This window comes from Alosa alosa, chromosome 18, assembly GCF_017589495.1.
Source record: "Alosa alosa isolate M-15738 ecotype Scorff River chromosome 18, AALO_Geno_1.1, whole genome shotgun sequence".
Classification (NCBI taxonomy): Eukaryota; Metazoa; Chordata; class Actinopteri; order Clupeiformes; family Clupeidae; genus Alosa; species Alosa alosa.
In genome coordinates, this window is record NC_063206.1 from 11,245,630 (window position 1) to 11,315,413 (window position 69,784).

At 41.9% G+C, this 69,784-nt stretch overlaps 7 protein-coding genes across 11 annotated transcripts in view; 4 read left to right on the forward strand and 3 right to left on the reverse strand.

Annotated features, from left to right (window-relative positions):
• The window catches only part of plek (pleckstrin), a 6,389-nt gene extending 4,357 nt beyond the window's left edge, over positions 1-2,032 (reverse strand). Inside the window, exons 1-2 of the mRNA XM_048269832.1 lie at positions 1,905-2,032; positions 1-39 (exon numbers count right to left, since the gene is read on the reverse strand). The exon at positions 1-39 is cut by the window's left edge and continues 117 nt beyond it. Coding sequence (XP_048125789.1) covers positions 1-39; positions 1,905-1,946 — 81 coding nt within the window. The 5' untranslated portion in view covers positions 1,947-2,032. The remainder of the gene's footprint in view (positions 40-1,904) is intronic.
• A 9,437-nt stretch (positions 2,033-11,469) lies between these two features.
• On the forward strand, positions 11,470-14,212 carry cnrip1b (cannabinoid receptor interacting protein 1b). Of its 4 annotated transcripts, none has more exons than XM_048269996.1 (3): positions 11,470-11,867; positions 12,560-12,737; positions 13,072-14,212. In XM_048269996.1, exons 1-3 carry the CDS (start codon positions 11,689-11,691, stop codon positions 13,234-13,236), a joined length of 522 nt encoding a protein of 173 aa, XP_048125953.1. In that variant the 5' UTR covers positions 11,470-11,688; the 3' UTR covers positions 13,237-14,212. The 4 variants fall into 4 exon arrangements, with proteins under 4 accessions (XP_048125953.1, XP_048125954.1, XP_048125955.1 ...); XM_048269997.1 differs by having other exon boundaries at positions 12,593-12,737; XM_048269998.1 differs by having other exon boundaries at positions 11,727-11,886; positions 12,471-12,737.
• Positions 14,213-14,915: 703 nt separating this feature from the next.
• On the forward strand, positions 14,916-31,759 carry ppp3r1a (protein phosphatase 3, regulatory subunit B, alpha a). Its single transcript, XM_048269299.1, has 6 exons — positions 14,916-15,206; positions 20,922-20,961; positions 27,437-27,613; positions 28,954-29,013; positions 29,135-29,319; positions 29,639-31,759. The coding sequence occupies exons 1-6, from the start codon at positions 15,204-15,206 to the stop codon at positions 29,684-29,686; spliced, it is 513 nt and encodes a 170-aa protein (XP_048125256.1). The 5' UTR covers positions 14,916-15,203; the 3' UTR covers positions 29,687-31,759.
• Positions 31,742-35,903, reverse strand: pno1 (partner of NOB1 homolog). Its single transcript, XM_048269297.1, has 7 exons — positions 35,600-35,903; positions 34,286-34,435; positions 32,797-32,880; positions 32,549-32,609; positions 32,339-32,456; positions 32,156-32,226; positions 31,742-32,052 (listed from the first exon to the last, which is right to left on the reverse strand). Exons 1-7 carry the CDS (start codon positions 35,795-35,797, stop codon positions 31,985-31,987), a joined length of 750 nt encoding a protein of 249 aa, XP_048125254.1. The 5' UTR covers positions 35,798-35,903; the 3' UTR covers positions 31,742-31,984.
• Positions 35,904-36,143: 240 nt separating this feature from the next.
• Positions 36,144-40,551, forward strand: dnaaf10 (dynein axonemal assembly factor 10). The gene is made up of 8 exons (XM_048269296.1): positions 36,144-36,438; positions 36,720-36,820; positions 36,968-37,098; positions 37,207-37,308; positions 38,404-38,519; positions 39,053-39,187; positions 39,797-39,894; positions 39,996-40,551. Exons 1-8 carry the CDS (start codon positions 36,253-36,255, stop codon positions 40,201-40,203), a joined length of 1,077 nt encoding a protein of 358 aa, XP_048125253.1. The 5' UTR covers positions 36,144-36,252; the 3' UTR covers positions 40,204-40,551.
• Positions 40,552-42,096: 1,545 nt separating this feature from the next.
• Positions 42,097-50,488, reverse strand: LOC125311354. Of its 2 annotated transcripts, XM_048269294.1 has the most exons (17): positions 50,272-50,488; positions 49,930-50,137; positions 49,690-49,856; positions 49,415-49,545; positions 49,140-49,306; positions 48,519-48,604; positions 48,219-48,299; positions 47,985-48,099; positions 46,886-47,061; positions 46,099-46,320; positions 45,534-45,736; positions 45,065-45,196; positions 44,765-44,902; positions 44,406-44,637; positions 43,935-44,136; positions 42,355-42,589; positions 42,097-42,211 (listed from the first exon to the last, which is right to left on the reverse strand). In XM_048269294.1, the coding sequence occupies exons 1-17, from the start codon at positions 50,428-50,430 to the stop codon at positions 42,181-42,183; spliced, it is 2,685 nt and encodes an 894-aa protein (XP_048125251.1). In that variant the 5' UTR covers positions 50,431-50,488; the 3' UTR covers positions 42,097-42,180. The 2 variants fall into 2 exon arrangements, with proteins under 2 accessions (XP_048125251.1, XP_048125252.1); XM_048269295.1 differs by lacking the exons at positions 49,690-49,856; positions 49,930-50,137; positions 50,272-50,488 and having other exon boundaries at positions 49,140-49,283; positions 49,415-49,503.
• A 462-nt stretch (positions 50,489-50,950) lies between these two features.
• Positions 50,951-53,003, forward strand: c1d (C1D nuclear receptor corepressor). Its single transcript, XM_048269894.1, has 4 exons — positions 50,951-51,351; positions 51,582-51,648; positions 51,748-51,803; positions 52,118-53,003. Exons 1-4 carry the CDS (start codon positions 51,220-51,222, stop codon positions 52,289-52,291), a joined length of 429 nt encoding a protein of 142 aa, XP_048125851.1. The 5' UTR covers positions 50,951-51,219; the 3' UTR covers positions 52,292-53,003.
• The last annotated feature ends 16,781 nt before the right edge of the window (positions 53,004-69,784 follow it).

The following is a 69,784-nucleotide window of genomic DNA, read 5'->3' on the forward strand; positions in this document are numbered from 1 at the left end:
CACCACCCAAACTGCTTTCCATGAGTTCAGTAGAGTGCCCTTGACCACAGGCCACAAAAAACATTTCTTATTTATGGGCCACGTTGAGGATTTAACTTCCTCAAATCCTCCTTTCTGTCTGTTGTCAGTTAGAGTTAGAGTTATTTAATCTAGTGACAATAATCAGCTCCAAAACTAAATAAATTATGTTTAGACACGCAATTTACAAAGGGTTAAAGTCGTACAGATTGTTAATGTGCTTACACACTACAGTTCAACCAATGAAGATGGCTGACTAACTGTCAGGCCTCCATGATGAAGCTGTCTACGTATTCTTATAAACTTGACCAAAGTATTTTTAACACCTCTAGTGTGAAGGAAAGTGTATAACCATCTAGTCAAGCTATCTCTGCTTATGACAAGATATTGTGAATTACGGGAAAAAGAAAATGAATACACTGAATACTGTATAAAACCATACAACATGTCATAACATGACAGGCTTTGAGTAATTGCTTATCTACACCAAATTTGTATAGATAAATTTACCAACACAAAACCTTCATATCTGTGTCAGTTTTACACTGGCAAAACAATGAGTAAATAATCTAATGGCATATTTAGAGGACACAGCATTCCCTAGAAGCTTAACCTTCTAACACTGTTCCGGTCAAAAATGACTGATTTACACATTCCCTGTACCATAAATATGGCATTTTTCATCAGATTGCCTCAAGATCTTATGATATCCTTCACAAAAGGCGTTTGAACACATAGAATTTATTTTGACTACTTTCTTTGAATTTTGAGTGATTTATTCAACGTAGAAACACTTGTTTTGTTTACGGTCAAAAATGACCGCCATAGGAAATGAATGGGAAAGAGTATAATTTTCATCCAGGAGATAAAAGACATCTCCTTACACACACTCCTACAACTTACCACCAATGTTCCCCACACACACACACACACACATACTCAGTACATGTTGTCAGTTCATGTTGTCATGTTGCCACTTGTACGTGTGAACCACCAATGTTCGCACACATAGGCATTCACACACATACAGAAACACACCCATCCACACACACACAAACAGACACACACACACACACACACACAGTTCATGTTGTCAGTTCATGTTGTCATGTTGCCACTTGTGCAGGAAAACCACCAATGTTTGCACACACATGCATGTACTGTACACACACGGAAACACTAACACCCACACACAGAGACACAGACACACACACACACACACATTTACACCCACTCTCTCTCTCTCTCTCTCTCTCTCACACACACACACACACACACACACACACACACACACACACACAGAGTTCATGTTGTCAGTTCATGTTGTCATGTTGCCACTGTGCATATGAGCCACCAGAGTTCGCACACATTCACGCACATACAGAAACACACACACCCACACACACAAACACACATGATGTAGATGTTAATGTTCTAATAAGGGTCTGTTTACAATAATGTTCTATTAAATAATAATTTTTGTCATGGTATTGGTATTTAAGAGTAGTTAAAACTGTCCGGTCAAATTTGACCGCGAACAGTAAATTAAGGGGGGTAGCAACGAACAGTGTTTAAAGGTTAATTGGGATGCTGGCCATCCCCCTCCCTTTACCTTACATTGCTGAAAGCAACACCATGGAAAAATCTATATTTATGCCCCTTGGCTTCAATATTCAACGCACAAAGACAGTACCCAGTTGGTCAAAAAATGACTACATTTGTCATGATCCTGCCCGATCAACGATACATAGTGCAATAGCAATCGTTCCGGGCATGCATTGGCAATGTCAGAGACTTCTCTTTATCAAAACTCATTGTAGCATCAAAATGAGTTTGAAGCGATTCCTTTAAGGTAAAAGAACTGCATTGTGTTGCTTTAGCCTTACCTTTTTAACCAGGTAGCCCTCTCTGATAATCTTTGGCTCCATGAGGCTCTCTTCTGATTGCTGCAAGGCTGCTAAGGTGAGTGTGTGAGTGTGCGTGTAAGTGTGAGCAGTCTACTTAAGCACGGCAGTTTGTGACTCTCTCAGCTGTCACAGCCCATACTGGTTTAACTTCTGCCTAGATAAAGAGGGAAGTTCTGCAATGGTGATTCGTCACATGGTCACAGCTTCCTGTCTATTTACCACCAGCAGTGGGTGACTTTTTTGTACTTTAGGCAGAGTTAGGCTACTTACTAATGAACCCACCCTTTCTTTCCATTCTTAAAAGTGTTGATTCAAGTTACCTCCCTACTCAAGATATATCGTAATCTGTGACTCCTTTATTTCCTGTGCATATTACTGATTTCTTATAACTTATAACTGAGTTTTTCAGACATGGAGTGATCACCTATTTATTTGGCTGAAATGTGAGATATTTTGTATTTGCGGATCTATTGAGTTATATAATATTTATCTTAAGTGATATTTAAGATATATATCATATAGCTCAATGACATTACCTATATGATATTTATGATTATATTTATATTAAATAGCTCACTAACTGATCGAGGCTGTTACTCTCTCCTTTGTTTATGTAACTATACACAAATAGAGAGACAGACACAGCAAAAGCAGTTAGAAGTAAAGGTAGAGAGAGAGAGAGAGAGAGAGAGAGAGAGAGAGAGAGAGAGAGAGAGAAGGGAGGACACTATAGTATATGCAGCTGTTGTTTGAAAAGGAAGTACAAATGTGGTTGGAGTTGAAAATATACTAACCACAACTTTCACTATCAGTATTTTCTACTTATATCAACATATAAAATGTGTCCTAACATATATTATATCTACTTGAGTTTAAACACATGCATTTCCATAGAATACCATTGCTTCTATGTCAAATCTGATTCCCAGAATGATCAGGTCATCATATTCATACAATGTGTCAATGTTTCCAGAGCAGGGGCTGTGTGAGCCATTTCTTTCCACAGAACTAAGACAAATTGTTGTGGTGAGGCAGAGGTGGACAAAGTACATGATTTCTTTACTTCACGATTACACGATTTCTTTACTTAAGTGAAAGTATACTGTAGATACACCATGTCAAATATTACTCCAATACAAGTGAAAGTTGCTAAGTCAGATTTTTACTTAAGTTAAAGTACAGATGTACTTGCTTTTAAAAATACTTTAAATCAATCATTATTAATTTTCTGTTCACAAATCTAAAACATTTTCACTGCGGAATACAAAACCAGATAACTCAATTATGAGTAGGCTAGATTATTTATTGTTTAATAATGTAGGTGAAAGATCTGATCCCGCAAGCTCCATTTTTCCACAGCAGATCAGTCTGGCTTCTCGCGATGGAAAAAATTTGGAGCCGTTCGCCAAACGAACGTAGCCTGGGAAAAACCCAGACGTACTTCCGGCAAATTCGAGATTCGCTCTGAAAATCTGTCTGGCCAAGAACCCATTCTAGCCCATTTCCAATTTAGGCACCAATCAGAACCCTTGAGGCGGGCTTTACACGATAGCGCACCCTGTTGAAGAAGTCGGGGTTTTTTAAAAAAAAAACATGGCAACGATGGCTGCTGCCGCTTGTTTGAAGCTGATATCACGTTGGTTTAAGACAGGGAGTTAAAAGTTTCTTAACTGCTTCCTTATGTTGGAATATGCAACATTGTACAAACATGTATGTAAGGGATACCTATGATATCTGCAACAGTGGTAGGCTACTGAAAACTATTTGATATTCTGTATAGGACTATAGTAGCTGGACACGTAGCCGACAGAAAACACATCTAGGCTACTTTTGAGTTGGTGTGCTATGCGAGCATAACTCGAATGCTACACTTCAGTGTTTGCCTTGAAACAATTAGGCCTATTCCGGCATAATTGCTTTGAACGTTTCAGTCCCTCGTCCCCCATTTCTGCTTTATATGTCCCGGTCAGCCAGAAAGAAAGGACGAATGAAACAAATGCTCGTTTGAATGTGAACGGTTTTGCTCAGAGCTGAAAATGCAATTGTGTTTGACAGAGGGCAGATGTAATAGTGACAAAATATTAGCTTTCAGTGTGGCACGATGTCTTTGTAAATTAGCCTACGTTTAATTAAAAAGTGGTTAATTCTTCCTGCTTCTCCCGTCAACCAGACAGTGTTGCAAATGTGTGTTTCTGTCACTCTCCTATTTTTTGGCCTCTCCTATTGCGTCCGAGGCATTTTGATCGGCGTCCATTTGGGAACGCCCTTTGGAAATGGGCTGTGAACGAACCTTCCGCAGACCCACTCTCAGGGTGCATTCAAGGTACTTCAGAATGACAAGGACCGCCCCCTGTGGCTACTTTGTTTTTCCCACAGCAAGTGTTCATGTGCTTTGCCGTCGGAGTGTGTGACAAACACGGATGCCACAACAAAGGTTAAAACATACACTCACTAATCCTAAATAAACAACTGTATTTGCTTAAAATATAGTGTAAAGACGCTTGTGAAAGAAAGATATGCAGCTATCAAGTGACAAAAACGGCAAATTCCTAAGTTCACATTAAAACTGTTGGACATGAAAGGCCACATGGACTACAAACGAACTACAACGTGACGACAAAAGTGATGACGAGCCCCTAACTGGGCAACTCTGTTAGCAAAATCTAGCCCCAGTTTCCGACCTCTGACTCACACATTACGTGACGTGAATGACGCGGAATGATGATGTTTTGCCTCGGAAAAAGAAGCCCATGAACGCTAGGTCAGTTACGACTGAGAAGGGTCTGGTTTTAACCGGGCTAAAACGAACGGCCAATCAGCGTTGGTTTTGAGGCAGGTTTAGATCATGGAGGTGGTTTAGATTAAGGGTAGCCAGAGAATGTCTGGGTAGCCTAGCTTGTGGTTGTATTTTCGTTGACGCTCTGTTAGTACGTCATACGCTTCGTTGATCTGATTGGTTGATTTGGCCCGTCTATCACCAACTTAGGTGGTGATTGACAGATGGTTTATCCAATCAGCTAACCAGTAGGCCTATTTTCGCCCCTTCCCAAAAGTTCTCCAACGGAAAGTTCCCAGATGGATATGCCGAGCAAATGTGAAGCAATCCATCTGGTGGAGTCAGGTTATAAAAATCTAGCTATGTGGTGTCAGGTGATTGTCTAATTTCATTCCAATCTCGCAATGATCATGGAGGATACCCTGATTAACACCAGACCACTTCTCAAATCTCAATTGCTAACAGGTTTATCTGGGTTCTCCCAGGCTACATGGAGGATGTTCTGATGAAGAATCTGTTAATGAATGAACTTCAAGATGGTCTATCGTATTATTGCATTTAAAGAATAAAATGTGGTTAAAAGTAGCGAGCACTTCATGCTCATATTTCAAATGTAGTGGAGTCAAAAGTACAGTATTTGTCTTTCAAATGTACTGGAGTAAAAGTCACAAGTTTCCAAAAATATTAATACTCAAGTAAAGTACAGACACTCAAAAATCATACTTAAGTACAGTAATTAAGTAAATGTACTCAGTTACTGTCCACCTCTGGGTGAGAGAGATAGCTTTGGGAGAAGTGTAGGCCAGAGCCATGACTGTCTGACTCTGTTTTGGATGGGGAGAGGCGCCCCCACTCTGCCAAATGCGAGCAGTGTTCGTCACAGAGTCACAGAGTTCACCATTCACTTTGGTTCACAGTTTGCCAAGCATTTCTGTGTACTGCATATAGACCCTTTCAAGAGAGTTCCATTATCAGCATCATAGTTGGCCCCACAAGACTTCCTTTTTAACATTCCATATGTTATCTTAATGCAGAGGAAGTAGAATGTTCAAGCATTGTTTTTGTTTTTATTGTTGAAACATTTCTGGTGGAGCCATAGCCATACATCAACCTCTTTTTGGCAAAGACACATGAGCAGCTTGACCTGCCTATGCAAAGGACGGGTGCTTTGAAGAGTATGTAGGCTACTCTAATGTAATAGTAAATTCAGTTGAGTTCTACTTATAACTTAAAAAAAGGACTCAGAACAATTGTGTATTTCTTCAATTACATTTTTGTGGTGGTTTATGCATTTACTTGTTCAGGCAGTGCCTCTCATTTGTTTATAATTCACAGTATTTAGCATAGGCATAATTCTGAGACACTAGGCTATACTGTCAATGTATGGACAATCCAATGGACAATCTTATGGACAATCCAAGCCACAAAATATTCCTTTCATCATTTTAGCAGTCTACATGTATCAGAAAATAAGGTCACACTTAGTATAAAGTAATTCTTTTAGTTGAATAATTATCTCTTTACATATTCCAATACAAGGGAGTGCAAATGCGTGCCATTTTTTTGAGAAAAGAAAATTGGGTGTAGCCTGCTCCCAACTTTTTTCAGTGGTCTAAACCTATGACTTTTTTTGATTTACTATTTCAAATTTAAAGGAACCATATGTAAGATTGTGGCCAAAACTGGTACTACAATCACTTTGAAAATTACTGTAGAGCGGTATATCCCCTCCCCCTCCCCCTCCCCCCTGACTCGAGGTTGTCAACCCGGATGCCGAAACACTACTGAGTTTGTGATAAGTAGATAGGTGGAGGGTGGCGCATCAGGCCAAAACACAACATCAACATCAGTTGAGGGCTGCAACTTCACTTTTTAAATGACAATATCCTGGCCGGACTACTGTTGTCATTGATATAAGTATTTGAAATGAACATGATTTCTTAATGTCTAGTGACATAACAGGGCAATTTTATGATTAAATGAAATACATTTATTACATATGGTTCCTTTAACTTAAGTTTATTTAAGTTGTATATTTCATGCTTTTGTCTCAAATGTATTTCAGCACGTAGCACATTGATATAAGTGTGTGGACAACATTAACTCAAAGGCCAAAGGTAGACACCATTTTGTATAAGTACACATTTGTTTATATCATGCACGTGTGCACATTTACAGTGCCTATAAAAAGTATTCAACCCCTTGGATATTGCCCTGCTTCTACTGCTTTTGTAAATGGAATCTTGATCAATTTAATTTGGCCTTTTTACTGTAACGTTGATTTACAAAAATCCCCTCTTTAATGCCGAAGTGAAAGCAAATTTCTACAAAGTATTGTTTAATTAGATGTACTGCAAAACGATACAAAATATGACCGCCACTCAGTCCTACACATTCTCTCCGCAAAAATAAATCACGCTTGTCAATTTGTCTCCATCTCCTACTCCATCCCCTAGTCTTGCAACTTTTGTGTATGTAAATGAGTATGTGCATGTGTGCGTTTACTTTTGTGTACGTGTGCTTCTCTGTGCGTGTGTTTTCAACTGTGAGTGTGTGTGTGTGTGTGGGGGTGGTAATGGGGTGTGTGTGTATGTGTTTGTGCTTGCATGCGTGTACTGTACGTGTTTGTGTTTTTGTGTGTGTGCGTGCCTGTGTGTGTGTGTGTGTGTGTGTGTGTGTGTGTGTATGCGTGTGAGTCTGTGTGTGCGTGCCTGTGTGTGTGCATGTGTGTGTGTGTGTGTGTGCGTACGTATGCCTACATGTCTACTGTGTGTGCTTGTGTGTGCTTGTGTGTGTGTGTGTGTGTGTGCCTGCATGTGTGTGCATGCATCTTTATGTGTGCGATTGCGTGTGTTCATGAGTGTGTGTATGTGTGCATGCGAAGTGTACAGTTACTAAATGTACACATATTCATTTATTTTATCACCCGGAGAGAAGAAATACTCTTTTCTGATTGGCTGGTGGGGTGGCTATTAATTCTGAACAATGGGACACCTATGAAGTAGATCTGGTAAAAAAAAGTCACCTTTCCATAACAATGCTTATGAATGGTTATTATAACAACCATAGTAGGACGACGGTTGAGCCTGGAAGTAGGCTTTGCAACAATGGAATCAACTGTAAACAAGCTAACTGTCCATGCTATTGCTGTTATAGGGCCAAAGAAAGTTGTACAACAAACTGAACAAGTCAGTCTCTATTTTAACGGAACTGCTTGTTTCCTTTGTGTGCTATAAAGGCATGACTATTGCCTATAGTGGCAACAGGATTAAACTAAACTTGGTATGCATTCAGAGGGTGTCTAAATAATCCTACGCTTCAAATTCTGTGCAGTTTTGAATCTGTCAGCCAGATAGGCACCTGTCAGCAAGATTTGTGCAATTAAAAGGCCACGTTTTTGCTTTTTCATTTTTAACTAGGTGGTGCCTAGCCTCAAGGAAGGGGGGTGCTGAGGGTGCTGCAGGGTTATGGATAGGTTCGAATATAGGCTACTAAAAATTAACAGTTATAGAGATCAACGTGAATGTGAGTCAGTTACTGTAAGAACCGTAGCGTGGTTTCACCTATGTGATAGCGATCAAGTGTGTAGGCCTATGGCTGATATAGGCCTACATATTCTATGCGATTTACACTTTCAAAAAAAACCCATGGATACGCTGAAAGAAACTTTAATTGTGTTTTACAGTTTTGCAAAAATAATAAATGCATAGCTAGTGAAATCATTCACTATCTAGTCGCTAAGATAGAAATTATTAGGACACATACTTGCTGTGGAGATGACACACTTTAGGCTATTCAGAAATTATTTGCGAGATCATTGCAGCCTGATTATTAGCCTATATTTAAAGCCTAACATCTCTGGTGTGGTTTTGACGATCAGAAAAGTAATTTTCCTTATACTGAAATAGGCTAACGATGTCAAGAGCGCTTCTGTGGGTTTAGGGTGGGCGCAGTGGACTCGGAGTGCTGTCGCGGAACATTGGAATTTGTGGCTGGACTTTTCTAAAACTTCTCGCTATCACCCGCACACTGCACTAAAATTACGTATTTAGCAGTCAAAATCCTAAACATGTCCGGGGAAACGAGAGAAATCGTCGGACATCCATTATTTTTGTTATTCAGCACCCCTGGTCAAAAATATGTTCCCGCGCGCCTGCCTAGCCTCGTGAGACCATCCTGATCTCACGAGCTTCAGATTTTCACTCACAGATCAGTCTGGCATCTCTCCGATAGAGAAAATTTGGAGAAGTTCACCAAACGAACGTCCAATCAGCGTTGGTTTTGAGGCAGGTTTAGGTGTGACACAACGAGAAGCTACTGTTCAATCTAAACAACATGACGACTTCCACGGATGAGATGAGCATAGCTATTGCTGAAGTTTTATCCGAATATTTGAGTATTCCTGGGGAAGCTAGGAGTCTGCAATGTAGCTGGGAGGAATGACGGACACAGACATCCTCCACGGCCAATTCAAGTTAGTGTTTGGTACCACTGAATCTTAGTTAGGCTACTTAACGAGAAGGAATATGCTTTCTTCAGACGTGTAGCCTACCATGAAAACTTGGTGGGGATTGTCGTTGATGAGGTTCATGTCACATACAAATAGTAGCCTAAGTTTAAAAACGTTAACGTTAACTAGGCTACTTACTTGTAGGCCTATGTTAAAAGATGCCATTAGAAGAACGCTTCGTTTATCTGATTGGTTGATTTGGACCGTCAACATAGGTGGTGATAGACAGATGGTTTATCCAATCAGCTAACCAGTATTTTCGCCCCTTCCCAAACGTTCTCCAACGGAAAGTTCCCAGATGGATATGCGGAGCAAATGCGAAGCAATCCAGTCAGGTCAGGTTAGTGCTATACATCAAATGTTCTGGGAGGAAGGGAAAATTAGAAAAAAAAAAGATAGTCTTCAACAATGTGTAATAAGCAATATCCATGATACATTGATTAAACCTAGCACTACAAACCATCCTCAGGAAGGAAGAGGCTGAAAGAACTGACATGGAAGTAGGTTATTTCAAGAGAGAAATAGCGTTAGTAGCACATGATTTGTAGCCTACTTGTTTGCTTATAAGTGGATATGGTAAAGGAGTATATCAAACAACCCATGCAGAAAAATGATTATGGCCATGACAATGACGGCCCTCACGAGGTCTTATTCCAACAAATCTGGCCCACTAGCTAATATAAGTTTGTCACCCCTGCCCTATGGTTCTCGAGATATTCACAGAAAACTATGTCCGCCTTACTCTCATTTCGAACTCCCCGGTTTTTCAGTGTCCTGGGAATCGTTGACACAAAATTACCGAAGAAAAAAAATCCAGAAGAAAAAAACTCTAAACTGACTAAACCTATACCGCTTCGCTGCGGTCATAGTAATAAGAAATATATAATGCAAAATAAGCGATTGCATAAATACCAGAATATCCCATATGCTCTTATTAAATTTCGACTAAAGATTAACCAAAATGTAGCTTTTTCACCACAAACACACCATACCTAATTTGAAGCATGGTGGTGGTTGCATCATGCTGTGGGGATACTTCAACAGTAGGCCCTGGCAGGTAGAGGTAAAATGAATTCAGCAAAATATATGGAAATTCTGGAGGACAATCTGATCAAGTCTGCAAGAGAACTATATGACTTGGGAGAAGATTTGCTGGTGAATGTTCTGAGTGGCTGAGTCAAAGCCCAGACCTCAATCTGTGTCTGGACTTGAAAAGGGCTGTGCACCTGATCCCCTTCCAACCTAACAGAGCTTGAACAGTTTTGTATAGAAAAATGGAGTAAAATAGCAGTATCCAGATGTGCAAGCCTAATTGAGACCTATCCATGCAGACTCCATGCTTTAATTGCAGCCAAAGGTTTATCTACTATGCTGACTTAAAGGGGGCGAATATTCATGGAATTGCTTATTTTGTATATTTTTAATTCATTAACATTACTTTGAAGAAATCTGCTTTCACTTTGACATTAAAGAGGGGATTTTTGTAAATTATTGTAAAAAAAGGCCAAAATAAATTGAGCAAAATTTCATTGAAAGAAGTAAAAGAAGTAATGCACACATTTACATCATGTACATGAGCAGACAAGCCTAATGTAATTTCTTAACTGCTGACTTGCAATGTTAGGGACATAGAGTAGGCTACAAGAGTGTAACAGTAACATCAGTAACAGTTACCATCGCACTACATGGAAATAGTGTCCGATATACACAGGAGAGATGCTGAATTCGTAGTGCTAGGTAATTCCCCACAGCGGTTAATCAATATATTATTCGCTTTGGACAAAGGCGTCTGCCAAATCCCATACTGTATATTTGAGGTGCCCTTTGGATGGGAAACTGATTTACCAGTGAGAATGGGATGGGAAGCCTATTTACCATCAAAAAATTCACCAACAGAGCAACCTTTGTGGGCAAAAACATTTCTAACAGAACAGCCTTGAGAACATTTCACTGGGGTTATCTGGGGTCTGTTTTGGTACGCAGTGTAGAAAATGGACGCAAATGGGAATTCGTATAGTGTGTTTATTTATTTATTATTGTTCTTTATATGATTTCCCTGTAGGACTATTATTATTAATAGCCTACAATCTAACACACAGTACACTGATTGTATTATTCATTGTGGTTCATATATTTGCAGCGAAGTGATTGACTGCACATAATGTTGATGGATGGAAACAAAAATGTATGCTTGATCATTGTTACTTTATTTGAATGCATTTGCGTTTTTCTGCCATTATCTCATTAGATTCGTAGGAGACACGCTTACTCGGGGATTACAGACAGGGATTAGGCTATGCACAGGAAGAGCAGAAATTGCATTGAGGCCTTTCTTTGGCGATGCGTTTTTGCGATTTTGGCACACAGATTCACGTCACAGCATTTTCATCTGTGCCAGTTTTGCTTAACCTCCCATTGACACCTGGTAGCCTGACGTTTCGCCGAGAGTTTAAAGGTAGCATCTTTTGCAGAGGATAATGGCTGACATTCCCCAGCTGATCAAAGTCTCCGTATCGTTGAAAACGACGCCCAACGAGGGACCCGTGTTCTTCAAAACCGATGGGACTAGATTTGATCAGAGCAGGACAATAAAATTACTCACTGGAACGAAATACAAAATTGAAGTGGTCGTCAAACCCGGGGCGGTGCAGGCTACGTGAGTATCGTGTCAGGAGGTAAATAAGAATGTTTCGGTAGTTGAGGTATTTTGAGGCAAATGTGGAGCAATGATTTCTGACCCATTACGCCCTGCAACTGGGCTTCGCTATACCTAAATCGATTTACAGACCGAGGCCTTTATTGCAAACTAGGAAATAAAAACACAAAGCATCGTGAAACTACATGGCTATAGCCTATATATAATACATGCAGAGGTAAAATGCTACGAAGAAATGACTGCGAATCTGGTTGAATCTGGAGTGTATCTGTCATATTTTGTATACTTGATATTGAATTTAGGACAGAGAGGGACCACATACAGCCATGAGATTATGTCGTCCAGTTATCAGTGAAATCCACAGCCGATTAGGAGTCCTCCATTTGTAACACTGCTGCCTCGACCTCACGCAGAGGGTAAACCTATAGGCTACAACGTTATAGTGGTTACATTAATTTTTTTCAGTTGAACTCGGTTTAATTAAACAAGCAACACTGATGACAATGTGACCCTGTTCTGTCTTGAATGAATAGTCGATTTCATTGAAGATTTAAAAATCAATATAAAACCGCCTTGTGATGTTTATTTTGTACCACCACACAGATGACATTGTCATATTTGATTTTGCATACAAGTTGCTATCTATCTATCTATCTGTCTATCTATCTATCTCATCATTCATTTTCCACTAGTCCATCCTTTTACTCATTTTTGATAACCATCAGGACCATGACTATAGGGGGAGTGACCTTCTCCTTGGAGCAGCAGTCCAAGGATCCTCAGTCAGCAGCGTACACTGGCTTATACAGCACAGAAGGTGTGAACCATACCAAGAGTGGCGAGAGACAACCTGTCCAAATAAGCATGGAGGTACCATAATGATATCAACCTTTCCTAGATACAAAAGTGGTACTGATATTGATATAGAGCAGTTTTTTTTTTTACTGTAATTGTTGGAAAGGGAACAGAGATTTTGTAGGATTGTTTTAGTGTCATGTTCAGGGGCGCCGCTAGGGGGACGACTCTTATCGCCCAGCACTGACAGACGCCCCCATAATACCATTATCTAACAGCGCCCCTGCTCATGTTGAGCATATTTCTGTGCCATACTCTATAGTTAACTGCTTGAGAGCATTATTTCACCATAAATACTCCTTCAAATGCAAACACCAATTAAGTTTTCACTGTTTGTGCTTTGTTTCAGTTCCCTGATGCTGGTCAGTTTGAGACAACGTGGCAGGTGAAGTACTACAACTACCACAAGCGGGACCACTGCCAGTGGGGCAACAGTTTCAGAAGCATTGACTATGAGTGCAAGCCTAATGAGACACGCAGCCTCATGTGGATCAATAAAGAGATGTTCGTCTGACTAGGGAATTGGCGCGACTTGCTGTCACTCCGCCTGGTTAAAAGTGATTGATAAACCTCACTACTGAGACGTCATTGATCAGGCCTGTCAGTGGACTGTACATATCATGTCATTACCAGTTCCTGTTGCCTCAGTGTTCATGTGAACTGTGACTTGTGTGTGTTTGTGTGAATTAGGTGATCCAGTGGTGATATGTGGGCGTTGTCATAATGTAACTGACATTTACCAGCAGTTGAGTCAATAATGTTTAATTCAGGCAAACACAGAATATTAACCAGTCCAATACAGATCCTGGAGAATAATGACCAGCTAGTTACTGGTGCCACTCTCAATATGACTGTCTAAAGGAGGTGGAATGCTTCTCCGTGCACATTTGCGCGCGTCGAAGACGTGTGTGAATGACGCGCGGTCACAATTGTTGGGAGGCCCACGATGCCCCTGCATGGCGTGTTGTTGTCGCAATTCTCGTCATGCTCCCGTGCACGGGACAAAGACGCAGGACAAACAATAGTGAATCTTGTTGACAAAAAAGAAACAGAAACAGCTCATATTTTTTAACACTGACATGACGTCACTGACAAGCTCCAAGTTCGCTAAGAGACTAAACAAATGCAGTGTAAACCAGGCCTATTAGAGAGGAGGGTTATAGCTGGCCATTATTTTCCAAGATCTGTATGTTCTTTTGACTTTCTCAATCCCTATGCAGTTGTCTTATGTTCTACCTCTGGAGAGCCCAATCAGACTGAGGGATACTACCTAAGTGCTGACAGATTCAAGGGTTAATTTAAATATCTTGTTTGTGAACTGTGATAGTGTAGAAAATAAGCTACCCTACCTGCCTACATATCAGTTCTGATCTGTGTTTGTTTGTGAAATATTTTGTATTTCCAGTCACGTCAGAACCTAAATAGAAAGTGCATTTGCACACATTTGTATTTTGGCCATAAATAAACCAGAGACATTTTTAAAAGCTTAAGTTATTGTTAAAATTATGATTTTGTGATCTAGAGCGTTGCAAATAAAATCAAAGTGCAATATTATAACACAGAGTATGCACTGACCAAACCTCTATCTATCTTACTTGCATGTGCCAAAGCTATGTACAAATTGAATACAGTATGGGCCTGTTTGAGGTGTTCCTCAAGGGTTTCTGGGCTTTTCGAGATGAAACGCATTACTGAAAAGTATCTGCAGATGGTGCTAGTTTATCGAAAGAACCGCAAAACGATTTAAAATAGGTCTGTGAACTCTGATAGCAACATAAATGATTAGATGAAATGGATAAAGCAATATAAGCCAGCTAGCCAAATAGGATTCTCCTGAAATAGGTAGGAAATTTACGCAGTCAAGGTGAAAATGCATTCTGCATGACCATATATATTTAAAAAATAATGTTACGCTTATTTAAATATGCTCAGCCACTTTACGCACATATCCAAGAAAGTACAATACAGGCCATAATGCTGCATGAGGCAAACGACCCGTTTCCTAGAATGTGCTTATCCGTTCGCATCTAGTCGAGCTCTACCTTACAATAAACCAAAATAAAAAGTAGCCTACAACGCACGTAGCCTATGCTACTGGCATTATCTGTCGGACAGTAGGCTATTCGTTCTGTTGAGATGTGCGCATGTAAGAGCGTAGTGAGAAAAAAGCACCCGGATGTACTGTAGTATTTGCACCTCCCCCTCTCTACCACCCCGTCTCTCCCTTCAACCTCGCCTCTCCAACCGAGCCTCTTCTCCTACTTCACTCCATAGACCCCTCCCTGCGGGTCTCCCCAAGTCACTGCAGTGAAACGCCCGGTGAAAGAGAGCGAGTGGTGAACCAAAAACACCCAACCGTGTTAATACGCTAATATCAGCTACTGCGTCGCTTCAGAAGGCCGACGTTCCACCCTTGGCGAAATCTGTCGATTGGCGTCTCTGCACATCTCTTGGTAGACGTTTCATCGTCCAACCGGCAAGATGGTAAGGACTGCTTGTGTTATAAGCTACTTGAACAAGAAGCTTGGTGTGTCGTGGCATAAAATGTCAAGACGCTGCATGCTCTTCTTGACATTTCAGAGTCGGAATCGCGTAACCTGTAAAGCCTATGTAGGCAGGCTATACAACAGGAAAGCAGGGTTGATCGAGCGGAGAGACCAATTTCCTTGTAATTCTCCACCTTTGTGTAACGTAGCTATCGTCACAGTGGCCCAGATAATGCTGTTACCTACTCTTTCCCCTTCAAAGTGATATCCTAACAGTTGTAGGTTATAGTAAGACTAATTCAGTTACATCCTGCAGTCGCCACAAAGCCTAAAGGACTAATCAAGAACAACGCGAGTTGAGAAATGGTTGAGCTATTGATGTGTTTTTCGCTTTGAACTGTATTGCCTGATTCACAATCAGTGGTCTCGAAGACCAACACCGTCCAAAAAAAATAATGTTACAATGTCGATAAAGAGTCAGTGGTCTAATGTAGGAGCGTAATGAAGCAACAGTGTAACAGCCATCGAATGTTTACGTAAAAGCCATGAGCGTTACTGTAACCAATCGTCATATTCATTCATACACGGTCTGTACTTCTTTTGAAGTTTTAAATTCATCCACGTATTTGGTGGTATGTTTATTCATTTGTAACGACATAATTAGACATAGGCTACCATGATAAGGCCATCGATTATTAGCCTGTAGTACCTGAACTCCAACAGGTAGGCCTTAAGCGTTGTTTGTAGTCTGTGACAGGTCAGTCCCTTATTTAGTTAAGTCTGCTTATCTATGCTACATCTTGCATAGGCCTACAATGTCAGGCCTCGGGATTATGAGTATTTTGGCATTGTATAAGGATCTTATTAGTATTTTGGCATTGTATAAGGATCTTTTTTTCACTTGGCTTTATCCAATATACCCCATAACCTACCATTTCACATGCTCAGGTCTGTTCTATAAGACTATTTATGTGGGTTAAGTTACCTATAAAGAAGTGCCATTGTTGGCGAAAGATTAGCCTTCTATTTTACTTATTCAATGGCCCAGTCATACCCAGTTATAATGCAGCTATAACATTGTTTATCAATATGATAAATGTGGTATAATGCCTATATTAAGTTGAAAATTAAAGTCACCACTGACCTGGAACAGTTTGCCCACATTCTTCTAATTGCCATCGAGACTCTGCTTTGGTCTCCCCAGTGCTGCACGTGTGTAGATATTTTGTTTCCTTAACAATAACATACTGAACTAGGCCTAAATGCAATTTACAGGAGTAGTGTCTTGGGACTTGGAGGGCATATAGAGATGGATGCTGCTGAAATAATCCAAAAACGGTACCATTAACATCTGTATAACCCCATGTAGAAAGATACAATGATGCGGTGTTACTTGATCACTCAATAATAATGTGGTTCATTATATATTGCCAAATATCTGTGACAAAAACTGACCCTGCCAGTCAGTTGTTAAGTCAAACAGTTTAATATAAAAGACAGAATGTGGTGGCACTGCCAGGTCAAGGTTGTCCCTGTCACAGGATCCCCACAGGTCTATACAGCTCATCAACAGTAAATTAATGCACAGGGAACTATTTACAACAGAGACATCAGCCAAGTAAACACATTGCCACTTAAAGGCAACTGGCCGCCCAGTATCATGAAAGTACAACAACAGATTGTACAAAGTCACAATAGAACTTGTCAGTCATACCCAATTGACTGACTTGAGCATTTTGAGTAGGAAGAAGACCATTGTGCTGTCATATAGTGTTCAAGAGGTTTTATGAGGTGTTGAGAAAGGGTTGACATTGACAGCCAGATTTAAAAACTAGAGGACATTTACTTTTATTTATGTCAGAAAAGCCTTTCTCATGCACTACGACTCTCTCTCTCTCTCTCTCTCTCTCTCTTAGCAGAATCTCATCTCCCACAGAGATGAATATATCAAAGCAACAGTTTACCAATTAATTACCATAATCATTCTCCTATTTCAAGTTTAAACCAGCCAGAAATGGATGTTAATGATGCTAGATGTGTTCTTAAGATCATAGTCATCTGAATATTGTATACATCAAACGACGAACCGGGTAGGATAGGTTGTTGCCACGGCTGTTTAAAAAAATTGTATTAAGTGGTCTAATTGATTCTGAAAAAAAAAGAATGAATAATTTATCACCACCACAAAAGCAATTTCTATGCAGTCCACATAGTCTGCTTTACATTTTGTCTTGTTCAGATCATAACAAGCTTGTTCTAAAGGGAAGTAAATCCAGAGATTGAAGCATTTATTTTTAACACTTACCCTTGAGACTGGATTTATTTTTGACAGGCAACATATAATTCATGAGACAGCCACTGAAGGCCACGGACTAGGATGTAACCGTAATCCTAAACCCACAATCTCCTTTACCTTAAGTCATTACCTCTTAGGCCTAAGGTTAAACTAGCAACCAGCAAAGACAGTGCATCCTCATGTGCTACCGAGCGCATCCGTATTTTATTCATATCTCCCCTGTGTTAAAAACACTTATTGGTTTCCTACTATTCACTTTGGGGTTTGAAGTCTTGATGACGGGAGATACGAGAGTGTTTATGGCAGGTACTCAAGGCCAGGCTGAATAGATTTTGTTCTGAAGAGTTACAAGAACAGTCTGCGTGAGGCAGCGAGCGTGTTTCAAGTACCCTAGCAGCGCCTGAAACATCTCCCATGCTTTTGATATTTTCAGTGTGGCAGCAGGAGGGTTATTTCTGAGTAAGGGCAACCCTTTGAAATATAGTGTCCCATTGGAAATGCTGTGGTCAGAGATGCAAACAACAATTTATATTCACATGAGTCAACACCAGCACTGCCATTTGTCAACACTGTTTTTGCCATGTGTTGATGCTAAAATGGGAATTATATGTTGTGTTGGGAGGATTTGATTATACAGTAGAAAGTCAGCTTTGTTTTACTCTGATCTTCTCAGAAATGCTTTCAAGATTCCCCAGTTAATCTTCCTTTAACATCTTTTGTTTGTATGAATTGTCTATGGTATGAAAGGGTAGCATCATGTTTTTATTTTTGACATATAAATCCCTGACTATACATTAAAGCAGTGTTTTACTAGCTTTCACCATCCAAAGCTAGAACACTGTGTTGACCAGTGCTTATATTGTGTAATAATCAACTCTTGGCCTTTGCAATGCCCGGTCGGGGAAACACTGGGCACTGGGTTTGTTTAGCCATCGGCTCATCGGGCACGCCTCTCCTCCCTGCTGGCCGCTGGGCTTGTGCGCTAGCCCATGCTGCAGTAATGCTGTGAGGCAGCGGGCATCACTCAGGCAGAAATCCCCATGATGGGGAAACTCCACAGTGGAGGTCACGTGGGAGACGGGCCCTCTCTCTCTCTCTCTCTCTCTCTCTCTCTCTCGCTTTCTCTCTCTCTCTCCCCCCTCTCTCTCTCCCCCTCTCTCTGTCTGTCTCACTTCTCTCATGAGTGGTCACAGAGCAAAACACTGCAGTGTTGGATGGCAGGATTGCAGAGGAGGGGATGCGGATGTAATACTGCACTGAGTGGCTGCCAAGTCGTTAGGTGTTCATGGGTGAATCTCTCAGTGAATCTAAAATGCATGTATGTTTGTATTCTAACCTTGATAACACCGATTCCATCTGAAGGCGTTATACTGTGCATCTGTGAGTAGTGAGAGTTCTCTGTGTCACAAGATTCCTGGGAGCACAAAGCATATTGTTGATCTGTTTTTAGGCCCGAAGCACTAGTTGTTTTCTTTCCATCTGCATCTTCTGCAAAGTCTATACAACCATAAAAACATCTGAAACATAGAATGCAAAAGAACATTGTGTTTTAATTTTTAGAGAACTACTATAAATATTATTGTTTTTATGGCATTTTGTAGGCATGTGTTTATTAAAATTATATCAATGAAACATCTTATGATGTTATTATTACACAGTTCTCATGTTGAATTGTACAATTTGGCCTTTATCCTTGTCTCCTGTCACTGAAAAGATATCAGAGGAAAATGGCCTAATTTGAAGCAGAGTACTGTAATATGGAGGCAGTTTTGCTGCTTAATAGCACCCCCTGTCGTTCCAGGTGCATAGCATTGAGAATAATTAATTTGACCAAGGCCATTCAGGTAAATACAGTCATCTCTGGAATGTAGCTGGTACCCTAGTCAGTGAGCCTCTTGTTGAATATGGGTGTAACTTCAAGGTTGTAGGGCTACACTGATATACCTTCCCAAGTATCTGATAGTTCATGAACACAGTGACCATTAATGAAAATGGCAGAAGTATGGTTCTCATGGAACCATAACAGAAAACCTTTTTGTGATAAATTATCACTGCATACCACAAGATTCCAGCTTTTTGAGACAGGCATTGGCCAAGTGCATCATCTAAAGAGTTGGTGTGTGTGTGTGTGTGTGTGTGTGTGTGATTAAAATCTCTCATATGAGCACAGAAGACTTCTGGTTAATTTTCCTTATTCTAACCAAAAATCATGAAAATAAAGCATGTCATGGAAATAAAGCCATGAACATTTATCAGTGTTAGTCACTGTGTAGTAAAGTCTTAAGGAGAGGTATGTAAGGTTAAAAGAGGGTTTGATCATAAAATGTCCTGTTGTGCTCTGGGCAGTCATCTTAACAGAAATTCATTGTAAACAGTCTTTCTTTGTTTTGACATCAGATTGCATGGTCATAGAACATAAGCAAATTCAATGAAGGAAGTGTAGTTCATGGTTATAATGTGATCACATTGCAAAGTTTTGGCTCCTTCTGTGATACTTCATGCAGTGCATCCAATTATTGTTAATCTAGTAAAATTAGCAGATTAGCTGTGCAAGATTTGACCACTCTCTTACTCTCACCCTGCTTTCCACTTAGTTATGATGAGTGCTGCCTTGATTGAATTGATACACTGGCCCTTGCTTTCTTCTCCTGAGTCATCACTGTGGTAAAATGAGATGGGACTTCAGCGTGTCAGTCAAATTGTCCATTGCTCCAGAGGAGTCAGCCCCCACAGGACCTTGTCATAGCTACATGTCTGAGATATCTGAAGACTGTCTCAGGTCTATTCTCGGTGCATGGCAGAGGCCCTCTCTATTTCTATAGACCCTTTCAACAATAAAAACAAAAACAATGCTTGAACGTTCTATTTGGTTCCCAATCTACTTCCTCTGCATTAAGATAACATATGGAATGTTAAAACGGAAGCCTTGTGGGGCCAACTATGATGCTGAGAATGGAACTTTCTTGAAAGGGTCTACATGTCATGCATTAGTGTTAATAATTAGTCCCTCATTCTGTGTGTGCATGCATTTTTGTGTTTTTTGGCACAAAAGATGTCTGAGATTTGTCTATACATAATATATTGCATTATATTATATTTATATTTTATATAATCTTTTAAGGTTTGTAGGTACACTTTACTTCAGTTCAGATTGTTTGTCTCGTCAATTTCTACAATCACCAGAGACTTTTGTTCAGTTGCTTTCCCCCATGCTCCTAACTGACTGGTCCACTTTTGTATTTGGCACAAGGTTTCCTGCAGTAGCTAGAGCACAGTGATATTTTTGTCCCCTCTGTCCTCAAACTTCTTCCTGAATTATCCACTGCATGATTGTACTATGTGACCTGAAAACAGTGATAATAATTACATCTCTCTCTCTCTTTCTCTCTCTCTCTCTCTCTCATCTGTTTTTTACAGGGAAATGAAGCAAGCTACCCCATGGAAATGTGCACACATTGTAAGTAGTTTTTGTTAATCATTGCCATGTGTGTGATATGGATAGCAATTTGTGTGTTTGGAAAATGTCTATGCTATGTTTAATTAGACATAATTTGACAGTTAATTATCCCGACCCAGTTGCCTTTGAACTTACTTTGCATTTATTCAAAAGTTTCCTCTGCATAGTAGAAATTTAGTTCTGTGATCCATCCTGAGCATGGGCTCAAATAAAAGTGTGATGAAAGCAGTAAAATGGAAGTAAAATCTGTATGGATGACTACGCCTTGCAGGCAGGTGGCTATTGGTCAATTTAAATCTCACCAGAGGCTAAAGGGAAAGATGAGACGGCTAGAGGGAGACCCATTTTGCCCGGGCTAAAAATTCCCTGCCCAATCGTAAAGGTCAGTGCCAGGTCTACCAGGGAGCCATGCGCTTATTTTTAGTCGGGATGCACGCTTTTTAATTAGTTTCTTGGCCTAGCATGGCGTTGCACGCAAGAGAAGCCTCTTAATTCGAGGCGGGTGATTAGATCAGCTCCCAGCCCCGGGCGGCCCGAGCCCTGAGCAGCCCCCCTAACAGGACATGGCCACCGGCTGACTCAGCATGCCAGCGTGGCCTATAAACGCAGGTTTCAACTGTCCAGCAGATCAGGTGTTCATGAGGCCCATGTGGACCTCTTAATGAGCTGTGAGACTGCGGTGCCCCCCGCACCCCCCACAACCACCACCACCACCACGGGGCAAGGGCCAGACTGAGCCTTCGCTCGCTAGTCGCTACGCTAACTACACCTCAGGCTTTGCCGTCATGGTGCTTGACACCAGAGGCCTCCCACCTCCCGGTAATACCCAGCAGCATTTGGAAGCCCAAAAAGTCTCCATGTCTCCTTTAATGGGCTGTCAGAGGATGAAAAACTTGGTTAGGGAGATGCAGAGAGTACAACAGGGAATAGAGAGGGCATGTTTGAGTTCAATGGAGGGTTTAAGAAGATCAAATAGTTGTAGGGGAAAAGTTTAAAGCTATACTGCATATAAGTGCTATAAGCTATAAGTGCAGTGTGAAAAAGCAACAGAAAGTGGGTCAAATGAGACAGGAAATATGGAAGGGGAAAGAGGACAAAGCGTATAAAATCAGGCACACCTGACATTGAAATGTCTTTATCACAGATCCATACAAATACACACACTCCACATTTATTGGAACCGTAGCATACGACAGAGAAACAACTGTTGCATACAATGGAGAAAGGCGTCTCCAACTCATAGCACTCAAGCTGATTTCCATTTCAATTCAGTTTCACTGACTGTATCCCTCAAAGAGCACTGTCTACCTCTGTCTATGAAGGTGTGGCCTTGTGGGAGTGCAAAAGCAAAATCGTAACACATTGTTAACAACACATCGAGACGTGAACATGAAATCACAGCCACACAATGAATGAATTACAGTATGTTGGCACTGGGAAAAGGGATGCATTTCCTGAATGCATTTGAAGGAGTCTTCGAAATGGGACTGCATAGTTGCACAACTGTGACTCATTCGGTCGACATATGCAGCCCTGGAAGCGCGCGGCTCCTTAATTAAGACACAGTCACAATGCAACATTGTGCTTTTTATGCCTCCCACCGAGCACCACTGGTGCCATTGCATTCAGTGACAGCCCTGTCAAAACATTAGCACACACTTTGCTTGGCTAGCATCCCGCCAATGAACTGCCAAAGCCCTGTGTGAAGGTGGCCTAGGGTAATGTTCGGGGGGTGCCTGCCTTGCCCAGGCCTGTGCATGCCTGTGGGTTTGGCCAGCACAGCACTGCTCAGTTCAGTAGGGCAGCGACGGCGTGCAGATGAATCAGCCGCCGTGGGGACCTCAGCATTCTGAGATTATTTCCAGCCCTGTGCTGTCGTGACAGGACAGCTGTTCGGCCCGTCAAGCACACGGACACTCTAGTCAGCCAGACCCGCGAGCAGCCCAGGCCATCGAGTCTCAAGCCTTTGGCCACTGAACACTAGACCGCCGCCTGCGGTCCCCTGTCTCTTGACCAATTAAATCAGGTCTAGCATAACAGCCAATGAAGGCTTTTTGCACTGACCCTTGTGTTACAGTTCGGACTCCTCCTCATTTGAGATGTGACATCTTTGTGGATGTACAGTAGCTGATATTGAATTATGGTCCTATCCTACGGTTGAAGGAAAGTGGATGAAGGAGGCACTACATGTTTTGAAGGAACCATTTTTGTGTGTGGAAAGATTATATTTGTTTACTGTTTGGGGAGCTATAACTGGGTTAGTCATAATATTAAATGTAGCAATTTGCCAAATGTTTATCTAGGGGCACCTAAGGCATATTTTTAGAGCTCTGTGCCAGTGTACTCAGTGAGTTATAAGACGTCGAGACACAGTTGGAGCCTTGATCTTTAAACCCTGCTGTTTGATGATGCATTTCAGTTTTCTGGCCCAAGTGATATATTTGTATCAGTAAGGTTCATAGAGAACAAAACTCCATAGATGGTTAATTAGTTTCTTTCCTTGGAGTCTGTCACAAATGAGAGAGGCAATCTCAGAGCCAGTCTCGCAGACGGTGGATTATGAACAGCATGGACAATACCAGTGGCCTAGTTATGAAACACTGCGTGTGGTAACATGGCTTTTTCAGGCAGCCAGTAGTGGCTAAACCTATGTTGATCTGCCTACTGCTGCCCAAAATAAACCTAGCCTGCTAGTTGGGTTTCCATGTTGCTAGGGGTTTCCCTGTGGGTGGGGGTGAGCACCAACAAGGGTGGTGGGTGGAGGTGGGGGTGGTACGGGGGGTGGGGTTTCTTGTGACCACATCACTAAAAATAACAATGGATACTCCCTTCACACTAGCTCACCAGAAGTAGAACGAGAGGCTGGGTGATAATGTAGCTTAGCATAGATGTGTTCCAAATAGGAGGGCTTTAACAGAACACTGTTGGAAGCTGCTAAATTCATCAGGTCCAGTCTAAACTTGGAGTCAATTTATAACTGCTATAATTGCAGTTGAGGAGTTAGGGAGAGGAGAAGGATTTGATCGGACTATTGACATGGGACAACATCGAGACCAGGCTCTCTAATTTTTCAAACAGTGAAAAATGTGGATGCTTCTCATTTTGCAGTCATTAACTAGGGTAGGTATGACGCTACACATGAAGGATTCTGTTACGACAACATTTTGGAAGCAAGGAAGTATATTACAGGGAGAGTATACTGGCTATATAGATTTGTAGTTGACCATTGGCACTGAAACAAACAGGAAAAATGGAGATATATTCACTTTTTAAGAACCTGAAGAATCAAGATGCAATAGTCTCCAAAATGAAAATGACAGAAACCCAAATCAGATTCATTGCCCGCCCCCCAACTTACGAGCAACTATCATCATGTTTAGCTCTGCTGTTCAGTAGTTGAGTGTTAACTATGAGGAAACTACAGGTTTAAAGAAATGATGAAGATGTGCTCTGTTCAGTGCAGCCCTAGACTGGGGTAGCAAGCTAGTTAAATTCAGAGAAGTATGATGCCCTATTGACACTCATAGAGCACCAGCACAAACTTCAGCTGTATCAGGGCATGAATTTAGGGCAATGAAACAGGGTTCCAAGCCAGCTTGCTGCTCGATGGTGACACCTGCTGCCACTCAGGTGGAAGTAAATGATCGGCTCCATCTAAGCCTGTCACATTTTAAGCGGTTTATCTGCATTGTAGAGAGAGAACACCTAGTAATCAAAAAGCACAGCCAGTTGTAAGACAGAAAAAAAGGAAGACATCTTGAATCACATATGAAGACATCCAGTAGACCTGTATGCCATCGATTTTTTTTCTTCTCCCTCATGAAAGCATGCATAAGATGATGTTTACTTTTGTGAGGTGTGCAAGCATATCAGTGTTTGCATACCATTCATCCACTTAACAAGAGGGCATCAGTATCTGTACCCCCATCCGGTGGCATCATGAAGGTCTGTGCTAATGGAGAAGTTAGGTTGATAATGCGTAATTGCAGGCACCAATGGAAAACATTGTCAGTCCTTTCATTAGTTTAATTGGCTGCGGCACATAAATGTTAATTATCATACAGCCGTAACCTGTAATTCTCTCTGACTAGTAAGTGGTGTATAAATAGGTTAATGCAGTAGGCACAATCACACTGATACTTTTAAAATGAGCTTTTGTCTAAAGGAACATTTGTTACAATTAGGTGTTATTTAGACCCATTCATCGTGAGTCCGTCACAGCAAAACGTGAGTGCCTGTTCATGTGCCGATGGACTGTTGAAGTAGTGCAGATGTGTCTGTGAACATATTTCATGCTAGTTCATATGCCTCCTCACATGTAGACCCTTTAAGAGCTTGTTGCCTAGTAACAGTGTCCGTTGGTTTTGAATGATTCAGCTTCCAGCCTGTCCTGTGTGAGCCCCATAAACAAAGGTAACATTCTGAATTCTGAAACGCTGCTCAAGTGCTGTGTAAGTGGCATATCATCTACTACCACAGAGCTTAAAGTTCTCAGGGACTCTGCCGGAATTCAGGCGTGGGCCAGTCTGCTCAAGATTTGAAAACAGATCAATATAACGGCTTTGAACGTTTCTAATAACTGCAGTAAGAAGTAGTCACTGCTGAAGATGTTGTAACATGCTATTATGTGTACTTTAGATGCCTGTCCATAGCACATATAACATGACACACCCCATACCCCCCCAGTTCCCTTCCTCCTTAACACCATACAAGCAAAAAGGTGGACAGTGCAGACAACATAAAACACAAAATAATAGGGGGGATGGATGATTGTCACAGGAGTTTGTTTAGTGCAGTGATTGCTGAGGGTACAAAACTTTTCTTATAGTGCGCTTTTTTCCAGTCCAGGGCTCTGTATCTGTGGCCAAATGGGAGTAGGGTGAAGAACCGGTTCAGGGGATGGTCAGGGCTGCTTACTATGGTGTGTGCAAGGCGTGTGGTGGCTGTGTCATTTGCATCAGTGAGGCTTGGGGTGGGAAGCTGTATTATCTTGGATGCTAAGTGTGAGATTTTAATGAGTTTGTTCTTGCTGGTGACATTTAGTATGGTGAAGAAACAGGGGGAGCAATAGAGTAGAAGGGGTTGGATGATGCTTTTGTAGAGTAGCAGAAGGAGATGGGGGGCAACATACAGTGATCTTAGTTTATGACATTGCATACAGTCTCTGTTGTGCACGTTTCTGTGTAATGGTGACATGTTCATTGAAGTTAAGCTTATTGTCAATGGTGAGACCAAGATATTTGAAATTGCTGACCTGTGCAACTGGTTGGCCATGGATGGTGATGTGAGTGAGTCCAGGGGGTGATTTTGATGCATGAATGGCCAGTTCTTTTGTCTTGTCAATGTTGAGTTGGAGGTAGTTATCAGAGCACCACAGTGCACAATCTGTGATGGACTGGTGGTAAGCTGTGATGGAACTGTTGTCTGTAAGTAGTCCTACTATGGCTGTGTCATCTGCATATTTGTAGTAAGTGGTGTTGGGTAGTGAACTCTGGCAGTCATTTGTGTAAAGTGTGTACAGGAAGGGACTGAGTATGCAACCTTGTGTACAGCTAAGCTCGCAAACAGTATGCACCTTTGAGTATGCATTTAATACTATGTGTTTTACAAAATAAAATGTGGATTACATAACTAATGTATTCCCCCACAGTCATAAAATGACTAGAGTGCTCCAGGCCACCATTGCCTCTACTCATCCTCCATGCACACAATCATGTCCGCACATCTTTTCTTAGTCACTGAGCACATGCATCGTGGCATGGAGGAACAGGCTTGCAAGCCACATACTAGAGGCATGAGCTTTCAACTCAGGTTTTCACTTTCAGCTCTTGGGATCACCCCCACCACCAACACCCCCCCTTTGTCTTGTTATCTTACTCAGTTCTTGTCTCTGGTCTTTCCCCAAGATAAGGTCAATTAAGTGTGTGTGTGTGTGCTGTTCGATCTCTCTTATCTGTAGTTTGTGTAAAGATTAATAGAAGTATCTTGGTGGTCTGATTAGGTAGTTAGGGGGGAAGGAGCTTGGGAGGGAGAACAGGGTCATGTGGTGGCAGTGAATAAGCTTATAGTAACCAAGCATGTAGTTCAGAAGCTTAGCATCACTAGTGCATTGAGGAAGTTGGCCTCAGTATGGCTGGGACGCCCGACGTGCTCAGTCAGCCACAGTGAGGGATGGGTAACGCGCTCCGTGGCGGCAGCAAGCCTCATGCGTCCGGCTGTAAGTGGACACCCGAGCATACTCGTCTCTTCACGCTAGCCACTGTCTTAATGCGGCAGTTTCCCCTCACTTAGCTGGGAAAGGGAAACGGGAGGAGTGAGCACCGCTATCCTACGAGCTATCCTACGAGCGTTTAGAGTAAGGTGCGTGTGGAAGCTCAATGCTGTCTCATTTGCATCTGTCCTTTTTGCTCAATAGATGTGTTGTGTTTTTTTTTTCTTTCTCTCCCTCTCTCCCCTTCTCTTTTCTTTTCCCCAGTCGATGCTGATGAGATTAAGAGGCTAGGGAAGAGATTTAAGAAACTCGACCTGGATAATTCAGGATCCCTGAGTGTTGAAGAGTTTATGTCCTTGCCGGAGTTACAACAGAATCCTTTGGTGCAACGGGTCATAGATATATTTGACACAGATGGCAACGGGGAAGTTGACTTCAAAGGTGAGATCCATTTCTGATTTGAATTCATTGGTCTGTTTGTAGTCCCATGTGCAATCTCTGTGCCTAGTTTGATAGGCAGATAAAACATTATAGGCTAGACTCGGCTTATCTCCAAACACGTGGCTAATGTAAACGTGGCTGTTTATACACACCAAGATAATAACTTTATTTGTGTCTGGAGAATTTTCATGAACACTGCAACAGTGTGCGCTTTGTTTTTTTTTGCGACTGTACAGGAAATGCCTGTAAATCACATTCGTCTCAGGCTTATTCGTCATAATCAAGGCGCTAAGACTTGCTTGAAAACAGCCTCATTCATTGTGCTCTTGAGCAGGAATGTCCCTTTATGGTATAGAGCCTCACGGCAATATTAATCACATTTCATGATTAACAAAAGGAGCTCGATAACCAGGGGAAGAGTTTAGGACTTTGGCCCCTTAAGGCGTCTTCCAGTATAGACTGGTTTTGTCCTCTTATCGCGTGAGATGAACCATTGATTGGCCTTAGGGTGTCCAACCTCAGGATACACTGACATATGACCTAAAATGAAAACACTGATAGGGATGAACCTTTACTAGCCTTTTCAGAAGTATAGTTATGTGCAGAATAATAGCAGTGTCAAATTGAATAAAGCTCAAAATCATTAGAATACAGTGATGGCCAAAAGTATTGGCACCCATGCTAAAGTTGACTGAAAAGAGGAATATAAAATCATCTTTTGGAAATTGATCTTAATGCCTTAAGTGAAAAATTAGGAAATATCTAACCTTTAAGGACACCAATTTTCTTTGTGAATGAATAATGTATCATAAATAAATAAATGTTCTTCCTTAAAATACAGGGGTCATAAGTATTCCCACCCCTATGTTAAATTCCCAGACAGGCAGATTTTTATTTTTAAAGGCCAGTTATTTCATGGATCCAGAATACTGTGCATCCTGATAAAGTTACCTTGGCCTTTGGAATTAAAATAGCCCCACATCATCACATACCCTTCACCATACCTAGAGATTGGCATGTGTGTTATTTCAGTTAGCCTATTAGCTGGTTTGATTTGCATTGAGCTCAATGAGCATCAGCTATTCTAAGGATTTTGAGCTTTTTTCAACTTTTTAAAACACACTGCTATTATTCGGCACATAACTGTAGCTGGACTTACACTTTCATAACAAACAATTCCTAATGAGACATATGCCTGCATTTGTAGAAATACATTTTTCCTTGTATAAGGTTGACTTCTTGGTTAATGTACTAGTACAAGGTTGATTGATAGGTAAACTGACCTTGTGTCAGGCACAATCCTCACTGTCACTCACTAAGAAAATGATTATGCTTTGCAGAGTTTATAGAGGGTGTGTCCCAGTTCAGTGTCAAGGGAGACAAGGAACAGAAGCTGCGATGTAAGTACTCTCAAAACATTCATATTGATCAGCTGCAATTAACTTATCTTTTTCACAGACATGTATATGAAGATGAACATATATATTTTTAACAGTTTTTGCCTTTTCTCTCAATGCACAGTTGCCTTTAGAATCTATGACATGGACAAAGATGGCTACATATCAAATGGGGAGTTGTTCCAGGTGCTCAAAATGATGGTTGGGAACAACTTGAAGGACACCCAGCTTCAGCAGATTGTTGACAAGACCATTATAAATGCAGACAAGGATGGAGACGGAAGAATATCTTTTGAGGAGTTTTGCGCAGTAAGTTTTCCCGTTTTCAGTCAGCTTTGGATACAATGCGATCTAATGATGTTGATGCATTGCATTTTCAGACTGATCAGACATCTTGGCTCTGACTAGCAGACAAAGGGATGTGTTTACAAAGCTTTATATACAGTATTTTGCTGTAACTGTCTGAAAACAGGTCTGAATAGCATGGGATGTGTTGTATAACATACAAAAACAGATCTAACACAGATCGTGTATGTACACTGACTGCAAAGACTGACAGTCAAAACTCAGTCAAACTGAGTGGCTTGGATCTCTTACCTTTGCTGTGTATCGCCTGTCTCTTACCTAGGTTGTAGGAGGCCTTGACATACACAAAAAGATGGTGGTGGACGTGTGAGCTTCCTGACTGATCCGCAACACACAACATGCTTTCTTCTCCATCTCTCCGACCATCAGCTCAAGATGTCAGGCAGTCGCTCTCTATGTATTTAAATGGAAGTATTTTCTCTGTGAAGCCACTTTCTTCTAACACGAGCCTCGTGAAGCCAACTTGTGTTATTGAACTCTTCTCCTGTCAATAACCCTGGTGTAGCACTTTAAGAGACTGAATGATGGCTAGTCTTGTAAGAGCATCTCTATTTGGCGGTGAGAAGGGAGGAAGTTTGGCTTGTTTATATTTTGTTTGTTTTTTATTGTTATTTTTTAAATATTTATTTGTTCTCATCTTTTTTTAAAACAAAACATGTCTTGCTTTTTAAGGGGAAAATGTGCAGTTAGCCGAGTTGCAACTTAACATACTTGATCCGTAAAATATAACTGTAGGATGTGCTGTGCCAAGCAGAATATTTAATGAATCAATTCAGAAAACTGTACCATCATATTAAATTTGGAAGACATAACTGCAATTGCATGATTAATATAACTGTATGCAATTTCATTTCAAAGCAACCGATAAGGCAGTGGGATTTTTTTCTATAATACACTTTGTAATATGAGGTTTTGATTAGATTTGATAAATTTAATTTTGCTTCCAGTCTTGTTAAGATTCTTGTGTCACTTGTTTATATTGTTGCAGATTAATGGGTTTCTTTGTGTTGCTTTCAGATACATAGTGAAGTAGAATTAGATGCCAAGAAAGTGTCGTCTTAGCAGTTTTTTTGTGTTCTTGTAACACACTTTACTTTAGTAAGCAAGCAGTCTGCATCCTCATCACACACGCCAGTGCTTACCATTGACCAATACACGTTGCAAAATTTCTATTAAAACCATTAAGAATGTTTTGATGGACTTGTATTTTCTTATAGAATTGCATTTGGAATGCAGTCAATGTTCACAAAACCCAAAGTTTTAAGTGTTGATCTCTAATTCTGGAAGTCCAATACATCTGTTGTTGCGCTTTTATTCACAAACTGCTGGCAGAATTTTCCTCTTTTATAAGTCAATATATGTATATTAAGTACTCATAAGCATTGGCTCATCTTCAGATAATCAGAGGAAAGCTTTACACATGTATACAGTTCATCGTCCTAAGGGTCGCTGTGCACTGTAATTTCAGTTTTTGTCTTCTATATAGTGCAATGGAATAACTGTACTCTTGACATTTACATATTGGCATGACAGGCGTACAATTGAATACACTTTGTGAATTGTATGTGGACTTTTTTCTTTCTAAGTAGGTTTCTTTCCCCTGATGGATAAAACCCACAGTATGTGAGCACTCAAGGAGTTATTAGTTGTGAGAACACTTCCTCAAACCAAACGATGGTATACATTAGGTGAACGAGAGCACTCTGTGAAATTTCAACTTGTGCATGTGCTTCAGCACAATTGGAGTGATTCTGCTGACAGGTGGCACAAAGCAGTGACCATTATGGTGCACAATCTTACAAATCTGTTCGATTGGGGAAACAAGGGTCTTGCATGACATGGAAACTTCCCTTAATGCATGTCAATCCATTTTGAAATGCTCCTATTGTTTACACAATGATTGTGATGTTTATAATATATTAACAATTAAAATGTTTAATATGGATGTTGCCAAAATTTGGTAAGTGTACACACGATTGGTAATAACCATAAGTGAACCTACTTCAGTGTAACTTTTATACTCACCTGGATCAATGAAATGCTTGAATTCCACTAACGTTGCATATCTGGTCCTGTCAACTGCCACATACTCTGCTTAAAAGGGGATTTTTTTTTTTTGTACATAAATATTTGTTTGATGCGGTTCCAGCTCTTCACTGTCCATATAACCAATTGAAGTTTCAGTTATACCATACCTTTAGTTTGGTGGATTGGATACTTAGTGTGTGTGAGGGGGGCAAAAGCATAAAAGTTTTAAAGAATTAAGTTTCAGTTTTAGGGTTTTTATCCTTCTCTGCATGCTGCATCTTATGCTGTGGGATTCTTGGACTTAATACTGTATGAAAAAAAAAAACAATAAACTTGAAACATTTAATCTGTTTAATAGTTGATCTCTGTCTCATTTTTCCTTCTAGTAAATACTTTTTTGTTATTTCACAATATCCACTCATGGATAGAACACAAAAAGGTCCATTGGTCGGGAAATCCAGAGATTTTCCCCACAGTTCCACATAGTTGAGGCAAAGAGTCCACCTCAAAGGTGATGGGTGTGTTACCAACCCAAGGCCAAGTATACCAACAGGAAAAGCGACAGAACAACCTCTTCATGTTAAAATCTCTCTGCTGCTCGGCTTGCCACTGCTCTGATATTCCCGTAGACCTTTGATGGTGGACTCCCTGTTGGGTAGAGTTGGTGGAAAAAAACCTCAAAGTCAAGAACTTGCTACAAAATATTATAGTGATGTCTACAGAAACTACTATACAACACATATTTACTTACCCAGAATTAGGTTGCATATCGCTGTCCGTGCCATTTTAATGTTTTGAAAAGACCCAAGTAAATGAACCTTCCTGAAAAAACATGAAGGATAACGATATTCATGGTTTTGGAAAGAAAAAGCATAGGTCATGAGGACATATTGTAATGGCTTTCATTCGTCCTATAAGAAGAGATCATACTCACGTGTCTGCGAGCACAATCCTTGTCTTTGTGACATTCTCAATGGTGAATTTTGTTTTCCCTCCCTTTCCTGCTATTCTTCCAATTGCTCGAGATAAGTGGTCTCCTTTAAGGGGTTTCACTGATCAAAGGCAAACAGAATGAGAGGTGAGTGAAGAGTGCACAGCTACTGAGTGAAACAGGAGCAGCATGCAGCATCTGGACACAACTTACCATCTGTGACATCAAAGGTTTCCAGAAATAGTTCATCCAATCTGATGAGAGCTAAAGCATCCTGTGAGTAATAATGGAAATGGAAGATATTAAAGCAGAATCAGATACATGCTGATCCAAGCAGCCGTAATGAAACTATGAACCCCCCAATACGTTCAAGATAACTGTGGTAGAAACTTGGTGGTCACTTTTTTGAAACGGGCAACAGTGTCATATGTATATGCCCCATATGTCAATAATACACTTACCTCAACTTGGAATCCTAACACAAAGGCTTTCACAAAGTCTGCTGCTTTTGTGAGGGCACCAATGTCCTGAGTTTCTTTACATGTCTGTACACAAATAGCATAACAATAATCACTTACTGTATCTTCACTATATATTTATATATAAAATAACTATATATATATATATATATATATATATATATATATATATATATATATATATATATATATATATATATATATATATATATATATAAAATATATTATATATATATATATATATATATATATAGAGGCCTATATGCATCTAGAGACAGTCAGTGTTTGACCCACATTAAATCATGACTACATGGATGATCAATGGCCTACAGCAGCGGTTCCCAAACTTTTTTTCCTGCGGACCACCTGCTACATCCTGACTCGCCTCGCGTACCCCCACCATCCGAAAAGTAACACATTCTATTGACGCATTCCAGGCGGCATCATGTTTAATTAGCCACGCTATATGATAACAAATAGCAAAATCAAAATGCGCAACTTGTCTATGAGCTCTCACGCTAAAAAAAAAAACAGTGTGGAGAACAACATTAGACTGGTTAGATAGCACCTCACTGCAAACCACACACTGTGGCTTTGGGCAGTCTGTCTCCCAATCCACTTGAAGCCCAGGCCTATATGCCTCATCATAGGCTAGCCTATTTTTTTTCTTTGCGCAGTCTTTTCTGTCTCATCTTTTTTTTACCCCCCCTGCGCTCCACCTCCATCATTCTGCCCCCCCATCCCATCGTTACCCGTCTCCTGCTCTCTCGCTTAGATTGCTTTAATTAGTCCTTTTGGACAGTGTCCCTGTTTTTAGACAGTTTTCCATGTTTGCGTAGCCTTCTACATAGCCTATACTTCCACGAAACTAACATGCCAGATATTCTGGCTGCCCGCAGGAAATCATATGCATTGTGGGTAGCTTTTTTTTATGAAAACATAGCCTGCTATAGAGTTTACAAATGATTTCCTTTAATTTCACGTTTCCATTAGCCTGGCTAGCGCCACCACTTCTCAATGAGACGTGGTCTGGGAACCAAACGTTAATTTTCTCGTTTTTGAAAAAAATGCCCAGATCCGTTTATTGGGTGCCACGGATGTCTATCAAATGCGTCTGTGCATAGCTCATCATCGTCTTGCTTTCCCCCCTGTTCTGTGATTGGTTCCCCATCTCAGGCGAAAATTTGCTCCATGGTCTCCAGGCTGCCTTAGCAGCGTGAATCAAATCGCGAGCAAGGCAGCATGGGAACACCCAGGCTACGTTTCCATATCATTATAACCCAATTAGAAATGATTTATTATTTATGAACTAATTTGATTATTAATTAATTAATTAATTAATTAATCATTTTTAGCACATTTCCATCATTGCCCTTTTCATCTCGCGTACCCCCTAGTGGCAGCTTGCGTACCACCGGTGGTACGCGTACCACAGTTTGGGAATCCCTGGCCTACAGTATAAGACACTCACTTTTATCTCAACATTTCTTGTTTTGAGGTTGAATCTGACTTGTAGTTGTAAATTTTCAACAATGGGTGTGAAAATCTTTAGCCAGTTCTCTTTGAGGGGTGTATAGCGGTGAGCAGGTACAGCAACTTTTCGCATCTCATCTGTCCCACCCTGTAAAAGGAGACAGAGAACACATGTTAAATAAAGTTGTTTCTCAGTTTCATGATACACTGAATATCAGAGGCGGACAGAGTACACAGTTTCATTACTTGAGTAAAAGTACAGACACCCCTTGCTAAATTTTACTCAAGTACAAGTAAAAGTACAACAGTCAGATGTCTACTTAAGTAAAAGTACTGAAGTACTTGTTTTTAAAAGTACTTGAGTATCAAGAGTACAAGAGTAGCATACATTTTCTAAATATTGTATTACTACTGCCACATTTATGTACAGAAACGTCCTACATGGAGTTATGAAAAATGTTAATGTTATTACCTTGGAAAATGTAAAAGGAATTAGTAGAGTAAAATCAAGTTATTTTCATCTTTTTACCATGTTGCCAGGGATGGGCAGTATTTCTAATACATGTATTTAAAATACGTATTTCATATACAAAATACTATTTTGTAATTGAAACACTTGAAGCAAAAACTATCATTAACTTGTTCAGAACATTTAAATAGTCTGGCGAGGTAGGGCCACGGGTTGGCACATTCCCGGGATGGACCTGCTGCGTCTTCATCCATTGTTTCGTCCATGGTTTCGTCTCTTATCTAAATCTGACCATGGAGTTGACTTTGGCGGAAAGCTGAAGGTGATTGCTGATAGACTGTCTCAATCAGCGGCGCCTGCACAATCCAATCACGTTTGAGAGGGAAACAACAAATTGATGGTTTTCCGAGATTTTTCTTTTTTCCTTTCTTTTTTAAAATAAGTAACGGATACTCACGGTTACGGATAGAAATGTAGTGGAGTAAAGAGTACAATATTTGCCTCTCAAAAGTACTTGAGTAAAGTCATGAGTACTCCCCAAAAGTGATACTCGAGTAAAGTACAGATACCTCAAAACTGAACTCAAGTACTGTAATCAAGTAAAAGTACTCCGTTACTGTCCGGCTCTGCTGAATATTATGACTGGGTCAGTCTAACATTAATATTCACAACACTGTGTCTGACAAGTCGACTGGTCTACATGTTTCAAGAGATTGCGCATGCGTGAAGTCCATGATGCACGTGTTTGCATCCACCAGCTGATAATCGACGACACACAACATACCATAACATTCACTGTGAAAACAAAGAACTACAAAGACAAATGAAAGTTTTATACTCTACCATAAGTTTATCTCCCGAAATAGCTGGAAATTGAGGTCTTTTCCTTGCAGTCGTATCTTCTGATTCCATTTCCATTGGCCCGACCTCCCGTTTACGTTTTTGAGTCTTTTTGTATGTAACCTCTTCGAATGAATCTGCGTTCTTTTCACAATCCATCGTCGAACTCGTTTCTGTTGTTTTACTTGTTACAGTTTCCATCTTGAGAAGTGGCGATTGAAAGGTGTAAAGCAAACTTTAGTTATGGAGATGATCTACTAAGAGGACACGCAGCTATGCCCCATGTTGTTGAAAGGAATCGTAGGTGTCCGCGAAAGGCCTATATTTAAGTGACATTTGCTTTGATGTTAGAAAAATACGATGATAGTCGGTGACAAATAGGAATAAATCTTACATTAAATGATACTAACGAAATCTTGCAAAGCTCCGTAAACTTTAAGAAACACGTCATATTGTTGGTCTATCACGCCTTTTTATTAAGGCAACTGTGTGGGCATCTATATTTCAGCTGTCTCGCACCTCGATCTCGCGAGCTTAACTATTTGTTAGTGTATCCAGCTAGCTAGAGCAACGTCCAGCAGAGTCCAATCGTAGATTTCGTTGCAATATTATTTTTTATTATTATATTTGTTTATCTCACTGAGGGTCTATTAAACATGTCAACGCCACTCGAAAAGCCTCAGATAATAGTACACATCCAAAAAAGTTTGAACTACACTGTTTTTGACAGCAAATGGATACCATGCAGTGCAAAGTTTGTCACTATGGGTAACTTTCCAAGGGGTACAGGGGTGATGCAGATATACGAAATCAATCAAGGAGAGCTTCAGCTTGTAAAAGAGGTGAGGACTAAGCGTTTGATTTAAAAGCATCGTTGCTAACACACTAGCAATGGCTTCCCCTTGCTTTACGATAGATTCATGAGCTTCTAGAAAAATCTAGCATAGGAAATTAGACTTATCTCCATGACAACAACACCACAAACTAAAGCCAGCACAAGAAGCACACTGTTGAAAGTGTTGTTGATGTTTATTCAGTTGTTGTTGTTGTTGTTATTTTCATTATCAATGTATTCAGTTTGTGAAGGATGTGTTTAAATAACTAACATTGTACACTTTTGCAGATTGAAAAGCCAAAGCCCATAAAATGTGGGACATTTGGAGCCACATCCCTACAACAGAGACATTTAGCCACAGGAGATTTCGATGGAAATCTACATATCTGGTATAATTACAGTTCATTACAAATGGCAGTGTTCATCTATTGTATATGGTCATTTGGCACACTTAGAAAGAGTGACCCATCCTCACTGTTTCATCAGTCTATCCCCTTTGTTATAATGATTTAAATATAATGATCTCTATTTTGCAGGAACCTAGAGGTACCAGATGTGCCTGTATATACAGTGAAGGCACACAAAGAGATTGTGAACAGTATTGATGGTGTTGGGGGACTGGGAATTGGAGATGGTGCACCTGAAATTGTGACTGGAAGTAGAGACGGTATAGTGATATGTTGCTCAGCTTTCTCATCTGTGTCCTATACATGGTCTTGCCGTTGACTGGATTTAACAAACTGACAAGTGTGTGTTTACTGTTTTTGACCCTCAGGGACAGTGAAGGTTTGGGATCCCAGGCAAAAAGACACACCTGTGGCAAATATGGAGCCTGTTGAGGGAGAGACCAAGAGGGACTGTTGGACTGTGGCTTTCGGTAAGTTATTTAGGCCCAGGAGCACGTGAACAAATGTGCCGTGTAGCCGGGTAGTCATTATTGTCATTATAGGAAAAGGCAATCGCAAATGACCTATTGTGTTTAAGACTAATAAAAGAAGCAAGACGTTTCAGACATTCTTCTTAGACAGTGTAGGACAGAAGACAAGGGATGTTGTTTGCCTTCTGCAGCTGAAGTGCATGCTCTTATAGAGTGACAGTACTTTCACCATAAACTTAATTTTGATCTCTTCTGTAGTCTGTGTTTGTGTAGTTGGCTGTTGAATGTTTACAAGCATATGAAAAAAAGGTTGGTGGTGTACCCAGGCCTAAAAAATATTAGTGTTCATAATTTGTTTTAGTCTGGTTTCAAAGGAAGAGATTCAGAAGCAAAAAAGGAAAGCGAAAAGTCCTCAGACCAAGGAACTCCAATGTCTTCATTGGATGGACATGTCCTGAACGGACAGATTAAAAATGCACACCCGGAGCAGCATCTATGCATAGTGGCATGTGTACCTTCTTCAGGACATTATACAGTATAAGCGTAGGAAGACAAATACCTGCTCAGTTAAAAAGGCACGGACACATATATCTGTGATTAGTCTCACAGGAACTGCACAGCCAGTGTTAAGCCCAGCCGCTCACACGGTTCCCATTACTAGAAATTGTCAACTACATACAGAAAACACACACAGCAGAGGCACTACAGAGCATGCAACAAAGATAGCTAAGATCAGAATGCACAATCACCAAAAAGTTCTTTAATCTACCTTTAGGACTATGTGTTCCATAGCTTTGAAATTCCAAATCCAAAATATTTCACATTTGCGACAACCTTTTCAATTGGTCACCCCCACACATAGACTTTTTTAAAATCATTTTGAGATGATTTGTTTTTCTGGAGTGTTTGGCCATGGGGTAATCCTCATTGTTGACCAATGACCTGGCTTACGTATTTGTGTTTAGCAAAACACTCTTAGTTTTCATTTAAATCTCCCCACTTAGAAACGCTCACATGGGCCTTGGTCAGGAGACTCTTTTTTTCTCTTCTTTATAAGCATATTTTCTCCCCTTTGTCTATGTTTTTTTTGTACAGGGAATGCTTTCAATGACCAGGACCGCTGTGTTTGTGCTGGATATGATAATGGAGACATCAAGCTATTTGACCTCAGAAACATGTCTTTACGATGGGAAACAAACATCAAAAATGGAGTGAGATTTCTTCAGCAGTGTTGGCTTCTTAATATATGTTGGTTAGAGTAATACAGATATGAAAGATCTCCTGAACATTTAACTGCTATCCATCCTTTAGACTGCAGTGTTGACATAAATTAATAATGCCATTCAAAATACTCTTCTGTTCATTGCACAACACACTGTGCCCTAATTTAAAAGTTCTCATGCATGTGGGGGCATTGAGTGGACTCATCAGTGTTAGCACCTAAGGTCGTACCCATGATGTGAAATTAGCAAATTGATTTTTCCTTGTTATTAAGCTTTGGTTAGACATAAGACTGTGCACTTTGCCATTATCCAAATTAGGACCCACTTATATGATCAGACCTTATTTATTTTTTTACCACATTGAAGTTAATGTAATCAAAATATTATGGCATGCTTTCATCCCTGATTTCCAGCAATGTGATTGTGTGAGTTGCAGTCATGGTTGCCTGATAATAGTGCATACATAATCAAAGCACTAGCCTGACTGAAACCTGATTGTTGTTTTTCTTTGTAACTGGCAGGTATGTTGCGTTGAGTTTGACAGGAAAGATATCAACATGAACAAACTGGTGGCGACATCTCTGGAGGGAAAATTCCATGTGTTCGACCTGAGGACCCAGCACCCCACCAAAGGCTTTGCATCGGTTTCTGAAAAGGTAATTAACAGAGAGGCGATTTTGGCCCAGGCATATGGAAAACACGTCAAAGGTTATTTCTCACTTTCCCATTCTGCTGCATGGAAAGCCTTCATTTTAACATTTTCACAGCTGGAACAGTTTGTGAGTGTGTTTACTTTGCATGCTATTGGCCATGAAAGCCGGTGCCAAAAACGACACTGGGTCACAGAAAAGAGAGCGACTCTGTGCCCCTAGTGAAAAGCCTCCTTACGCACGTCAAACCTGGGTTAGCCTAGTCCAGTGTTGGCACACCTCGCCAGGTCAGGAACCGTTCCACTTTAAATATTTCCGCAGTTATGAAACAATCAACGGCCACAAAACTTTTTAGATCTTATATTGAAAAAATATAAGGGATATGTGGCTGACAAGTATTTCCTTGCAATTTTGCTGTCTCCCCAAAACAAAAAAAGTTTCTGTTTTTCCTCTTGAAACTTTTGACCTTGGTCCTTCATTGGGTTCAAAAAGTCTTACCTTTGCTCTACTTCTACAAGTTTGTTTGTCCAGACAGTTCATGTAAAAAAATTAATGTTACAAAGCATAAGCCACAATGGATATGTTAGTAAATGTGCATTCTGGTTCATGTTGTAGGCTCATAAATCCACAGTCTGGCAAGTAAGGCATTTGCCTCAAAACCGAGACATCTTCATGACGGCAGGTGGAGCAGGAAATCTTCATTTATGGAAATAGTAAGTGCTTTGTCACCCTCAGACCCACTATAACGTGAAAGTGCTGTTTATTTGAATTCATTATCCATTTTATTGTTGTAAATTGCACACTGTGATTTCAGTGAGTATCCAGCCCAGAGAAGTAAAAAGGACTCTGAGGAAGTTGACATGGGCGTTGCTGGCACAGTGAACCTCCTGCAGAATGTGACCTTGTCGACTCAGCCAATCGCTAGCCTGGACTGGAGCCCAGACAAGCAGGGTCTGTGTGTGTGCACCGCCTTTGACCAGTCCGTTCGTGTGCTCATCGTGACCAAACTTAATCGTGTGTGAGATGGTGGACTAACTTTCTCTGTCTGCGATCTGAGACTCACACATACACACCCACACATGCTTAACACAGAATGTGGTGGATCAAGTATGGGTTGGCTGTTTCAGTTGTGTTGGTTTCAAATGTGAATTGGAGCCTACAGAATTTGACAGGAGAACTGCCCCAGGACTGTTTTGTATTGTTTTATTCTTCAAATGCATGAGGACATGTATCTGTGTACTTTGATAACTTTGCCCAGTGCAGTATGTCATTTTTACTTCCCCATGTTGTGTCCATAGGGGTGCCTTTTGTTGAAATGTGAACTATTTTCCAGCTAAAACTGGTGAAAATATATGGAATATATTATATATGTTATTTTACATAATAATAATAATAATAATAATAATAATAATAATAATAATAATAATAGTGCTTGCCACTCATACTGTCATTTATTTCTGGTAGAATATTGCTTACACTGACAATCACAAAGAGTATTATTTGGGGTCAAGAAGAGGAAAAAAAAACGCATTATCACCCACACTGGAAATCATGCAGTTGCATAATATATTATATCCAACACTTGAACCTGAAGAAGTCCTGAAGGTCTTTGTCGTCCACTGATTTGTCATGGATCCTCGGCATACATACTTTTTAACAGATCTGTCTTAAACTTTCCCTCCAGGACATCGATATATTTTTCAAGACAGCCTTGAACAGAGACAAAAAACAGATCCATTTCAACACTGACAAGATGTACTATAATGACTTGCTTTTTCTCTTTTCAAACTTTAAACTAACTGCTGTAGTAGATCATGTAATTCAAGAGCACTGCCTAGAAAATAGAATATGTGGTCTCAGCAGTGCACGCTTTATTCCTTAATACGGCAGATATAAAGAACCACAAGCACATACATACATTATGTGAACTATAAACTACCACTCATCCAGGGCATGCATTTTTGATGAAGGCTCACCTAAGCCCATGACCTTCCCATAGGCAATGAGGTTCGGACCCAGTAAAGGGTGGTCGTACAGCTCCTGCTTCATCAGGATGCGAACAATCTCCCCTGTGATGAAGGCGTCGTCAAATGACTGCTCAGCAATGGGCCTGAGGGGGAACCTGTTGTAGACGTCCACTGCAGCCAGTGGGTCGGTCTTCACTAACAAATCAGCCAGCTCAATGTAGGCGTCGTGGACCTGGAGCACGGGAGAAAAGGTTCAAGATCAAATCCTTCACACAGCAAAGGTGTTTTTTTTTTCTTTCTTTGCATATACTATTTAACAGTATGTCAATTTATAAGACCAGAGATCAAATGGTCAGAGAGAACTGAGGTAAATCCTGCTTAATCTGTGTAAAACTAATACACACCACTGACTATTCTACATAGAACCAAAGGTTTTGCTATCATCATGTACATTTGGATTAATTAGCCCCCTCCTATTACCTCACCACATGCACTTCACCGTTCCTGCAAAGGAGAGTGGGCTATGTGATGATCATTGTACAAAGGCCAAACAGACTGACCTCTGGTGCCATGGATATGACCTCCTGGTACAGGCTACAGGCCTCCTGCTGGGTGTCGGCAGATCGGGAGAGAGCTCTGGCCAGTCCCAGACGAGGGGCATGGCTCTTAGGGTTTACAATGGCAGGTGCAGCAATCCTGGTGTTTGATGATGGAGCCTCGACCACTAACAAAACAACATATCGAGTCAATAAAATGAGCACCCCGCCACTGTACAATGCCCTACATTGTGGTACCTCAACACAACAAATACATGTATTTGCTATCTATTAAACACATGAATTATCTAATACAAATATATTAGTTGATACATATCATAAATATATACAAATTTCAGTATTTGATTAGAGTAAGGGCCCTGAGCAATGCGGCTAGCTGTCCCACCGTCTGGTTTAGCCTGAGGGATGCTGCACTCCTGTTTGGATTTGCTGGGAGAGAGCTGGGTTTTAGAGGAGGGTTTGCCTGGAGCCTTTGCTACCCCATCGGCCTTGGCAGGAGCCCGCCTCTGGTAAAAAAAAAAGGAACACACATTGCAAATTTTACCTGAAACAAATCACATTTGATTTTGTAATTTTATAAATAGACAGGAAAACATAAGGGAGCTAGCCGCTCCAGGGCCATAAAAAGAACAGCATGTCAAACAGTCACCTTCCCGCCGCCGGTGCCGCTTTGGCAGCGGGCGCGGCTTTGACGCCTCGGGCTGCAGCACCTGACTTGGCAGCGGCCGCCGCGGCGCCCCCTCTGCCTGGGGTTCCCCTCCCACGCCCGGTCGCCTTCCCAGCAGCCCCTGCTTCAGATGGCCCCGGTGCCCCTGTGGATTTGCTGGCTGTCTCCTTGGCAGCTCTCGCCTTCTGAGCCAGTCGCTTCTGCCACCATGCCTGCTCTGAAGAAGGGACAGAGGGAACCACTGAACTGAAACCCAAGGCATGACTGCTTCACTCATGGCATTTAACACAGCAGGGATTTGTAATATGCTCTTTCAGAGCACTCAAGCTGACTGCCAAATCTGCAGTCTGAATATACACGGGGGACAATTTAAGGGAAAAGGGCATAAAGCTTTATTCTCTAATCCTTTGCTCCTGGTGAGTTTTCTTCTCAAGGGGCCTGGGTGTGCAAGTCTGAGGACAAGTTGTTGAAAATGTATGATCCTGTTAAGAGCCTTCACTTCAGGACACGTTTGTTCCTTCAAAAGCTAATCCACATTCTAAGGCTACGTTTATACGGTGACGATGAAAAGAGAAGACGCAGAAGTGGCGTCTCGTCTTCATTTTTTTTATTTGCGTTTAGACGAGCATTCTCAGGGGGAAATCTTTGTTTATATGAAGACGCAAGAGTATGTGATATCTGATTGATATGCATTCCAGACCGCTGGGTGGTGGTGTGATAGAACCCCGGCACGCCACGCAGACATTCTAATTTGACAGTTTAGCCAGAGAGGTAATCAAGGATCTTTGGTTTAGCCGCTTAGACGGAGACGCGAACCCGGTCGTCTTCAAAACTCTACACTCTGGAAGGAGTCTTCAGATTTTTGCGTCTTCAAGCCCCGATGGCGGGGTCTCCATGTAAACGAAAGGCTCTTATGATAAAATATTTTGTCGTCTTCCTTCGCAATCGTTCTCGTATAAACGGACCCTAATATGTACACTTTTATTCCTACTGATATTTAAGCCAAATTTCCAAATGTCTCACTGTGTGGGGCTACATGCAAATTGACAAAAATTGTGTTCTGTTTATAGTTGTCATGTATTCAAGTAAACAGCGGTACATACATCTACAATAAACTCTCATATCTGTGACAAATTACTGTAATTAGCATTTCCCAGTCAACTCTAAGATAAATTCAAATACTAAGGATTATATTCCTAATTTAGCACAAGAACCATCAGATGTAGCTGGATGACTTTCTGCTAACCCAGATCATAAGAGAACATATTCTACATATTCAAGATAGTTAGGCCTCTGTATCATGTCAAATCCAGATAATTCACAATGACCCTTTAAGTTGCTCCGGGGACAATATTGACATATGCAAGTGTAGGAACTGAAATTTGTCTAGGGATTGTTTCAGAAATGAAGTCTCAGTCAGCCAGGAGTCAAGTCAGAAATCTCAGAGAGCTTTATTCATGAATCCGGACCTTTAAGGCCAAAATTTCTTACTACACAAGTCACTCTGGATTAAAAGTGTCTGCTAAATGAATAAATGTAAGTTAAGCATCACAACATCTTACTTGCTAGTTTCTCAGGGGCATCTCCAGTCTGGGGGGACCCCTCCAACTCGATACTGGCCTGGAAGCTAAGACAGGCATCTGTCAAGGCCTCTTGGCCCTGTTCGGACTCTGGCTCACTGTCGTATTGGGCCAGCTGGGTCACACCGAGCTGACACAGTGCATGACTGTTGTGGGGCATGGTCACAACTCCCACCTGACAGACCTGAGACACACCAAAATATCATCTAAATAAAACAGCTGACTTGGACTGCGGGTGACTGCTTTTTATTAAATTAATACACATTTTTGCACAAAACTAAACTTCAACTTGGCATAAAATCAAGTTTTATGTACAATGATTAAGCCTCTTGTTCTCTTGTAGTCTAGCAATGGACTTCCATGTATGTGATACCGGCCCACAGAGTTGCACATTTCAATCTTAAACTGGTTCAGAATGCTTAAACAGATGCAGACAGCTAGAATAGAGGTCACCTTCTCCTGCATGTCTAGCAGCTCTCTGCAGGGGTTGATGGAGGTGAGGCGGATGAGGGCGCTGAGGGCCTGGCAGCGCTGTGCGATCCAGGCCTGTTTCGCAGCCCCAGGCTGCTGGATGAGGTTCTGGAACAGGGCGAAGTGGCCGTCCAGCAGGACCCACTCCAGCTGCTGGGACACCTCTCCACGACACACGCAGCGGGCCACGCCCTGCGCTGCCAGAGAGACCACTCTGATGACAGAGAAGACGTACAGAACAGAGCACGACAGAGCAGAATGAAGGAAGAATGGGATCAGATAATGGGCCAAGGATTTGTTTCTGTGTTTCTCTAAACTGTACTGTTTTAAAGTGAACTCACATGTGGTAGACTTGCTCTGCTGTCATTGACTTCCCTGAGGGGGCATTTTTGCTTAACAGGTCACCCAGGCTGTAGCATCCACGGAGGAACTGGACGTTGACAATGGACAGAGGGTCAGAGTGGTCCAGCTTCTCTCCTCTATGGGTGAAAAGACCAGAAACAGTGCATAATGTCTTCTGCAACAGAGATACAGTAAAAGTATAATGCTTTCATACTTCAGGTGCATCCAACACACTCACAATCTCACACACATATCTGTACACAGACACATGTGCCCATGTAAACACACTAATAGGCTACCTGTCATGTTCTGATGGCGCCAAGGCACGGGCCATGACATATTCCAACCCCTGCTGAAGGTACATAGCAGCTTCCTTTTCCTGTGTCTCTGAGTTTCCTTCCTGCTGGAGCAGAGCCATACCTGTATAGAACCTTCCAGATAAAATAGCAGTAAGACTTGGCAGTATGATCAACCAATGACTTCACAAAGCAGAAACTTTAGCCTGGCTTAATGTAAAGCAGAAACTTTAGCCTGGCTTAATGTAATTGTCTTGTAACACTATACATTGTGTCACCGAGACAATACTGTTGGCTGTAGGTGCCAGCTGCAACAATTAGGACGTAAATCTTCCTGGATTTTCCAGTGGCTGACCACAATTACAGTGTGCAGGAGTCAATAAGCTTACAAAGGAGTGCGCTCAAACAATGCCTTAAAACATCCTATCCTATCCTAGGCTGACAAGGAGCTCAGCTCAGGTGTCAGTGTCACCTGAGGGCTGGCTGAGATGGCCGGAGCGCCAAGGCCGTTTGGAGATGCTGCAGGGCCTCACGGCTCTTCCCCTGAAGCAGGAGCAGGCGGCCGGCGTGCAGGTTGTGCTCCCAGCTGTCCTGGCTCAAGGACCAGGCGTCCAGGTACTTGAGGAGGGCCCTGTGCAGCCAGCTCTCCTCGTCTGCGAGGCTGGACTGGCCGTCCTGTGGGCACACAGTTTGTCTGCACGGTGACAGAGTTCAGAATTGGTGCAGAATAGACTGATCATGAGAAAGGAATCATAGCCTTGTAGCACTGTCTGAGTAGCAAGCTGCTTTTGGACCAGATTCCATGTGCAAACGAGAACAGTGGGTCAGAACAACCTATATCCAGATCAGTGGAAGAATAAATGCAAAGATTGTATAACTGCACTCAAATGGTGTAATGTCAGTGGGTTTATTATGATGTACTGTATGTCCATACAGGACTGCATTCTCAATGAATTTACTAAATTGTGAAATGCTAAGTGAAGAATGAACCTACTAGGTATCCACTGATCAAATATGACATCTGTAGTAAGATTTACCTTTTTGGCCTTCTTAGAGATCCAGAGGTAGAGTGTCTGAATATAATCAGCCTTGGTGGCCTGGCCCTGCTCCTTGAGCTGGTGGAACTCCGTGTCCAAGGCTTTCAGCTGGTTCTCGAGCGTGGGCGTTCCCATGAAGCCATGGAGTTTGCACACAGCCAAGATCTCATCCAGCCTCCCTGCAGTCTTGGCACTGTCAAGCTCCTGGGCGTCACCGGTGTCCTGATGGGGGGAGAGGACTGGAGTCAGCAATGTTTGCAGCTTAGTTTAAGGCTGATGCACTGCTATCTTTCAACACTATGCTTTGCATATAAGCATAGACCAAGCCTGCTTTTAGATCTATTATTACTGCACTCCTTGTCATCATTATACCTTTTTCTTTACTGCTGACACAACACTTACTGCTGATATGAAGTGAGTGCTTTTGAAAATATTTGTTTTTCACGTTTGCTATACTGGAGTGAGTTTATTGTATTACCATATTGTCACCTTCCGAAAATAATGGCATAAGTAATTTTTTCAGGTTTTTCAGAAAATACAAAAAAGTTCAAAGTTTTTTGTCAAAAAATGACTTGTGCCATTATGTTAAGAAGGTGACAATATGTAAGATGACAATATTCATGTTGCTTTGAAGATCAAGTATGTAAGACCTCCAGTTTGCTTGTTACATAAGAGCAGCTAAACACTCATGAATATTGGATGGTACCCCACCAGAGACTGATCATCAATCATTGTAATTATATCCCAATTGCATTGTAACTGTATAGGTGCAATAACTATCAGATACCTTCTTTTTAAGGCCATACATTTCCTCGGCATAATGATGCTCTTCCAAAGTTCTTCCAAGCAAATAATGCAGTTTGGAATCACGAGGCTTGAGTTTGATAGCAGACGAGTAGTGGACAGCAGCCTGCTCAAGAAAGTCCAAGGGTGACTGTCCCTCAGCATATTGCATTATGTCACCTACACACAAACACACACACACGCACACACACACACACGCACACGCAAAGACACACAAACACACACACACACACACACACACACACACACAAAGACACACACACACACACACACACACACACACACACACACACACACACACACACACACACACACACACACACACACACACACACACACACACACACACACACACACACACACAGATAGGAATATGAGGAACATAGGAACATGAATACACAAATATGACTCTGTTGCACCATGGTAACAGTTATGAATTATTTCAAGCATCTTTTTATGCATGAAATATTAACTGCGTAAGAATTTAATAAGTAAAAACCCTTCTGTCATTCCCTATAAATATCAAATCTCTTTTTCCAAGAGAAAAAGCTCCACTGGGTAAAAAGTATCATAAAAACAGCATCACATATTTTATCCTAAATCTAAGGGATTCGTTTCTGTTTACATGGAAGCCATAAAATAGTGGTTACCATGAAAATCAATTTTCTGTAAAACATCGGCACTTGCAAGCCTGCACTAAATGTGGCTTTATGTGAATCACATAAATCTAATAAAACGAGGCGACAACACCAGTTGATCCTCAAACATCCCCCTCTCAACTAACAGAGGATGATCCTCCCTGAAACTTTAAAACCTGTATTAAATTCTCCCCTTGCAGGTCAGTGAATTAAGATAATATTTCATCGGAACTAAATCCAATTAAATCCTTTAAGAGCCTACTTTGATGTCATTTCTTGGAAGCGTGAGTTAGACAGATCAAGCGCGAAAAAGGCGAGGAAAATGAACAGGGGAACATGAGTGCATGGGCACAATAGAATCACTTTGTATTTAAACCCTCTTCATCTATTTTTAAAGGCGGGAGTGGGATCTATAGTCACATCAGCTGGGACTCTGGCACATGCCTGGTTTTGGAAGACGCTGTCTGTAAAGATTTAGCTGTTCCTCAGCATGGGTGCCGAGGTCCTCCACATTGTCCTTGCCGACAGCTTTTTGCAGTCTTTTCTCCCAGTTTCGTATCTACAGGATTAAACACACTGACATTTATATTCTCACACGCAACCCCAGAATATCTACATTTATATGTGGCATGGTTTCCTGAATAAGAATACAATGGTCAATGTAGACAGCACATATACCTCTGAAGTGTGTTTTGTCTCAATTTCAAGATTATCTGTAGATTCAAAATGAGTTTTATACCAAAGGGTTTCGGTGACTTCCTGTTAAAGAAAAGGTATAGAGTCGATCTGTCAAATGGATTACAGTTCTCTGTGCTACTGGACAAGACCGTAATTAGTGATATAAAAATGACACGTGACCAACAGGTCAATGAAGTGTGCAGTCACAGTAAAGGATGAATTAACCATGAGTGAAACCGAAATCAATGACTTTGATTTTGGCACAACAGGAGCAGCCCTCCTGAATATTTTATTGCTGACCTTTGTGTCCAGGTCTACTGGGGGCTTATGTGGACAGTCCTTTGCATGAGACACCACCTCGGCCAGTTTGATTGTGCTTTCACATCCTTTGGTTAGAGACAACAGTCTTGAGCATCAACTGTTTCAACATTTCAGAACTATTGACAAAAATACTTTCATCTTATCTGGTGCAAGATTGTATCTTGGGCCCCAAATATGGGCCTCATTTTACAACTGCCATCTAAACAAAATGACTGCTTGTTGTTTAGTGAGTCTGTATAAGATTACATCAATATCTTTTCAATTAAGTTTCAAAAGGAAGTCAATACGTGAGCTCACTAAAATTGCTATTGTTTAACACTGTAGCACACATCTAGGACAATTTCTCAGTGTTCTATAACCTTCACTTCACATTGTGTCACAACTATTTTACAACAAAATAGGCTAAGTGAATGATCACTCACATCCAACTCTATAGAATGCAATGACTTAGTGCACAATGATACTTGATGATTCTTGAATTTCCTCTTGGGGATCAATAAAGTATCTATCTATCTATCTATCTATCTATCTATGTGTGAATTAAATACAGACATAAAGACACTCTTTCCTCTTTTTTTTCTTCAGATAAACACAGCCTACCACAATGAGCGAAGAAACATTTGACAGGTGCAGCAGACATCTTCTTGTCAAGATCCAACTCTGGCACTTTCCAGCCCTCACCCAAAGGGGACTCACTGAGGGGGTCGACCTTTGACCTCCGAGTCAACATGTCAATGTAGGGAGCTGAGAAGATGTGTTTTGAGTCACTACAGAGACACAGCATAAGACAGACAGAAAGAAGTAGGCTCCTTTAGAAATACCTAACTTTAATGTTTAACATGGGTTAGGAAGGCTTTTAATACATGCTGTTCTACCTTTGATTTATTGAGGCAGGTCTGTAAAAGGCGGTCAAGGAAACTGGACACTCATACTTAATCTCATCCTTCACATTACAGAAAGTGACAGCCACTGGGATCTGCTCTCTACTGATGGCAATCAAATACACCTGCCGAGCCAAGTGACAACAAAGATGGCATTCAATTTGACTTCATTTCGTCTATAATTTAAAAAAAAATCTCACTTGATTAAAAATACTGTGCATATTTTTAAATGACATCAGGCCACTAAATCAGGCCGTAAAATGTCCTACTTGAGAATTGGTGCCATCTGCCGATGAAACTTTAATTGCAACCACAGTATCACCAGCATTTAACAGAACGGCTTTCGAGCTGTCCTCCCCATTCACTGAAACTTGCATATTCTTATCTGGTAGCTTTGGCTGTATGACAACCATGGTTAAATCGGCAGGGACAGAGCCTGGAACGTAGAGAGAGATTATTACACTAGGGCATAGTTAAGGCCAAACCTTTCATCATTGTAGGCTACTCACTTGCATATTCGTAATCGCTTGCAGAAAATTCTGGTTGTAGTTTAAAACCCCCCTCTATTGCTAAATCGCATAATTTAGCTGAGCTGGCTGATAACTTGGTCATCTCGATGCAATATTTCTTCGCTGTGCCATCTTCAGAAACAACTTCAATTGCTACTGCATTCAATCCATCGTTCAATTTGATAGTGTTTGAGCCATCCCCAAACAGCTATTAAAAACAAACACACAACTGTTGACATAGGGTGGTACATGCAATGCAACATATCACACCACCACACCACACAGAAACAGAAGATGGTAAGTAAGTTAGTTCGTGGAATTCAAGGATGCTAGATCACTCACTATTTTATAGGAAGCTCCGCAGTCACTTGTCAAGAGATCCAGAGTCACCTTACTTACTTTGCTCTCAACAGTGACTTTATAACAAGTTATATCTGGTTTGAATGGGGGTTCCAGTTTCCCACCAGAGCACGAGAGCTTCTCTAGGTCACAGTTATCCATCCTAGTTGATTTGGAGTGAGAAACTGCTATGATTTTTAGACCTAGAAGCTTACACACCCCGACGCTGTAGCCATAGAAACGAGACAGGGTCACGTGGGTTTGCCATATAATTTAGCCCACGCTCATGTCGCACACATATTGACAAGTGTTGCGCTTTTAATGTACAAATTAATTCAGCAACCTTGAACATTCATTTGTTCATTAATTTATTTATTCACAGTACAATAAAATGAACAATGCTGCTAGAGTCCTTGTGCTCACATGTAGGGGGCAGTGTTCTTTGTTTTTCTACACTGATGTTCGGAAGTTTCGAAAATTTCTATCACAGTAAAAGACAAGAGCTACCGAAAACATGTAAACTAATACGCTTTGGATATGTATCAATTGCAAATATATATACATTAAAATAATTCGAGTGACAAAAGAAATCATGTTATGCAAATCCTTTTCGATCCTATTGGGTGCTTTTATTTTATAACTCTCTTGACCTGACAGTGAAATCATGACCTAGTGACGCCACTGCAAAAAACGTGGATAAGATAAGACCTATGGGCGGACTTGTGCACTGATATAGCATAACGTTGCCGATGTTTATGCTGTTTAAAGGTTATAAAACGTTAGTCCCGAGTTTGTTTATTAAATAGCTGTCAGTGCTTTTCGTGGTTGGTTTCCTGCAAGTTTCTGGTGCATTTCGCTAAACCAATCTTAGACAACTCTTTTGCTGCTTCTTACTAGCTAGCTGACTAGCAAATACTGAATACAACCAGAGATACAACTCTTCGAAAAATAATGGCAGAAGACATTCCTCCCGAGGATTATCCCTCTGAGATTGAAGAGTACCTGACTGGATTCGACACATCGTTGGGCTCTGTGAATGACGTCGTGCAAAAACTTGTAACTACCTCCAGAAATGACCAAAAGGTATAGAGTTAACGTCAACGGTGTAGGTTTTTGAGCCTGTAACTGGTGAGATGTCAGAACTGGTAAATTCTCTGCCATAATCCTGAAGGCTACAGTGTAGCCTAAAATCAACAATCTGTGTAACATTTATTTTGCCACCTGTAACGTTAGGCTTATGAGCTCGAATAAGGCTCATCAAAGTCAGACGAACACGGCCTAAGTTGTTGATAGTTATTTTGTCCTCTTTTCAGTTGGACCCACTGGAGCAAGCAAAACTGGATTTGATGTCAGCATACGCGCTTAATTCATTATTCTGGAGTGAGTTAATGATCTTTCCATTACTTTTTTCCTGACCAATTCTGACAATATTGTTCTGGAACCATGGGCATATTTTCCTTATAATTGTGTTCTTCACAGTGTATTTGGTGACACAAGGAATCAACCCAAAAGAACATGGAATTAAACAAGAGCTGGTGAGGGGTTTTAAAACATTGTTATGATATTTATATTTCCACATAGTGGTAGTAATATGTATTAATATGTACAGTATTCTTACATGTACTTCATGTCTGTGTCAAACAGTTTGTTTGTTTGTTATGATCTATGTAAATTGCTGTTGCAACATCACAATTTTCCCTTTGGGATACATTCAGTCAGTCTGTCTGTAGGTACATATGGACCCACCCACCCATAAATTCAAATGTTATATCAACATATTTACTGCTTGTCTAAATTATGTGGTCCGGATATGTTTGGTAGGTTCATGTATCTGTTCCTTTTTCTTTAGGAGAGAATACGAGCTCATATGAACAAAGTAAAAGACATCACGGATAAGAAGAAGGCAGCACGTTTGGATAAAGGTGCTGCTGGTCGGTTTGTGAGGAATGCCCTGTGGCAGGCCGAGGAGGGCAAGGATGCAACTGGGCAGCCTCCCAAAGCAAAGCACAAGAGATTCAAATGAAGTCTGGGAGTGAGAAATCAGTCTGGGTTAACATAGTGTGACCTTTTCAGTGGACTGTAACGTGAATGAGAGAAAGCTCTCCACTAAGGACTTAAGGACTTGTTTGATAGCCTTTCCTCAAAAGGATTCTTTTTCATTATTTTTTTATTATTATTTCTTTTTTAAGGAGAAAGTAATTTCGATTTGCAAAATGCAAACATTTCTTTCATCAGTATGTTTACGAGTCAGCAGTTTGTAAATACTTGTAGATTTCCATGAATAAGGCCATATTTTCATGGAATATTCATGCTGTTTAACCTAGGCTAAAGGTATTAAAGTCATATATTGTGTCACCAAACCCACTGACATGTGATTGAAAAGTGTCTCTGCATAGGCTACTTAAACTATAAGCTGGCAAACTAAGTTATACTGTGCAGGAAGACTGATAACTTGGCGAACTAGTCAAAAAATGGCTCAATTAGCCAACTGAGTTTGGTATGTTCAACAGTTCCTTGCAGGGTTCTATATTGTCAAACACATGGGCTATATTATATGATATAGTACATTTGCAACAGCAAAAGGTGACATTTGTCAGCTAATGTGAAAAATGAATAAAACAATTAAATATATTAGTTACATCCTTCACACAATGATGTGCCTTTGAGTCCTACAATGAACTGTATCAGAATGGTCTGTTCTCATTAAGGATGTAATAAACATATAGTTTAATTGATTAATTCATCAATTGTATTACTCAATAGATTGTAATGAATGGATTGACCATTTAGGCTGATATGCATTTTTAGTTTCTGGTTTAATAGGTTGGTTTTCACAAAAAGAAGAGAATGAAATACACAGGCTCTTACATAACCGTTACCATAAACTGTCATTTAAAGACAAGTGTGTACAAGATGGCAATTTTCACAAGGTGCATCCTGTGACTATTTGTAAATGGCTATCCCCTTCAGAGCTTTTTAAACATCATTTCATATTTCATTCCTATTGAATTGATATTGAGTTGTAATCTAAACAAATCAAATTGAACGGAATTGTTTGTTTATATCAGTGTCATTGTTCTTATATGCTAGGTGTGAGAGAAGTAGGTAGATGTAAACACCTGAGTATCTTACGATTCAGTCCATGATTCTGCTAGAGGATTGTTGATATTGATGATGCAGATAAAGCAAAACATAGCTGGAATGGTATGTCACAATGTTTGTTTCCCATTTAAAGAGCCACTGAATATTGAATTAGGATATATATATATATATATATATATAGATATTCTATTCTATATATTGAATTATTATATATATATTGAATTAGAACTGTGGACTGTGCTTTGGAGGGTTACATTTTTTTTGGCAGATGACTGTGATCGGAACATCTCCAAAATTACCTGTCTTGTGGGGTACTCCTGGTCAGCAGTGTTTGAGATCTACCAACAGTGGCCTTAAGAGGGATAAACCTGATCCAGTGGCAGGCTGTTAAACACTTAAGGTTCTCTGATGCATTTGAGCAATGAAGGAGGTCCTGTCTTTTCCATACTAACACAGGGTGTAGGGGTTATGTTCAGGGCAATGTTTTGCTGAGAAACTGAATTTGGGAATTGTGTGGATGATTATTTGACATGTGCAAACAGTGTTGAAGACCAAAGGGGTGTACTACAAACCAAAGCTGGCTTTTGCAGGTGACCTTTGGAGTGATTGCTAAAAGAAAATGGCCCTGAGTATGGTTTGAAAAGTGATGTGCTCTTTTGAGATCAGTAGTTGTTCCTAAAATGAGGCAATAACTGCCCCCTGCCCCCTCGCAATAATCGCACACGGAAGTAGTCGAACGTTTCTGCCTCTTGCTCCGCTCCATTCTCTCTCGGCATGAGCAGATTTGAGTTGTTTTGGTGGCATGCTGATGACCAATAGCTATGCAGGAAGGGACTAGTACTTAATGAGCTTGACAATGTGACAAACATGTCTGTTCACTTGATGCCTCGTTGATTCATCAATGTATATATTACCATTTAGAATGTTATTCATCTGTCAGTTTCATTCCGAATAGACTATTTGCCTTTTGTTAATGTCAGAATGGAACATGACATTTAAATAAGTCATTATGAGAAGAAATGTCATGAGCATCTCTTAGAGGAATGCCATTTGTTTTGGCATTGCCTGTGTTGGTGACTAGCAATGGAGACTTGTTGAAGTGAACTGTTCTCCTCCTATCCGTCACTTTCCAAGAAATTGTTGATTTTTTTTTTACTTCAGAGATGTCTTTCAGTGAGCCTTGCAGAAAGCATACTCTCTCCCTCTGTCTGTCTCTCTCATGGCAAAGCAGATTGGGAAAATTTGGATTTTTCCCCAGAGCTTTCAGCGGCCATATGTGCTAAGAATTTAGAAATTAGGTCACTTGAGAAGAATTTTGCTGGAGACAGATTTGTGAAAACAAACTCAAGCTAAATGACATGCTGCAACAACAGCTCTGATTGTGCCTCCAGCTCATTCATTGCATTTATTTTCTTTGTTCTGTTTGGATCGTCATTTCTGGCCATGTGATTTGGGAAATAGATATCAATGGCCAAGTGGTATGACCACCTCTAGCCTGAAGGGGGCAGCAAAAGTTTTTCCTGTCAAAGATCACACTGATATAACGTGAAACCCTGTCCTGGCAATGGCGTTCATAACCCAGAACAGTAAAAGTATTGCGCTGGACAAAGTGCTGCTGAAGTTGAAGCAGAGAAGGACTGGGCAATTGAATAAGAGGTTCTGAGGGACTAATTAGAAGCTTTCTGAAGATGAGCTTCATGAAGGCTATTGTTGGCAGGCCTTCAGGCTTTAATTAGTGAGTCTGATGTCTGGTGCGGGATATATCATCCATTAAAGACCCCTATAGAGACAAAGAGTTTTAAAGTAATTTAAAAAGAGTTTTGTGAAATATATCCTCAGGAAATTAAATAAAACATGGCAGTCACTGTACTAATGGATATGTTCAGTGGGATGTGGTGAAGTCAGTTAGTGTTTTGGTTTTGGTTTTATAGTGCATTGTGAGGTTAGCAATGAAAGTGAAGTCGTGAAGAGGTATTTTTTTTTACTTCAAATAACAGCATATTTCTGGCTTTGGCACGTAAACCTCACACTAAAACTGCTTCAGTAAACTCTTGTATGGAGGTTTCTTTGTCCTAAATAGATTATGGCAGCATTGTCCCCTCTTTCCTTTTACAGCGTGCTCACAAGTGCAGCCAGAGGCCAGGCCATATCAGGGGACTAATGACGGAGTAATTGGTTCTGGGGTCACTCTGTTAAGGAGACCGAAATGTCGCTCATCTGTAGGCCTGGGCTAATAATGCTGTCAGTGGCTTGAGACAGACGCGTAGCGGTGGCCTGAGAGGACTGGAGAGACACACGGGAGGCCTGCCGAGGAGCTCCTCCAAGCCTCTTTACATTGCCTCTGGCCTTATAAAGTGCCACAGTCAGAGCCAAGAACAATATGTTGTTCCCCAGTTAGTATGGAGAAATTCTCCCCACTCACAGACTAGCTCAGCTAGCAGTGGCCCACAACCACAGGCGAAGGAGTTTGAAATAAATGATGATAACTGGCATTGTCTGCATCTTGGTTTATAAGAACAGACGCTGAATCCTGTCCAGGAATTCCTTCCAGATTCAAATCCCTATGTTATCACCTCATATTTTCTCTCCTTTTCTTGCTATTTAATTCCAAAATGGAACCCTTTTTAGAATATGTGGTTCTGTTTATTTTTTCTAGCTTGAAACCTTTTTACAACATCAAACATCTGATTTTCCGAACCCCATATGTGTTTCTAGCGTGTATTGACTCTCTACCAAAACTACTTTGATCACTGCTCTCTTTTCGTTGAGGAGTAATACCTGAAATAGTGCCAGCATGTATAGTTGATCTCCCCATTTCTCCCACCTACCCAGCCCGACCCAATTCCCCCTGTAATCACCAGCCCTGACCTCAGTGGCAGTAATGTGGGGTCTAAATAAATTTGGCGCGCATGAGCCTGGGGGAGTCCTGCTGCCATGACTGATGGAGCGGAGAGCGACCCAGGGGGTGTTTACACAAGAACACCCCCCCCCCACACACACACACACACACACGTACACACTCACATACATTCTTCACAGTCCTTTGTCCTACCTTCCATTCACCTTGTCTGGCACAGATGGACAGATTAATCAAGATAAGAGATTTTTATTTACCCTCACCACACCAGCCAGGACAAATGAGTCTTTCCAAAGTCAGACTTTACTTTGAGACTCGTCACCCTTAAAAGAACTTCAGTGAGTCTGTGGAGTAGTGTCTGTGGTCTCTCTCTCTTTTCTCTCTCTCTCTCTCTCTCTCTCTCATTCTCTCTGTCTGTCTGTCTCTCTGTCTTTACTCTCCATATTCTCCTTTCTCTCGATCCCCACCCTCCCTTCTTTCTCCCTCTGTCTGTTCCTTGGTTCCCTCCCTTTCTCCCAGGGGCTTTGCATTAGAAGGAAATTACGCCACTCTGAAAGCACGCTCTGTGGGTTTTCAAGTGCTCACTAGCGCACCACTCGCATTTTCATGCATTGGAACAAAACTTCATGTGACCATTCCTGTAGCAGTTGACAGTTGTTTTGTCAAGGCATCATATTTTGTCTCCACAATTATGTTTCCTTCTTCCTTAGTCTACTCAAGGCTATAATGTATCCCACAATGACCACATAACCTAACATGCAAATTGATCATTATGTTCATGTATCCACTTCAGGTCGTACACTACAGATACATGAAACTAAAGGTGATGCAAACTGGAGTGTGTGTCAGAGTTTCCTCTGCGCTTTCAAAGGCCATAACCCATCAGTTCCTCCTAAGGCCATTTCCAATGTCGGTCTTCACACAGAGGTGGTGTGTAATGGATTTTATGCTCCCCATAATTTCTAAGACAGTGGTTTATTCACTGGCCATAGGAAGACTGGCCCACAGCTGTCGGGATATATATTTTCAGAGGAATGTTGATGCCTGTTAGCTGAAGGCCGTGAATTTGGATTTTTCCCCAATGACAAATTATGTTTTTAAAGAGCATCTGCACACACACACACACACACACACACACACACACACACACTTGCCTATATACACACAGATGCACACTCACCCACACACACCCACGCTCTCAGTGTTAGATCCCAGGAGAGCCTGGTAGAAGGGAGAGTGTCTGTTGTGGGTTTGTGAGGGGGATGAACAGGATCAGAATGCGGCCTGTGATTTCCACTGTAGTGCGTGACAGCTGGCGTGATGCAAACAGCTGAGTTGGATAGCGGCTATTGTCATTATTTTTTGACAGTTGCTTAGTATCTCATAAACCACATCGAGGTGGTGCAGTAAGCCAAACCAGCAGTATTCGGCAATAAAAAAATGCCTTGCGACTGCGAGTGCCAATAATAGGCATTTATAAATGAGGCACATTCAAAGATTTTGCCATAGCATTTTAGGCCCACGTTAATAGCAAGTTTTGTGAGGCAGGACGTGTGATATTATGGACAGAGTAATTATTTTTCACCGCGAGAAACAGTTAAGGTAAAATATGCTTTACGGAATGTCAATAGTGCCACTCATGCCTCTCTCATGTCCTCACTTTACGACCTCTGCGAGGCTCACTCGGCCCGTGATGTGAATCTCTGCTAAGGGTGGCTGAGGGGGTAGTAAACTGCAGGCCTCTTCGTTTTATGATGTGGATGAAGTGGTTGTTGCGGTTGCTAGAAGAGCACGGCGCTCTGTCCACATTCCTCTCAAGGTCTCTTTCGTCAGACCTGGTCACATCTTGGCCTGACCTACACATAAAACGGGTGAAATGCTTTTTGACGTTTTCTGTCGAAGTGCTGTGAATCGAATGAAAGAATTAAAATCATTAAATTCAAATTAGGCTACTGTTGTTGATTATTTATTGGTGGCAATACCAATTCATTTTGAATATCTAAAGCTGACGTTATTGTGACTATGACATGGACCGGTGTAATTCTGTAACAGTGTGTGACTACTGTAGGCCTAGACATTTTCTTGCAATGGAACTTTTTTACTTTGTTCGAGAATTCTCCTACATCACTCTGGGTAAGCTCTTTCAAATACCTGTTGGAACGATAGAGCACCACTAGGTGGCACCCGAAGACAACTTCAGGCATTCTTGTGTGCTTTACTGGATGGAGTTGCAGTGGAAACCTCACGCGGATGTAGATGATTGCGAAGTCGCCTGATAAGCAGTCTTATCACACAAAGAAAACAACAACAATATCAGTGATAATAATGACTGTTGTGGTAATTGTTCTAGAAGTCTCTTGTTACCAGCTGTGTACTGATGAATGAATGTGAAAACTTGCACTCTCTTTGGATTTAGGCTGCCTGGTTGCACTGGCTACTCCACCAGACATTTTTCCAGCACCCAACCGTTTGTCCATGATTGCAAGTAAGGCCCGACATTTGTTTGTAGATATCTTTCATCTGGCATTGTACCCCACAACTACATCGCAGATTTGATTAAATTAACTTCCTATTTTTGTCTAAAGTATAGGAAAGAATACCCTGTGTTTTAGATTAGAACTTCAGATGGGGGACTCAAGGGAGGCCCACCAAATATAAACTTTTAAAAATGTTCTTTGTCACCATGTGCTTTCCTGTCTTCAATCTTCAGTTATGTCCCTCATCAAGTCTGATATAATTTTCGATAAACAGATTGTGCCTTTCAGCTGAATCAGCACTGCTGTTGACAAAAGACCCATAAACTAGCTTTGTGTGTTTGGAGCTGAATGTAAATTGAAGAGAAGCTGACTGATTACTAGCGTGATAACTTGAGTAAAGTTTTTCGAGCGCCTTGTTTTAAGACAGCTGCAGTCTAGGCTGTCACCCTTCCATCATTTATCCAATGGTGGAGCCAAAACCCTTGAGGAATACTTGACAATGAAGACACCCGATTTCTCTGATAGGCCACTCTGTCTTGTTTAAAAGACCTCACTATGAGTATTTCCCTGTCTCCACCATCTTTTCCCATAAAGATATCCAGTTTGTTTACAACCCAGAAGATGAGGCCTTTACCTAAAGGCACTATGGGTTAAATGCAGTGTTGAAAATGACATTGCATTTTTCTCCATATATCACCAATTAGAGAGCCAGACTAATATAAGAGGCTGGGTAAATGTTGCGTGTCTTATTGTTTTATAATTATTGAGCCATTAACGTTTTTTCTCTGCCATGGTATAAATGAGCCGCTCTCTGTGTAGATGGCGATGGAGATGGCGAGGTGGCTGTTAAGGGATCGTCATGACATGTCCGTGCCGTTCCTCCTCTTCTGCTAACGCCAGCTAGCCTGGGTGTTCCCATGCTGCCTTGCGCGCGATTTGATTCACGCTGCTAAGGCAGCCTGGAGACCATGGAGCAAATGTTCGCCTGAGATAGGGAACCAATCACAGAACAGGTGGGAAAGCAAGACGATGATGAGCTATGCACAGACGCATTTGATAGACATCCGTGGCACCCAATAAACGGATCTGGGCATTTTTTTAAAATACGAGAAAATTAACGTTTGGTTCCCAGACCACGTCTCATTGAGAAGTGGTGGCGCTAGCCAGGCTAAACGCCAGCAGGAAATGCTGAGACTAATGTTAGCAGGCTCGGTCGTCTAATGGCTGCCTGTTTCATCCTATTACGTCTAATCGAAGCCGAATGTGTCATTAACTAATTGCGTGGCATTTTTTTCTCTCCTCTTCCCCCTCCCCTGAGCTTGAAAAGACCCCTCTGTGCTGGGTGAGCTGCCATGACACCTCTGAGGAGGCGATCTGCACGGCCCTCTGAAAACGACACCCTCCAAAGTTTAAAGAAACATCATTTATCACTCGGCCAGGCACCTGCAATGTGTGCCCCTATCCCCCACCCCACCGCCAAACCCCCGAATCCACCCACCCACCCACACACACATGTACATGTCCACACAAGCATACAACACACACACACACACACACACACACACACACAGCCTTCATGTACATAATTGGCGTGGTCCAGGAGTCAGCCTATGCCCTCGCCCCCCAACCCCCCACCCCCATCAGCCTCTCACTCACTCACTCATGGTGGCGGCCTGTGAGAAACATGGTGTAAACGTTCACAGCATGGCTTTCACCACAGTGCCACCAGAGACTTACTGCGCTGCTGGAGTCCATGCTGTGCTATGAAACACCACCGCACGCTGACGGCAGCCTACTGTATACGGGTCCTGTGTGCTTCTAATACCCCTTGCCCTCTCCCTGTTCCCAGCTCAGCCTATTACGACTTGCACAAAGTGCTCTCTGAATTTTCACAATGTAAATAGCGCTAATTCTAGTAATAATAATGATATAATGAGGTATTAAATGTGTAATAAAATGCAGCAAAGAATGGCACACACTCTTGAGTTCACCTGGTGTGCCCTTGGTGCATTTTGTCTCACCCCTGTGTTCTCCCTGGTCTCTGTCTCTCTCTGGCACTTCAGTTACTCTTTTACAAGGGAAGTTTGTGAGGCGCCCCTGGGGAACAGTTAAGTAAACACTTGTGGAATGTCAGCCGGTGCGGTGCTCGTGGTCCTGAGTTGATGGCTGGTGTGTTGCTGTGTGGGGACAAGGTGACATGCAAAGGACTACGGATGTGAGACAGCAGTTCACATTCTTCCATATCCAGGGCTATCAGCGTCCTTCCTAGTGTCACATCAAGGCCACCCATTGGCTAGCAGACTCTGTTGACTCTGATAAAAAAGAGGATATTTGCAAACCTGTAGATTGCACTAAGAGACTAACACCATTGTATGTGTATTGACTACAGTCAGTTCCCTAGGGAAATAGGTTCAGCAATGTGTACAGTCAAGGGTTATGTAAAGAAATTTGGGGTGTGAGGTGGCTGTGGTCTGATAATGGATCATCATCCTGAGCAAGGTAAATGAACAACAGCTGACCATGAGAAAGATGCCGCTGAGCTGACTTCTTCCTGTCCCCCTGAGATAGTTGAGGGCATAAAAAGGGGGAGTTTAATAATATAAAGTAAAACTAAACAGTACGTTTCTTATTGTTAAATGTTAAACAATCTTATAACAATCATAACACTTTCTATAGCTTTGATCATAAAACATATATTTAAAATGAGACTACAAGGGCACTTGGGACAGTCAAATTGTAGAGTCAGAGATTACACTGTGGATTACTGTGGAAAACTAGCATGTGGCCTGCATGTAGTTTAATGTATACACTGGTCGTTAGATACGAGCAGTGGTGTCTAACAACTAATGCCCACTGGAGGCATCTGACGTGCTTCAACGCCAAAGTTTAGAAAATTGTTTTATCTCTTGAGCGTTAAATCCATAGATGTGAATGTTGTCGCCAGTGGGCGTTGGCCTTTAAGCTTCGGATACTTGCTCTTTGGTCAAGCATTTGCGTATGTTCATGTACACAACTGGCTGCAATGTGAACCAAACCAAAATAATATGCAGCCGTTAGGCGTGGTGTTATTACAGAGGACTCCACTAGAATGCAGAATTCAGACCCAGAGTTGTAAATAAAGCCAGTCTAAAGCCAGCATGGCCATCACATACTGCGCATATACTATCACCACTAGTGTTCATGAGAATATTGCATCTCACAGATGCGCCACGTTTATTTTTGAGAACTTGCACAACCAACAAATCGAACGATACACGTTGCAACCATGGTGCGTATGCACAAACATTGTTAAAGGGACACCAGGCAAGCCTGATGCTTTTTCTCTACGAAACTCCCCCTCGCCCGGTCTGAAGCTCTTTTCCTTTTCTTTGCATCTTCCGTCAAGGGTTTTCACTGCTTTTTCGCCGGCTCTGCCATTATACACACATTTGCAACAATCACTAGCGTTTCGTTAGCCTGCCTGTGCTGTGGATGCAGGATGTAAACTGATCCTGCTTCGGTCGGCGGGTACGATACACTGAACTTGCAAGCGGGATATTCTTCCTACAGGCAGTAGGGGCGGCCGAGAGTCTTCATTCGCCTGTAATGAGTCATTTAACCATATACCGACTTAAGAAGATGAGTAATTTCGAACACGAAAACGTTGCCTGGTGTCCCTTTAAAAGCAAGTATATCCCTGGCTTTAGGGTTCCTCTCTGTCCCTCTGGATGTCCATTCCAACATAAAAGGAGTTTAGTTCTGACACTTAACCTCAAGACCTGGCTCATATACTGTAGGCAGACTAGAGGTCATCCTGCTGTGATCAGACATCTGCCCTTAAACACGGAGTGCATGGATGGGTTATTCCTGCAGCTCTCATGAGGTTGATATATGTTGGTATTTTGCCACATACACCATCTGCGCTGGTTGAGCTCATTTTTGCCTTATGAGTAATCAGCCATCAGAACTTCTCACACCTGCAGTGACTGCCAAGTTATGACAGCACGAGGTGTAGGAATCACAAGTCGATAGGGCCCAAAGAAATAATCGCCGGCCACACATCCTTGTGAATCAGAGGCACCATGACCTGTCTGGACACGTCAAGGAAACAAGCATTTTTGGAGCAGGGCACATCGTCTAGAGTCCAAGGAAAACTCTTTCATCTAACTGTACATGAAACCCATCATCCTATTTTTCTCCGACTCCCACATGGATACTTGTACAAAGTGAGGCCTGTCTCGACCACAACAACTTCCAGGCTCTGGTCTGCTCAAAGTGGCCACGGCCTCCGCATAGAGCTCCTCAATAAGACGTGTCATGGGAATCTGCCCAAGAGATACATCCACTTTAAATGTGAGGCGTTTTTACGTGATTATCACATCAAAAGATCTCATTACGCCATAGCGAGCGGCGGACTCACACGGACTGTGTGACGTGAGTGGAATGGCTATCCTTGAGCCAGTTTGTCATTGGACAGTGCTGCCATGCAAGGTGGAATGTATTGCCATGGGACTATATTTAGCGGGCGTCTTCGCTCGCTTGTGATCTCCTGTGAAAATAACTGCTAATAACTAAGAAAACACAATGGGGCAAGATGAAAGGAGATGCCAACAGCACACACAAGCTTTGGCAGTCCAGTCCTGAAAAGGGAACTGTTTGGGTTGAAAACACGGCAATTCAAGGCTCTTCGTTAAACACAGTCTGGTAATTAACAACATCTGGAGCCCAGTGATGGGTTTTGGAAACAGGCGGTGCCGATTTTTATTTCAGTTTTTTTTTTCTGCCTCTTCATTTTTCTTTTCATCCAGGTTTGACAAGCATAATTTGACTCTCCTGTTGACACACGCTGAAAGAGAGAAATGCATCACGAGATTGATTCATAAAAGAGATATTATGCTGGTTCATTTGACCATTTCCAATGCTCTTACATCCTAATGTGAAGTCAAAAGGGGTTCACCGTCTGGGCACCCAGAGCAGGGTATGGAACATTAGTTTACACAGTCATGAAGGACTTGTAAAACTTTGGCTGATCTACAATGTATTGTTTCAAATGTAGCCACAAAATGTTGGTTTCCTCAGTTTGTGATATGTTGTATGTTCGCAGGTCAAATTTCCATTTGTATGGTTTTCTCATAAAACTTCAATGCAAACGACTGTAATTGTTTCTGTGTCTGCTACAGATAGTCTAACTCTGCCTTTATTTAACTTCCAAGCTGCTGGCTTAGAAATGGCTTGGTTCGGACGACACATGCGTGGCACCCATCGTGATTTGGGTATTCTTGCTCAGCACCACCATTCACAGAGCAAGTTGGTCCATCTGCACAAGGGCCCAGTGACTGTTTTTATTTTTCTGCTTCAGCATATTCATCACGCACATGTTTTGTTTTGGTGAAAGGGAGTATGTGAGGGAGAATTGCACATCTAGGCTCAGTGCGGGGTGGTGATGGGGTGAAAGTAGGTTTCACTGGTCATAGATTCTGACTCTCAGGCAGTTTTACAATTAGTCATGTAAATGATTGATATGTGAAAATAATCACCACTATTGTGTCGTTAAAGTTTTTTGATATAGCTATTTGTTGACGTAGCTATGTCAATTGTCAGATGACTCACATGAAAGTTTATTTCAAAGACTGTGCAATTTCTTTACACAAAATGGTTTATTTAGAGGGCCTTAACTCATATGTGACTCACTTATTTGTGGAAGAGTGAGATTATGTTTTCTTATTATACTTCGCTGTGTTTCTTTTGCCACATTTACCCTTAAAGCTATTAACCTGGCAGCATTTGAAACAAAATATATCCCTATCCATTTATTCACTCATACAGCATCACACTTATACGGTGCGGTGAAGATACCCCAGCATAAACGTTTATGGGTTCATTTTATTAGTCAATTTCCCACCACTTTCTTCACACCATTATTAGTTCATTGCAGACACAATTTACTTTTCTCTCTACTTTAGCAGCGCATCAATACCTCCTCAAAGAAAGTCATTTATTGAAGGATCTTCCTGGGCTGTAAAGTGAACCCTGTCTTCCTCCCTTTTGTGTCATTCTCAAGGGCACACACACACGCGGGCGGTGATTACACTTTTTGGGCAGGTTGGCCTCCTGTGGTGGGGTGACGGCAGAGAAACAGCTGTTATTCAGAGTGACAGACATCCTGAAGGTGCCCTGGTGCCAGTTCTAATCAATTTTAGCCCCAATGAGAGCCGAAGACACCGACTGAACAAGAAGAAAGACGGAGTGAGGCGGTAGAGAGGGAGAGAAACAGAAGAAGAGATAAACAAAGCAGGTAAGAGACAGAGAGAAAGAGAGAGATGAAGTCAACGTTTCAGGACACGACAGAGTCATTGAACAAGTGTCAAAGCTGCACCCAATATCCACTTGTTTCATCACCGCCACAACTGTCAAAATGAATGTGGCATTTGGCCATTCCTGCATGACAAGATGGTACAAAATGTGCCATCACTGTCGAAACTCTATACATGGCATCAAGCACCCCACTCTGCTAATCCCTCATATGCAGTGACGCATGGAACTCGCATTCTATGCATGGGCCTTCATTCTGCTAAGGCAGGCAGAGTAGGGGTTTATTTTAGGGGGTGGCGCGATGCGGAATGTGTTGTAACACATTGGTGGAGCCGTTTCCCCTGGATGGAGGCATGTATGAACCGAACTCCCGGGGCCCCCAGAGCAGCAGGCTCATTAGACATGGCAACCGTGGCTCCTATGACTGCGTGTGTGTGTGTGCCTGTGTGTGTGTGTGTACAGTAACATTAACCTGTCCCCTGTGAAACAACATAGGGCAGAGTGTATAATCATCTTTAATGTGTGTGTGCGTGAGTCCATGTGTGTTTTTTGGGGGACCACCCAGAGTGGCTCTCTGGTCTGGCTGTAACCTCATTCCTCTGAAGCCCACAAAGTGTCCTTTCCACACCTCTCTCTCTCTCTCCCTCCCTCTCTCTCTCCCTCCCTCTCTCTCTTCCTCTCTTCCTCTCTCTCCCTCTCTCTCTCCCTCCCTCTCTCTCCCTCCCTCTCTCTCTCTCCTCCCTCTCTCTCTCCCTCCTCTCTCTCTTTCTCTCTTCCTCTCTCTCCCTCTCTCTCTCTCCCTCCCTCTCTCTCTCCCTCCCTCTCTCCCTCCCACACACACCAAAAAAAGTTCAAACAAGGGGGAACAAAAAAAAGATAAAGCCAGACATCCTTAGTCACAGTCTGGTGTGTGAATTTGTGATCAGCACACCTGCCTGCCTGCCTACCCACCGTGCGGCGTGATCACGGCCTCCGAGGAACCTCACTAACACGCTTCACGGGGGCAGGGTGGGACGGAGGGGTTTGGGGGGCGGAATTCAATCACACGGCATCGTAATGAGTTTCTCCGTCGATTCACCTGTTCCTTTTCAAGGCGGCTCTCCGTGCTGGCCTTCTCCCAGAGAACAAGGGACGAGTGCATCAACGGCACTGAATGAAAGAGGGGAAGAAAAGCAAGAGGATTGGCAGATTGGATGCCACACTGAAAACAAACTCCTACTCTTAGGTGTAGCTTCTTTCCTCTCATCCTCTATCCTGAGGGTCTGTATTGCAGGGGGGAAAAAAACGCCCAGGTAATTGAAACGCTCTGATAGGTATTACCACACTGGGATTTCTTCATTTTTCTGATATCCTTTAAGAACCTTGAGACATTAGTTTTAATATCGGTCACAGCTTTGTTCTGCAAAAGGTCAGCTGGGGGCTAATGGCCTGCCCTCTTTGTGCCTCTCTCTCTCTCTCTCTCTCTTTTCTCTTTCTCTCTCTCTCTCTCTCTCTCTTTTCTCTTTCTCTCTCTCTTTCTCTTTTCTCCCAGCATGCTGGCTGAGACTCACCAAATCCCCAGGCCTCTCAGCCTCAGGTCACAGGGGAATAAAAATATGTGTCACCTTTGGAAATGGGTTACAAGCTAAAGGATAAGGCCAATAGCCCTTCTCTTCTTCTTCTACCCTACCTGGTACCTCTCTCTCTCTCTCTCAGGTTGATTGTATTGTAGCAGAACTGGCTCCATTCCAGCAGTTCGATTCAAAGGAGTGTCTGTTATTAAATTTCTACCAGAAGCGATATCATAACCTCAAAAGGCTACTATTATCCGGGGAGGCTTCAGATGAACCCATTCATCCGTGGCTCCTTCTCTTACACCATTTTTTTTGTTCCCTCTCGCTTTTCCACCCACCCTCTTAATCCGATGGAGTCAACAGTTGCTGTTTGGCCAACTTAAGACCTGTCTTGCCACTTTGTTCAAGACAGACAAGCTGTTTACATAGCCCAGGTCCCCCGACACCACACTCCTCAAACCTCTGCAGGTGAGGTGGGACTGTTTGTCCCTGAGGTGAAGCCAGCATGGAGAGCGAGAGAGCATAAGAGAGAGAGAAGAAAAGGTGTAAAAGAGATGTGGAGTGATATCAGGGTCATCGGTGCGGTCAAACAGATCAGATACTGCAGGCATGTCTATTACACAGTGCGGCTCCCCTCCTAGGGACAGATAGCTAGTGAATACCGTATGCTGACTGACTCTGATGTGACCTTTGTCTGAGACGGTGTCCTGGTTCCTCATCTGTGGGGCTCCGTGATGGAGATGATCGGTAGATGGGAGTGTTGCCTCACCCCTGGAGTCAGAGGCGTGGCAGGCCGGCTCAGGTTACTCACACAGGGCGGTCCATACTTTTCCATGAGAGTGTGTGTGTGTATGTGTGTGTGTATGTGTGTGTGTGTGTGTGTGTGTGTGTGTACGTGTGTGTGTATGTGTGTGTGTGTGTGTGTGTGTGTGTGTGTGTGTGTGTGTGTGTACATGTGTGTGTGTGTGTGTGTGTACGTGTGTGTGTACGTGTGCATTTCGCATGTAAACAGGTGTACACACCACTCTCAGGACTGGAGCTCACACTGGAGTCTCCAGGCTGTCAGCAGCGACATGTCCAACTACACAGCCAGCGCCTCCCCACTGCCCCCACTGCTACTATTTATACGGTATTGAGAAAAAAGGCCATCCGGCCACCACAGCTTCCAGAAGGCCAGCAGCAGCTGGTTTATGAATAAAGGGGACGATACATCATGACCGCGGAGGTGGAACCATAAAATGTCTGCCGGCAGAGCCGCCGGCGCAGGTTCAGGTTCAGAGCTTATGAGAGAGAGAGAGGAAAGACCAGTTAGTCATCTCTTGTCATCTGCAGTCACTTTTAATGTATGTCCCACTTACTCTCGCCGGTGACAGGGAGCTGTGTGGTGGTGGCCCCATACACACACACACACACACCATATGGAACTCTCAGGTCAACATACTGGCCTTCACTAGTCAGCCGCCTCGACCCTGTAAGCTCCTCTTGGGTCCCCATGTCTCGTGTCTACCCCCAGACACATACACACACACACATAGACACACATACACACACACACACACCTTTCTTCCACTGATAACAGTCCCCAGTGTGTGAAAGGGGAAAAAGAAACAGCAGAAGCAGGTGCCACAATAAACCTTCACACTTCATCAGGAGTGTTTCCAGAGTCGGCGTCTGTGCCATTACAAATGACCGGGGCCTGGACGGGGGCCCCTGCCTCGGCTTGCCTTGGCTTGGCTCTCCGTATTGTGGTTTGGCTTCGGGAGGACGGATCCTGGGGGAAATGTCAAAGGTTGAGTCAGCCAACGCAAAGGAAGACAGCAGGATACTCCTAGAGGAGGCTTGGAGGCTTAGAGGAGGCTTGGAGACTCCTAGAGGAGGCTTTGGGAGGCCAAAGAAGTGTGTATCGCTCGGTGCATGTCTGTCTGTGTGTGTGTGTGTGTGTGTGTGTGTGTGAGAGAGAGAGCAATACTTTGCAAGTTTGTGTGTATGAGGGGGCATGTTAGAGGGAAAGATTGAGAAGTTTGTGTGAAAGAGAGAGAGACTGTGGAACTGTTTGTGTATGTGTATGTATATGTGTGTGTGTGTGTATGTGTGTGTGTGTGTGTGTGTGTGTGTGTTGGTGTGCATGTGTGTGTGTGTGTGTGTGTGTGTGTTGGAGTGCATGCATGTCCACACAAGTGTGTCGGCTGCTGGTAGATCCACGGCCTCTAGACATTCTCCTGTTAGATTATAGACTGTTTAATTTGTTTACCTCCTCGTTCTCTGTCATCGTGCCATGAAATCAGTTTATTTTTCCTTCTCCGCTGCCTGATTAATGGACTACATCAGAGCGGTGGAAAGGGCATGGTGGCTGGATGAGTGCTCTCTGTGGCTAGCTGTGCTAACATGTCAGATTCACACAGGGCTTGGCTGGGGTTTCTGTGTGAAGAGAGAGAGAGAGAGAGAGAGAGAGAGGGAGATCAAGAAAAGGGGACGAAGGAGATCACACACACACACACACACACACACACATGCAGATACAGATATACACACGCATACACTCTCTCAGACACACACACACACACACACAGTCACATAAACACACATATTCTCTCCCTCCCTCATCAAACACACACATGCACACACACATGTTCATGTTTGGGGTTCTGTGTGAGTAAGCGGGCTGTAGTGGTGTCAGTGAGTTGGAGCTCTGGTGAGCTGGTCTGCATGCACGCTTCACTGAACTCCTCTCAGTGCTGCTGCCCATGCTAATCGCATCTGTAATCAATCTTTGCGCCTTTCTCCCCACTTTGCAGGAAGCTGTCATCTACCTCTTTGATGTTAACTAATGATCCCACCAACAAGTCATCTCAAATAGATGCCAAGGGTCACACACACACACACACACACACACACACACACACACACACACACACACACACACACAGAGACACTCACAGACACCCACACACCCACATACACATACATGCAATGCATGCCCAGTGACAGACAGCTACAGATTTTGCAGAGTTTCAGTTCCATAGGTCAGATCTCTCACATTTCATGACATCATGATCACCAGCATTTCAGCAAAAGATCCCAGGTAGAAGAACAAGGTTCTAGCCCATTACAATTGGACATACGAATGCGTAATGTTTTTATTAGATAGAGGAAATTCCAACCACAAACAGACTCAGGGGCCAAAGCCTGCTCTCCTTTGCGGAGAGACCCCTCTCAGATGTAACGAGACACCCAAT

Excerpts from the sequence above, each read along its gene's own strand:
- c1d (XM_048269894.1), top strand. The coding sequence starts at position 51,220 with ATGGCAGAAGACATTCCTCCCGAGGATTATCCCTCTGAGATTGAAGAG. Across the intron at positions 51,352-51,581 it reads CCTCCAGAAATGACCAAAAG|TTGGACCCACTGGAGCAAGC; the intron begins GTATAGAGTTAA and ends TCCTCTTTTCAG. Across the intron at positions 51,649-51,747 it reads GCTTAATTCATTATTCTGGA|TGTATTTGGTGACACAAGGA; the intron begins GTGAGTTAATGA and ends TGTTCTTCACAG.
- dnaaf10 (XM_048269296.1), top strand. The coding sequence starts at position 36,253 with ATGTCAACGCCACTCGAAAAGCCTCAGATAATAGTACACATCCAAAAA. Across the intron at positions 36,439-36,719 it reads AGCTTCAGCTTGTAAAAGAG|ATTGAAAAGCCAAAGCCCAT; the intron begins GTGAGGACTAAG and ends ACACTTTTGCAG. Across the intron at positions 37,309-38,403 it reads CTGTTGGACTGTGGCTTTCG|GGAATGCTTTCAATGACCAG; the intron begins GTAAGTTATTTA and ends TTTTTTGTACAG.
- pno1 (XM_048269297.1), bottom strand. The coding sequence starts at position 35,797 with ATGGAAACTGTAACAAGTAAAACAACAGAAACGAGTTCGACGATGGAT. Across the intron at positions 32,457-32,548 it reads AACCTTTGATGTCACAGATG|TGAAACCCCTTAAAGGAGAC; the intron begins GTAAGTTGTGTC and ends GCCTTTGATCAG. Across the intron at positions 32,053-32,155 it reads GATATGCAACCTAATTCTGG|GGAGTCCACCATCAAAGGTC; the intron begins GTAAGTAAATAT and ends TCTACCCAACAG.
- ppp3r1a (XM_048269299.1), top strand. Across the intron at positions 20,962-27,436 it reads CATGGAAATGTGCACACATT|TCGATGCTGATGAGATTAAG; the intron begins GTAAGTAGTTTT and ends TCTTTTCCCCAG. Across the intron at positions 27,614-28,953 it reads CGGGGAAGTTGACTTCAAAG|AGTTTATAGAGGGTGTGTCC; the intron begins GTGAGATCCATT and ends TATGCTTTGCAG.
- cnrip1b (XM_048269996.1), top strand. The coding sequence starts at position 11,689 with ATGGCTGACATTCCCCAGCTGATCAAAGTCTCCGTATCGTTGAAAACG. Across the intron at positions 11,868-12,559 it reads CCCGGGGCGGTGCAGGCTAC|TCCATCCTTTTACTCATTTT; the intron begins GTGAGTATCGTG and ends ATTTTCCACTAG. Across the intron at positions 12,738-13,071 it reads CTGTCCAAATAAGCATGGAG|TTCCCTGATGCTGGTCAGTT; the intron begins GTACCATAATGA and ends GCTTTGTTTCAG.
- LOC125311354 (XM_048269294.1), bottom strand. The coding sequence starts at position 50,430 with ATGGATAACTGTGACCTAGAGAAGCTCTCGTGCTCTGGTGGGAAACTG. Across the intron at positions 44,903-45,064 it reads GCGCCATCAGAACATGACAG|AGGAGAGAAGCTGGACCACT; the intron begins GTAGCCTATTAG and ends TTTCACCCATAG. Across the intron at positions 44,638-44,764 it reads GCAGAGCAAGTCTACCACAT|AGTGGTCTCTCTGGCAGCGC; the intron begins GTGAGTTCACTT and ends CTCTGTCATCAG.